The sequence below is a fragment of the Amphibalanus amphitrite genome, unplaced genomic scaffold, assembly GCF_019059575.1.
Source record: "Amphibalanus amphitrite isolate SeventyFive unplaced genomic scaffold, NRLGWU_Aamphi_draft 000164F_arrow, whole genome shotgun sequence".
NCBI lineage: Eukaryota > Metazoa > Arthropoda > Thecostraca > Balanomorpha > Balanidae > Amphibalanus > Amphibalanus amphitrite.
The window spans coordinates 112733-184821 of record NW_024881659.1 but is presented as its reverse complement, the minus strand read 5'-3'; the positions used below and the strand labels follow the sequence as shown (position 1 = coordinate 184821).

General features: G+C 50.4%; 1 protein-coding gene across 9 annotated transcripts; it reads right to left on the bottom strand.

Annotated features, from left to right (window-relative positions):
• Positions 1–43398: 43398 nt before the first annotated feature.
• Positions 43399–65026, bottom strand: LOC122383483 (AP-3 complex subunit beta-2-like). Of its 9 annotated transcripts, XM_043369977.1 has the most exons (24): positions 62979–63092; positions 62568–62646; positions 58327–58484; positions 57955–58030; positions 57487–57657; positions 57067–57227; positions 56184–56286; positions 55805–55951; positions 55352–55522; positions 54965–55117; positions 50894–51018; positions 50580–50697; positions 50482–50506; positions 50214–50304; positions 49871–50000; positions 49405–49660; positions 49040–49243; positions 48640–48752; positions 48097–48358; positions 46170–46279; positions 45730–45918; positions 45151–45379; positions 44549–44693; positions 43399–44362 (listed from the first exon to the last, which is right to left on the bottom strand). In XM_043369977.1, the coding sequence occupies exons 2-24, from the start codon at positions 62592–62594 to the stop codon at positions 44197–44199; spliced, it is 3330 nt and encodes a 1109-aa protein (XP_043225912.1). In that variant the 5' UTR covers positions 62595–62646; positions 62979–63092; the 3' UTR covers positions 43399–44196. The 9 variants fall into 9 exon arrangements, with proteins under 9 accessions (XP_043225912.1, XP_043225914.1, XP_043225920.1 ...); XM_043369979.1 differs by lacking the exons at positions 50482–50506; positions 62979–63092 and adding an exon at positions 64848–65026 and having other exon boundaries at positions 50555–50697; XM_043369985.1 differs by lacking the exons at positions 62568–62646; positions 62979–63092 and adding an exon at positions 64848–65026.
• Positions 65027–72089: the final 7063 nt, after the last annotated feature.

The following is a 72089-nucleotide window of genomic DNA, read 5'->3' as shown; positions in this document are numbered from 1 at the left end:
ACCTCTGATAGCCACCACGCAGGTCTCAAAAGACCATGTCGATTGTTGATAGCTAACCCCCCAAGTCTTGGAAGGCCTGTGCTCTATGCAGATTCTTGAGGGCTTTACGTGGGCTTGTAAACATCCCGAGCTGGCTCTAGCCTAGCTCGACCGTGCCCCGCAGAGCAGGGCCCCAGGCTTTCCAGTTTTACGCCCCTGAGGGGTGTTTGAATATTCCCTTCTAACCTGACTCCAGGGTCACGTAGCGACAAGTGCGGCGGTAGGCGGCTTTCTAAAGAGCGTCGAAAATCATGGAGAAATTACTTCAGTCATGTTGCAGTTCAGACCAAAGCCCACGCCATCATGTTCATCGAAGGAAAAGTTTCGCCTATTTCGACACTCGAGGACATATAAAGCTATAGCGCGCTGCAAGTGGGTTCGATAGCTCTCTAACGCGTGCAATCAGCCATGGACGGGGGGGGGGCGTATCGGCCAAACCCGTCGACCCGATCATAAATTAAGAAGGCTAGAAAGACGAGAAAAGCAACAGATAGCTGTAGGATGCTTCAGAATCGTAGAGGTCATTTTTCGATTAGTTCATCGCTGAGGTCATCGAAGATGAAATTATGATAAAATAATGATAAACACAAAGACAAGATTACGACGAATAAATTCTAGTTTTTATATTTTCACAAATAACCGTATAACTCGTGAACCGAAGAGCTAGAGCTTCGCCGAACAACTCATTCGATAGGCCTTTCAAAACGCTGTCGCTTTTAACCCTCGCACGACCAGGCCATTTCTCATGACACGAACGACCAGGGGGGGGGGGTTGTTACGACCCCCCCCCCTGGCGTTTCGAAACGGAAGGTCGTAGAGCTTAGCGGAAAAAACCAACGGATTTCTCTCAACGAGATCTCGCGATTGGTGGTATATTTTTTGGTCCTAGGTCAACATTTGACCTACTTTTGACCGGTCAAAGGTCAAATTTTCGGAAAAATAGACTTTTTTCAACTTTCGGCGGCGATTGCGGCAAAACGGTGGGAAATATCGACTTGAAACCTTCACTATCGTGTTCCTTGATCAATTTTCTATCGTTTGGTATGTATTTCGTTTCCCTAGCTCTAAAAATGGCGCGTTGGGAGCGCCGGAAGTCGGCAAGCTCACAGTCGGCGGCAGAAATTCGAAAAATCAAAATTTAAATTTTTGAAATCTGATTGTATTTTTGGATTTGGTAGGTCCATTTGCTCCCTATAGAAGCTAATATTGCTGCATATTCCCATTGAGGTGACAAGAATTAGCAAAATAGTGGTTCGGGCGCTTTTCAAAAATAGCACCGGACGCTGTTCCTCTTGTGACGTCATAGCTCCGTGACCTGACCTGACCCGGTCAAATTTCTTATACCATATGATAGCCAATACTTGCCCCAACATGCATGGGAAGTTTCATCACGATCCATCAACCGATGTCCGTACCACCGGCAGGAAACCTCGGGCGTTGGCACTCAGTTTGTGAAAATCCGGCCGGAGGCTGTACCTCTTATGACGTCATAACTCCGTGACCTGACATGACCCGATCATTTTTTTTTTTTCGGCAAAAGATGCGCAAAGGTTGCCCCAGAGGGTATTGAAAATTTTAGCCCGCTACGACAAGCCGTTTAGCGTGCACTTCGAAAAAACCTCAGGGGGGGGGGTTGATACAACCCCCCCCCCCCTAGGCGTTCTAGGGTTAAGCTTTGACCTCAATGCCTCATATCAATGGTTTGGCTACAGAGCAGAGGGCAAAACCATCTACTAGTATAGTGGTAAATAGTCGCATTTTACCAAAATAGTTTTGCTAAAAACTTTTGCAAGAACTTTGGTGAGAAAAATTATGAGACATTTACTTTGTCATCATTCTCTCGTTAACATGCATCGAATGTTAACACCTATAATTGCACATAAAAAGTTCAACTTCAAAATTTGACCGCAGATCAAGGTCATGCCCTTACCTACTTGAGAAGTTCATGATGGTCATCAACTCATCCGTATGTATGATCTAACACCTTCAAGACAATTTCATTACTCTACCTCGTCTCCTATATCAAAAGTAATAGTCGAAAAACTGATGTTGAGCTTTTTTAAAAGCTTTTTGACCTAGCCCGAACATTTGAGTGGCCGCTGGCCATCAACTGCACGCTGTCCGTCAAATATGGGCAGAATGGTCGTGTTTCTGTAAATATGCTGTTGTTTTTTACGTGCCTCTTCAGATCAAGAGATATTTGTCCTTTTCCCCGATTTGGCTGGTAATGATCAGGACAATGATCTGAATTTCCGTTGTTGGTAAGGGGCCCCCATTAGGTTGAGGGGGGCCCACTTTGCTGGGGGGCCCATCGCGAACGTCTCTCACCCCCGTCGCCAGAGTTCTGGCTGCGCCACTGCGCTTACGGCGCCACGTTACGCTGGGCATGGGGCCATAGAGCACAACACGGGAGCTGCACGACACCACAAACAAAGCACTAATGACACTTTACGATTCGTTTAAGGAGTGGCTTAAGTGGTCTCAGATCAACTGGTTGGTTAACCCTCGCCCTGGCAGGGGGGGGGGTCGATGCGACCCCCCCTAGGGTTTTTCGAAGATAGCGTAAAAACGGCGGCGCGCAGCGCCGCCAAATTTGGCACAGCCTATGGGGCAACCTTTTTACATATGACCTGAAAATTTCAGGTCCGAGTGACCTAGGGTCAGGTCACCAGGTCAGAAAAACCGGTACAAGGTCATGGTCAAATTTCAATTTTCTTTTTGCACCTGTCCAACTCACAGTTTTTGACTGATTTCCTTCAAACTTTCAGGATGTGCTAAATTAACCGAGTTGTATAACATATAGTTCGGGTTTTTTGAGGTCACTGACCTGAGGTCAGTTAGAGGTCATTACGTCGTAATGTTAAGCCTATGGGAAAATACTAAATTCGGAAAATACTGGAGATATCCGCTTCGTTCCATCACTTTTGTGCTTTGAAACCACAGTACTTAACAGCAGGTCACTTGGTGCTTCTTTGTTTGGTGTACTTATCCATGGGTCAGGTCAAATGAGGTCAACTGAGGTCAAATGACGTTTTTGCCAATAACTTGGCACATAATGACGCTAGAGCTTAAAAAATGGTATCATTGTGTTCGTGGTGATCAGCCGAATCGAATGATATGCGATATAATGCAATTTGGTTAACTTGAAATTAATTTATAAATTTAAGTTTACTTAAAATTTAAGAAAAACTTTAAGTACACTTAAGCAAGCCAAAAGTATATCATTCGACGCACTTTGACGTGCTGGGTTCACTGGTGCTTTTTTTGCTCTATCTTAATTAGATCAAAAGTTATAAGCGAAAAACTTTTGAACTGTTTTAGCGAAATTTTTACATTTATACCCCCCCAAAACCCCCCTAAATATTGACCTAGAGCAACCAAATTTGCACAGGGGCGAGAACTCCAGGGGGCCCACCTACCTACCAAATTTGGTGTTTCTAGGTGCCATAGGAGCCAATCGCGAGGGGGGGGTCGCATCGACCCCCCCCCCCTGCCAGGCCGTGTTATGAAAAATGCCCTGCCAGGGCGAGGGTTAACCTGATAATTCCGTGTGGTCCATCAGCTCTTACAAAACTTGTAACAAGCCGTAATCGCGACGCTGTATGTGTAATGTGGAAGGCTTGTTATGTCAATGCATATGCACATACATACATGCATACAACGCAATTTATACAGCTTTGACACCCCCAGTAGTTGGTATGCACATTAATACGGACACTGAGAGAAATTTCTCCTTCAAATCAAAGCTATTGAAACGTTCCAGGTCACACATTATCCATATGCCAGACGCTAACTGAGCCGGTCAAAATAAAGATGCCTATGTATGTGTTTTCATTCAGTTGAGTAATTGGCGAGCCACTCATGTATTCTTATATCAGCACTATACTCGCCATAGTCAAGTGCAGCACGATACTTGCAGGTAAGTTATTGCAGTCGGAACACAGCGTGACACGTCAAAGCAACACTTACATAAAACGCCTTTCTTCGCTCCAACTATTCTCGTTAGCATATGTTGAGCGGTGCATGGCTGGGGGCTGTTTGTCAGCCCCTACCCTCCCCGACTGACCGGCGCGGTGGGGTGCCAGTTGTGCGGTGCCCGGTCATTGGCGGCACGATCTTCCCATTCTACTGCTGTCGGCCATAGCCGGCCGGTCGGACGGCCGGGAGGCACGAGCAGCACCGGACGGCGTCACGACCCGGACCGGACCGGACCGGACCGGACGGTGTCACGGTCAGCCCAGCCGGACCGGCCTCGTCCCTATGTTCTCATGTTTCCTGTCATTGAATACCATTGACGTGGTGACCGTCGCATTCGCGCCGTTTTCAGTTGTGTCTCGGTGAGCAAACTGCAGATGTTATGTTCCCAGCAAGCATTCCAACGACAAATGTCTGGCGAAATGGGTCCTCGGAACTGCGCGGCCACTTGCTGGCGGTATAATCAGAGCTGCTAGACGGCTCATAACGCCCAGTGATTGAGGAGATTATCATTGTGACGACGCAATGACACGGCCCCCATTTCCCACTGTCAGCCGCTCTGGCAATGGGAAATGGCTTCTGGCAATGTAACTGCGAGCGCAACTACACCGCTGGAACAACGCGTCACGGCCAGGGGATATGTTCCAGAACGACAGAAACGGGCCACTTAAATGACTTGTCAACAGTGAAATTTGTCCCGTGAGTTCTCCTTTGGGAGCCGTGGAAACTGGTGCAGCAGTCGGCTGGTCTTTTCCCTCGTACCGGTATTTGCCAATGTCCTATAGGCTCGTCAGTGAAATGGTGAACGTCTTTTATTCGTCGCTGTCCTACTCTGCTTGACATCGTCATTCTTCACCGGAACACAATCTCCACAGCTGCAGCCCCGCAGATGAAATGGACTTCGAGTGTGGGTGTGAAGGATGGAGGCGTGACGGCCGGTGCCCCTTGACAGCGCGAGAAGAAGGGGAGATTGACAAATGGGTGAAGACGCCAAAAACTCGTTACTCAATCTGTCGATGACAATTCCTCACGTTTGGTTGTATAGAGTAGCGAACGTTTTAGAAGCCTGTTCTACAAATACAAATGTTGAAAGAATTATGAAATCAAATAAATCAGACGGTAGGCAAGTTCCTGGCAAAATATTAGCTGCGCCACGGTAATGTTGTACTGTCATCAAACTACCAAACTCGACATGAGTGGAGCTTTTCCAGGAAAATTGGTGGGGCAAAAGTCGCCAAACTTCAGTACCTATCTGATTGTCAAATTGAATAAAATGCCAGTGAATAAAGTTCTATCATTACAGATACAATATTTTGACACGCAGACATTCCAAAGCTCATCAATGAGGGAAATATTGATTTGCAAGGCAACAAAGTCCTACAAATCAACTAAAGGTGGTGGGACAAAATGCTTATTGGTGGGGAAAAATGGGAAGTTGGAGGGGCAGTTGCCTCACAAACTGTAGGAAGCTCCGCCCCTGAAACTCGATCAATGACGCTGCTATACTGACAGAATCTTCATCCGTTTGTAGTCAATAAGCATTTTTTATGCTAGACTGGTGGGCATGTTCACTTTGCACGCTATACACAATGGTGCAATGAGCAGGTACATTTTATCAAGTGCCAATAAAAGCCCAATTTAGCTAATTGAAACATATGACACAGCTGCAGTCAGAATTAGCAGCACAGTCATCAACCACCGTCCGTAGTGCGTGACTCGTGGTCTGAACAGCTCTACCATGACTTCATTGGTCAAACACATTTTATTGCGATCTTCCTTTAGCATTACCTGAAGATAGTATGCCATGGACAGATAGGGGAAATTGAGAAAGGATCATACCCATTTTGTGCGAATTTGAACGGGTCGTGCATTTCGGTGGGTCTGGCGATGGGTCTCTCAGTCCATCACTGTGTGTTCCCACACTGGGAGTGTTACTCCGTGTGTGTATGTCTGGCTGGGTGCCGGGCGCAACAGTAGGCAGCATTCATCATACTCAGCGGCATCATTTGTTTTCATTCCGTCATAGTCAATGAATGAATCTCACAAAGAGTGCACAGTAATGGGTGGTTATGAAATTTACGGTAGGGTTATCGCCCAAATTACCTTTATTTGGTAACGATCCTCTGTTTCTCAATGTAACGGAGCATATCAGCTGAGTGATTATGCATCAACTCTCGAGCTCGACGGTGTTGTGTGATGCGGCTTCTTGCAATGGATTAATTGAGTTATTAGTATTATTTGTACTAGTTATTAGTAAATTGAGTTATTCGGACTGTCAGACAGGTTTGGCACTTCTCGAGCAGATCGCACCAGTTCTGCGCACCAGTGGATTCAGTTCATCCCGCCAGTTTAGGTCTGTTCGGTGGTCAGTTTGGTGGGTTCATATTGCGCTGTCACCGCCATTTATCACTGGGCGGCCGGTCATATTTTCACGTCACACAGCCCAATCGATCCGCCCGTGTTTAATTACCGACCCGGCCAGGTCACATGGTAGGATGAGCACGGCACCCATAAAGAACGACCATCGGGCTGGCTCGGTGCGCCGCACAACTCGACTGTCACAGGTGCAGCTGTATAATGTTTAGCGTGTAACATACATGCAATATGGAAGTAGCATTAACCCTCGCATGTGTAGGGGGGGGGGTCGGATGGACCCCCCCCATGGTTTTTCGCGAATAACTCGCGTAAAAAGCGGCCGATCGCGACGAAACTTTCAGTACCCTCGCATTGATCAATTTTACACCTACCCTGAAAATTTCATGACCCTGACCCAAATGACCTTTGACCTGTGACCTCTTTTCCGAGACCATGTTTGGCTGGAATCGCGATTTCGCGTATGTCGGCTCGCACTAGCCGCGTGTTTGCAAGCTTTTCGTGGTTTCAAACGTTCAAACATGTGATTTGATGTTACTCCCGTGTGTGTCAAGGTCACCTGAAGGTCAGGTCAGGTCATTGACCTTTGGTGACCTCGGGTGACCTCGGGTCACTTTTTCGAGTTTTACATGTTTCTAGGCTAGTTTTTGGAGCTGAATTCGAATTTAGCAACCATTTGAACATTTACGAAGTAGTTTTGGTGACTTCGTAACATGTTACGAAGCTGTCAGAGGCGGTTGACACGTACTACGAATACCCGTCACGACGCCTACTGGTTGACCTGACCTGAACTGACCCGACCTGGTCTAAATGCTTCAAGACATCATCTGTGATCAAAACTAACACGATATTCGTGATCAGCACCCCGAAAAACCCCTTAGCAGCCACACTTTACGACTTTCTAACAGGTCCCGATTTTCCCGACTTTGGGTCATTGACCTGACCTGGAAGGTCAACCAATGACCTAGGACCTTAAAATTGGGTATCATCGGCTTCCTCTCGTCACGGGCAACACGCTCGTTTTTTCCGCGAAGCTCTAGCTTGATCAGGGGCCAAACGGCAAGGGGGGGGGGGTCCAACCGACCCCCCCTCTACACATTAGAAGCTGGCAAACGCCGCACACATGCGAGGGTTAATAGTATGTAAGCACCTGTAAATGCTCCCGCGCATGTAACAATATCCCAAGAGTACACGGTTTGCGCCTATCGGTCCTAGGCAATGGACGTGCCATCGTTTAGGTATATGTATATAGTCATTGATGATAAAAACTGCCTAGTGTCTGAATTGTCCCAGTTTTAGACATTGTTTACCTAATGAAAGCCCGAAAAACATGCATGTCTTCGATACAAATCTCAGAATTTGCATTAACAGATACAAAGGTATGTCTCGATTTTTTGTGCGATTTTGTATATTTTTGACCTCTCAATATTGCTATTCTTATTTTCTTACACAAATTATATGTTGAAAAATATTTTTAAGAATGATGTGGACGTTTTCTGCAGGTGCCATGCGTGATCAAGGAATATAATGTTTTTGTTTTGTAGAAAGCAATAATGCACAAAAATTACAGAAAATTATTGCCTACTTATTTTCCATTAGAATGAATATGTGCATTTTATGACAAGCACAAAACAAATCGTATTTCTTCTATGAATTCGACAAGATAAAAAGGGGATGCCTTACAAAGTTACCTACATAACTATATGTAGCTACCTGCCCCAAACATGCGCCCGTTGCCGTCCCGTGTTGGGATGTGCGAGTACCGGCTGCCTACCCGAGCCGTACCGTGCTATCGGACTGCCTTCGCGGGCCGTATCGTGATATCAGGCTGCCCAGACGAGCTCCCCATAAACCACCGAGCAATGGTGGGCTGTGGAGCGAGCGCCGGCTACCAGCCGTGCACAGGCCCAGATGGATGGGACGGCCGCGCCGGGCCAGCCACATACTTAATGGCCGGCTTTCATGGGCAGGCGATGCAAAGTACAACCTGCGAGGCCAGTCAGACGCCAGTTTTTCTACGGGCCATCAATAAAACAATGAGAAATATGAGTGGTTTATCGCACCTGCACGGAGCTCGGCCGGCGGCTCCTCCCGCGGCTGAATCATGAGCTACCTGTCGTGTACACAATGTGCAGCGTGCACACGTAAGCGGAGGTGGGGAGCCGCAGCTGCAGGCCCGAGGGACCATATACTGGAGCGGGCAGCTCTCCAGACCAGACCATAGAGACCAGGCAGTACCGGAACAAAGTGACCAGCTCACTGAATCGGCAAAGAACCTAATCCCGACAATCAACATTTTTTAACTGCTTTGGTCGAGCATTACGTTCACGTAACGAGCTTTGCGCACCGAATGCTCCTTCCCCTCCAACAGCAAAACCAACAGATTTAATCGATGTTACCCAGGCTGAAATTTGAAATGCGCGTGAAGAGCATCGATAATTTTTTCCTGGATCTGGGAGGAGTATTGATCACAAACCTTCTGCATCGGAAGTGCTTATTCAATTAGATGTTTAGTTGTTTTTCAATAATGAATAGATGTTTAGTTAAATGAAGTGACGAGACAAAAGCGTGTCCGACTCCAAACGCAAGGTTCACTCCGCTCTATATCATCGGTCGTCGGAGTTAACGAGTTCTTCATCGTCGCCATCGAGAAGGCATTCGAAAATGATAAAAAGATGAACAGACAAAAATGATGAAAAGCCGCTCTTTTTTCACCAACGGCTGCAGGAACTTCCAATGAAAATGAAGAGCACCCTACTGAAAACAAATTGTTAATCTGCTCACCTTCAGCCATGGTGGTCACCGCTGAGGTCGATTTAAGGAAATAATGTTGCAGTGTTTTTTTAACTAGCCTTGCATAACATTTCGCCCATCTCCGTTCTTCCTTTTGCTTCTAAAGCCTGTTTTGTCTCAGTTTATCAAGATGCCAGGATTGCTGCAACGCCCCATATTTGCATATGGCAGATCATCATGAGGCTATCTGCCAGCAGCCGACTGTCATCAGGCTGTCACCAGTCTGACAGCTCCTCTCCGGACTGTCACCAGACCATCCCTCTCCTATCTGCCCCTCTCCGCGCTCTCCGGTCTCGCGTCTCGCGCCGCGCCGCAGGTGCTCTCACCGGTGACACCGCCAGCTAATGAGGATAATCGGCCCACCAAATTGCCGGCCACGCCGAGACAGGTGGGCGACGCACACGACACAGGCGCAAGTGTCACTTGATACTGATTAAATCGTCCCGGACGGCGGACGCTAATCAGACAGGCACGGGCCGGGAGAGGGGGGCGTGACCTGGGAGGGGGGGGGCTGCAGCGGTGAGATGGGGCTGGGACAGGACGGGACTTGGACAGGACTGGGACAGGACGGGCCGGCCGGCCGGCGGTGCTCCGGTACTCCAGAGGAGCGGTGTGTGTTACCGGTCGCCGGTGTATAATTACCGCGGCCGTGCAGGCGGACTGCCCGCCCCCCGGCCGGTCGCGCCGCCATTGCTCTGTGCCGGGCCTGCAGCCGCCGCGGCCGGCCGGACGGCTTTTTGCAGGGGGGTGGGTCGCGCCGAGCAGGGCCGACGCGGCCGCGTGGCCGTCCATCACGCTAATCACAGAGCCGGCGCGTCGCCGACCGCTCGGAGCGGCGCATATCTCACGGCGCGCCGGCCGTCCGGCCGCTCCCCGCGCTCACCCTCTCTGCGGCGGACCGGGCCGGGTCACAGACCCCCTCCCCTACTCCGGCCGTCAGCCGACCCTCCGCTGACTCTATTGTCCGGCTCCGGCCGCCACATTAGGCCGGCTCCGGCGGACGTCAATGGCCATCCCACGCAGTCTGTCCGACCCGAGAGCCAGCCCCTCCCGCGGATCAGGCGCCTAATGTCCGGCCATTCAGCCCTTTGAGTGCGCGCGGCCTTGGGTCGATGTGAATTATGTCACAACACCTGACGTATGAAGCCATTGGCACAGGGATTTCGACTTTGATGAACTCATTCCGTGGTGGGGTGGCAGAAGACGCCTTGTTTTGCTAATCACAAGACGAATTTGTCTTGACAAATAAGGAACCTATGGTATTTGGCACACATTTATTAAATGTTCATTGCCAGGTCCAGCCATTTCACTTATTCATCTCAAGCGGCTATGGCTGCTCACATCAATAGCAAATGTCAACAAAAAGTCATTTGGGTGACTGATTGACGTGACCTCGACCACCCTGAGTCCGAGGACGGTTCACTGACAGTCTCCCCCTGGGTCTCTGTCCAGGCTTGGTCCTCCATGTCACTCGTTCCGGGTTTGAGTCTCCTCTAGACCGGGGATGTTGTCCCCTTTTGGGACGCTGATCATCTCACCCGTGCTGCCCGAGGATGGTCCGCCAGCAACCATGGGGAGGATCTTTGAATAATGGATATTGAGGAAAGTCTTCCCTTGGCTGGGGAATAGTCACTGCCTTTTAGTCAGCTGTCCTGTGCCGAAGATGAGGATCAGTCCGTTCAGGAACAAACCTCTGGCCATCTCCCTTAGTCCTGGGGTGGTCCACTGACCATTGGTTCTTGGTCCAGGAGTGGTCTGCTGACCTCTCCCCCGGCCGGTGTCCATTGCCGGCAGAGCGGTCGGTCTGTCGTCTCAGCAGAGCGGCGGGTCTGTCGCCTCGGCAGAGCGATGGCCGTCGGCAGGGTGGCGGGCCGGTCGTGTCGGCCGCTGGCTGTCGGCGCCGTCGTCCGCGCCCGTCGCCGGCGGCCCACAGAAGGTAGCACTTTGCTGCGGCCTGTCAGCCATCGCTGTCAGCCGGCGCGCTGGTCCAGATGAGTTAGTGGCCCCGCGAGCGGCGCGGCGCCGCCGTAACTCCGAGGTCCGCCGGGGCGACCCGCCAGCACCGGCCGGAGCCCCGCCCCTCGGCCGCAGCACGAGGAGCACGCCCATCGCGGGAACCCTGCAGGTAACTGCAAACGTGCTGGTTACTGGAACGGAACCATACCGATCACTAGAATCATGCAGATCACCGGAGCCATACCACCGTCTTCAACCGGAAGCATGCAGGTCACTGGAATCAATCGCTTTGAATCAAGGAAAGACACTGCGGACCCTGTTGAGCACTCTCTTCCAAAATTTTACCTACGTCACTTTAACCAGCCCCCGTTCACGAGCTCCAGAATCCCTTCACCGTGACGTCACCACGGCGGTAGAATCTCCCTTCACCCATAGGCATGCATGCAAAGTTCATCATCTTTCGAGCGAGCTGGAGAAAAAACAAGGATTATGTGTCATCAAAAGTTGTACCAATGACTCCAATGTAACAATGAGTTCGCCTCATTACGATAAATGGGGCTGAAACTAAGAAAGATAGGACTATATCGAGCCAAAATCAGCAATTCAAATGACCCCTCCATTTGAACGTGAATGATTTCCTCTGATGACGTCACCACGGCGCCTTTATTTCCCTAGTGAACCAACCTGAGTAGTAAAGGAATCTTGACTCAGAAAGCTAGAGACTGGACACTACACTGAGAAAACAGTATTCCCATTTTCGGTCTCAGAGACCAGTTTTCGGGCTAATGTACCATATTCAAAACAGACAGCACATTTCGAGAATACTTTCTGAACAACGCCACATGGGCTCATACGATCCCTTAACCCTCGCCGGCCGAGGGGGGGGGGCGGGTGCCGCCCCCCCCATAGGGTTTTTTCGCGATAGCTCCGAACACGCTGGCGATAGAGAGCTGAAACTTGGCATACCTGACCTTTGATCCAAGCCGCATCTTTTGACACCAACCGCATTTTTGAGTCAGGTCAGGTCACTGACCTATGACGTCATAAGTGAACCTCTGCACGGTCTTCAGATGTCGCAACTTCGCAACGCCCTCACTGCCAGAGGAGATGTCACAGGGAAATGAAACTTGCAGGATCTAGTATCCATTATGAGTCCCACAACTTGTATATCTCGGATTTTTCCTAAAGGTCATATGAGGTCAGGTCATTTTCGTGACCTCACCATTATAAGTCAATGGGGAAAAATTCAAACTGCTATTCTGGCGCCGGGAGCGATCTCCAACTATCTCAAGCACACAGAATCGTGATTTGATGCACTCCTTGCAAGGTTAGATGCGTCACTTTTGCAATGTTGACCTTGCGTGACGTCACTTATGACGTCATCAAGGTCATATTAGTTTTTCGTCAATAACTCATGATCAAATTGAGCTAGCGAGTCGAGAAAGCCACAGGAAGGCCTGCCGAATCGAATGATATGCGACATGACCTCTTTCGACCAACTTCGTGACCTGGGGGTGCTGACCTGACCTTGACCTGAGGTCAACACCCCAAATTGACCTGACCCGGACAAAAAGTATATCATTCGACGCGCCTGAGCGAGGCGAACACGATGCTGCCAAAATCGGCGCTCTGCGGCCGTTTTTTGCGAAGTTATTCACCAAAAACTGAACCGTACCTTGGGGCACTTGACCTGACCTCAGAGGTCACCGGTTGACCTAGGACCTTAAAATCGGGTACCAATCTCTGCGTCTCGTAACGGCGCACACGCTCGTTTTTTCCGCGACGCGCTAGCTCCACCAGGGGCGAAATGGCGAGGGGGGGTCGTACCCGCCCCCCCCCTCGGCCGGCGCGTATGTAGAAAACCAATAGGTCCGGCGAGGGTTAAATCGCATTGCGATATTTTTCACTAACGCCGGCAGCGCAGCTTCGTTACGTGAAGGCATCCACCAAGTCCGGTTTTACTTTATCGACTAGTGTTGACAGCGATGCTGTAAAGTCTGACAGCCATATAGCCGTGCCCACCTACACGAAGTGTCAGCGGGCAGTGTTGCGCTGACAGAGACGTCCGCTCACCAGTCGCCACTCGCAGCGGCCGTGTGCCGTCGGCGGCGGCACGGCGCTGTTCGCGGCTGGAGCGGCAGCGGCGTCCCGGCGGGCAGAGGCGTCTCCGCGGCAGGGCGGCCCGACTCCCGCGGCCGGCGCGCCGGTGCCGCGCCTGGTGGCGCAGCCGTCGCACCACGGCACTGAGAGTCTATAACAGCATGAGCAGCAGCGTCACGGTACCGGCGAGCTCCCGGAGCCTTCAGCGGCATTCAGCAGCCGCTGCCTGAGGGCTATAGGAATTTTCTGGCTGCAGAAATACGCACTCATCGACCAATAACAGCAAGTACCTATGTAGGTAATCAATGTTCGTCATTAACTCCCGAGCATTGACTTTTATCTACAGAAAAACTGCTATAACAGGTTGACGTCGTCGCGTTTCGCTGTAGTACCTGCGGCAATGGCAGCGTCCCATGGGACATGCGATCAGCCAGGATTTGACGGGCTTCGATTTCAAACCAGCTCACTGCAGGAGGCCCGGCTCTGGTCCAGAACAAAAACCTCAAATAAACCCCTAATATAGTCAGTTTGAAGGCACTCTCCGATCAAGCGACTTCAGTGAAAGCTGGCAAAAGTATTGTACCGAAAGTGGATAAAGCTGTAATAGACTGTTCCATTTTCTTCAGCACTAAGTCCGAGTTTTTCAACCGGAATAGATTTAGCCTAAGCCATTCCTGAGCTGAAATGAAATCCTTCAAGTCTGTAGACTGAAAAGAACGAACTGGGATCAAGTGGGAACCACGACAAAACGTAAGAGCCCGGCGGATGTGCAAGGCGACCTGAGTCGGCGCCGGCAGCAGATCTGACCCGCAGCACAGCTGATGGACCATGCTGGGGCAGCTGGTGGGTTCACGATCCACTCCTGCAGTTTGACTTTCCCTGAGCCTGGACTTGACAGAGTCCTGGGTGGCCGGCTGACGAACCCGCTGCAGCGGATACCTACTGATGTGCCGGAGGAGGTACCGACCGCCGACCGCCGGACAGGGGCCGTCCCTGGAACCGGCTCGGCGGCCAGGTGTCGGGACATGTCGACACCGCCGACAGCGGTATTACCCGGAGACGGAGCCGAGGAACACGGCCGGGCGAGAGCCACCGACCACGTGCGGCGCTCATTATCGACAGGCTGTGCACGTGTGGGGCCGCGCTAATGACCGGCGCCGGGTACCGCCGGGGATAGCCGGGTAGCGGGGGCTGCTGATCCGACCCCACGCCGGGCTCGCAGAGCCCAAATTTGTCAGAGCGCGTTAGTCCAAAGAGACCCTTCTCAGCTCACCGTGCCCGCCCGGGCCATCAGCACGCGACAGGAGACTCCCACGGGTCGGTCAGGGGATGGAGTCGCACAGGGACATTTGACCGCGTCGCCTCCTTAATCCCGGATTAGAACCTGCCCCGGGACCGCTTATCCCCCGCTCGCCTCTGCCATGTTACGGAACATGTGCTGGTCACGGGCGGTCCTCAAAAACACATTCCAGAGGGTGGGGGTTTAAAGTGACACATCTGCTTCATACCAGACATAATACTGAAACCTGACCACCGGCGCCCCGACTGATAAAATGACATTTTAGTTAAGTGAAAAGGTATCGCAGTGGCCGAATCGTGTGGGTGAAAGGGGTGCCGGACCGGCTCGCAAACGGCGGTCTCTCAGCTGCAGCTGCGGGCTCTCAACCTTTGGTCACAGTTCCCAGCTCTCAAACGGCAACTCATACAGCTATCGGGTCTCAAAGAACAGCTGGAAGCTACACACAGCTTCCAGCTTTCATACATCGATAATTGTTGCAGCTTCCGGCTCTCAATCGGCGGTCATTGCTGCAGCTGAAGGGTTTCAAACTGCGATCATTGTTACAGTTGTCGACTCTCAAACGGTGGTCACACAGCTGCCGGACCGGCTCTCAAAGAGCAGCCACACAACAGCTGCAGCTGCAACCACTGATGGAGAGTCGGCAGCTGTTCCACCGTTGAGAGCCGGCTGGCAGCTGCCGTGTAGCGTCAGTTGGGAGCCCAACTGACGGCTACACAGCACCTGCCAGATCTCAAACAGCGAGCGTTGCTGCAGCTGGCTGCTGTCTCTCAAACAGTGATCATTGTTGCAGATGACGGCGGCTATCAAATGCGATCATTGCTGCAGCTGCCGAGCGTCATTGTTGCAGCTGCCGACTCTTAAACATTGCTCATTGTTGCAGCTGCCGACTCTCAAACGGCGGTCACACACGCCACCCAGCTATAATGAGAACCAGAGTCTGTGATGTATCATGAACGGTAATGGCTCGTACATGTGATCGTCTACTAATTAATTAGCACTGCTAAATACAGCAGGAGCGACAGTTAACAGCGGCTTTACGGGTTGTTCGGCTATCACATTTGTTTTCAAATCAGCAACCATGGGCAAACTGAGTGGTCGCACTCGCTGCATGTCGCAGGGACTGCATGTATATAAGTCTTTTATCACTAACGTGGGGGTGAAACGACTTCCGTACCTGAAGCAGGTTCCCTGCGAACACCACGCTGGGCTTTGACGTCCTGCATAGGTACAAACGTGATGCAGATCAGACTATGGCCTCTCTAAACGGGAGGATTCCTTTAGGGATGACCATCGTATGACAATAAAAAGGTGTGGTGACATCATTGCTTTAATAATCTAAAGGGACTCAAGTAGTACGTTTTTCGTCACTGTGAACATTTCTTGATCAGCCTAGCAGGGTCACCTGATCTCGGCTAATCTGTTTCAGATCTCAACGCAAACTGTGATCTTTCCTTATCACGACAAACTTGATGCATTTAAGCTTCTTATTGTAGGATAAAGAATCGCGGTGGTTTTATCAAAGGATAATCAACAAATTATTTCAGGCTACATACAATGGTTTAATGATAACACAATTACAAAACATAGAAATTAGAACATTCATCTACCATGGATGGAGCTTTTCCGGGTGAGTTGGTGGGGTAAACCGCAAAAAGGCATCAAACCTACAATCTCCGATTGTCAAGTTGCATAAAATGAACACTGAATAAATTCCGATCATAACAGATGTAATATTTCGCATTACACAGACATTACAAAGCTCCTCAATGCGCAGAAAAATTAATTGCAAAGCAACAAAGTCGTACAAATCAGCTACAGTTGGTGGGGCAAAGCGCTTATTGGTGAGGCAAAATGGCAAGTTGGTGGGGCAGCTGCCCCACCAACTGTATCGGAAGCTCCGCCCCTGGCATCCACTCATAGGCTCATATTAGGCAACATTACTAAGCTTTACGCTTTTTTCCTTCGTGCCGTAAAAAGTTGGCATTCATGTAACGACTTATTGACAACATTTCTCACTTTGTCAACCCGCCTTACAATGAAAATGTTCGAAGTTGCAGCTGTTTAATGCAAAGCTGCTGTTGTATTGCTAAAATTCAATTTTTCATTTTTACCACGCAAACTTCACGACAGAGCCCTGCTAGGTGGTAAAAAGAACTGCCGGCTGCTGGCGTGCTGCGGGACCCCAGTCGGCTCTCCGCGGGGCCCGGCTCCCGGCAGCCGTTTTTGCCGCTGAGAAATGGAGCCTGTGCGCGCGCTGCTGGTGGTGAGACGGCCGGAGGGCCAGGACGGTCACAAAATGGGGGCTGGCCGCCGCTACCCGGTCACCGCGGTCTGCACACAGGCCAGAACGACGAGAACCGCACAAATACAGTGAGCGCTGAGTACTGAGCAGGGGAACTGAATATACATTTGAGCAGTTATATTTATCCATTGACGAGACGTTTCCGGCCATAATTGATAGATAGGTCATTGAAGCAGTTCGACAATAATTTAAAATTTTATCCGCACGGCAGAATTGGTTAATGAGCATCTCTGATAGCCTATGAAATGTGATGGCGTCAAAATATTTGTAATGGAGTATCAGTTCTTCATTTCTTCAATTATTGTTCGTCAAAAATCAATTGCGGTAGCGAGCAACAGATATCACGAAACAAAAGGAACGGGTGACTTAGATTGTGAGCAGGTTCCTATCACTGCCGGATCCGGGAAGCCGGTCTTGGACGCTGCGGGAGGCATACCACCCGAAAATGTTTCTTCAAATTCCAAAATAAAACTCATCGAATTTCGATTCCTTACGCACTGCTGTGCAGTTTAAACAAATTTTTCCTTATAGGTAATGTTTTTTTTAGTTTTTGTTTTATTACCGTAAAACCGCAAATTTTAGGCCAATTTCGGCGCTGCAGGGAAGGGCATTTGCCGCAAATGCTCCCCCATCCCACCCCAGGATACGCCAGTTATTCCATTTAGAGATGTCAATCGGATACCAACCTTTTGGTATACCGATACCAAAACGATACCAGCTTGGTATTTGGTATTTCAGTCCTAATATATTTTGTATTTTGTTGGTATTATGAACCCTCACTTATGTATAAGAGGCTGAGAAATTGGTACCAATTTTGTATTTGCCTCATGTTCCAAGGGGCAAGATTGGTTCGATTTCGGTATTTCCTCACGGTTTTGGTTGGTATTTGGTTTGGTATCGGTATTCCGATTTTCTATAATTGACATCTCTAGTTCCATTGCCCTCAATTGATGATATATTGCTACTTATGGCTAGGTGAATACGAATCATGGGCGAATCAATCAATACGAATCATCATTCACTTAGTCCCATATATCATTGTCTATCTTGATATCGGGTTACCTTATAGAAACATATACGATTACGGTACGCGTGTTTGCTCCTTTTGGTACTTTACTTTGATGTCACATTTAGGGAAGAGCGAAGCCCACATTCCAAAAAAGTGATCCCACAGGCCTCCATCCATGATCACCGCAGTTTAGCCCGTTCCCGCCTGTGATCGACACAGGCACAGTTAATGGCACCTCGTTAGCACCGACCCGGTCTCCCAGAGATCTTGACTCCCGGCTCAGGGGGCTGCAGAGGATTAGCCACCGACGCTCCAAACGGACCGGACCCCCGCCTGCGCTGTTTCATCCGTAGAAATTAGGCATATCTATCGTCACAGATGTCGAAAAGCCCATTCACTGACCTAGGTGACCGGCTACCATATCAACTCCTGTCGCAGACCTGACCGAACGGCACCGTATCCAGGCCGCCCGCGTCATAGACCGCGGAGCGTCGTATCTACTGCCATGACCAAACACAGCTCCCATGTCATTGTTTTGGGCGATGCATCGTCCTTACCTGGTCTGGAGGATGATAGCATAATTTTACAGAAATTCCTCATACTGATCAATCAAAACCGATGCAACTAAGGCTACTTAAGTTGTTTGTTGAGCGGAGCGTCAAATGGTATCATTTTGCACAAATGATGAATGCCAAACCATTTATTCTCAATGATATAGCCCTGGAAAATACATTACGTTTGTGCTGGAGATTGTGGTGTGTGAGTCAGAGGATTGATCTGCCAGAAGACCTTCCTGGTGACGCCCAGCGCCGCTCCAGCCACCGCTGTGGTCGCCCGCAGCCTTCAATGGAGCAAAACACTCAGCGGCTCCCATTAGTGGTCGATTGGCGCTGTGACCGCACTGTGTTATAGAAGCCGGTCCGGGCGGCTGTGTGGACTGTGAAGGGATAGAGCCCCGAGCCAGCCCGTATCAGCCCACAGCTGCATAATGGATCAAACGGATCAGACGCAGCTTCACCTTTCAACTGGCAGCGGCACGTTGACCCTAAGGGTGTTCACGCCATGTAAATATGTTTGTGGGCTGTGGTATACTTGTACAGCAACAACTCATTTCAGCTAATCGGTTGTGGACTGTGGTATACTTGTACAGCAACAAATCATTTCAGCTAATCGGAATGACGATCTGCTTGCTCCTCTCCTAGCGTTCCGTGAGGTGTGAAAACTGCTTCTCCTCGCCGCGAGACAAATCACCTGTTAGGGAGCACCAACCAATAAAGAGGACGTTTAAGGCGTTTTTCGGGCAGATTGCTCATGCCCATTACGCTTAAATTACGCTAACAACACGTGTTCGCTTTGACATTATGTCGCCACACTGTGAACTACGTCTTCTTCACACTGAATGCACTTTGAGTTGGAGTAAGTTCCCGTGTCAATGTTCTGACCATGTTAATTCTGTAAATTTTACGAGTCACTAAATGCAACAAATCATGCGAGGGCAATCATAGCTACTCGAGCAATACGAGCCCAATTTAGGAGCTTTATAGATCATCTGTTCACTCGGACCGCCACGTTTAAAGCGTCTATCCTCAGGTACCATTGTCATTGTTGAATGGACCCATCTGAGCCTGAGGGCACTCTGCGAATTCATCCCTTTCAGCAAGTAGCTAGACAGATGGCCCAATCCAGGTAAGCCCGCGCGCCGTGCATGTGACTGGGCATCTGCTGTTTGTCGTTCTCTCTACTCAGTAAGGGGGTGGGGGACAACTCGGTCGTAGGACAAAAATCAATTACAGATCGCCAGCTACTGTGACTCTACACTCTACAGGGAAATGAAAGGAAGGACGAAATAAGGACTGATGAGGATGGGAAAGCTGGGCAAGGGCAAATGGCAAAGGAAGAATTAAAACGACATAGAAACGAGAACTTATATAGAAGTTGTCGCTAGATTTGAGGGACAGAGGGAGAAAGAGGACGGTCGCAATTACAGCGATGAGTGTTACACTGATATATTGGTCTTTTTCATGTGGTCTTACATAGCTGATAGCATCCTCCCTCATAGAGCATGGCTCGTAAGTGTTCAAGGCAAGACGCCGTCCATCACATGGGGTGTGAGCTGCAGGACAGTGCGCCCTGGTTCCCATACGGTCCGAGGCAGTGCGGTCGGAACAGGCCCTGGTCCTGCTCCGGGTAATGTGGACCAGCTCAGGGTAGAATGGTCCACACAGGCGCCGGTCCCGACTCGGAGTAGCGTGGTCCGCACAGGTCCGAGACAGTGCGGTCGGGGGTCCTGCTCCGGGGCAGCGTGGTCTCGGGCAGTGTGGTCCACGCTACTCCTGTTCTGGCGCAGTGTGGTCCCGGCCGGGTCCTGGTCCCTTGTCCTGGTCTGTGCTGCTCCGTGCGGCTCCTGCCACCGGCCGCGGCGGACAGACGGGGGCGGCACGGATCGCGTGAGCCTCCCCAGTCACGCCAGTCGTGATCCGCCGACCCCTACGCCGCCGCAGCCGAGAGCGCTGGTATGCGCCCGACGCCATTTGCCTCCGCCGCCGGTGTCTCAGCGGGGCCGGGGCAGCGGCGATTGGCAGTGTACCCAGACCGATCACCTGTGCATCCAACTGCAGATGAACTATGAGCCGAGGAGAGAAACGTGAACACAAAAAATGACAGGACCGGTCGCCGTGACGAGTTTTATTTTGTTTATATTTTGTGGCCACTCATCAGTCTGGTGCACATGGATTCGTGAATAACTTACTAGGCAGCAATTGCAGGCTCACATGGAAAATCCTAGTCATTCTGAACAAACCATGTATTTTAGCAAAACACCGTAGGCATTATGTTGCCGCATGGGCCTTCGCATGGGCAGCTGTGGGTTCTCAGCAACTACAATGAAAACAATGGATTGCTTCCTTTGCGAGAACAGGGGCCGAGGTGGCGATCCACAGGTCACCGAGGTGTTGAAAGGCCACCGAGGTCAGTTTGGAGCGGCCAGCCAGGTGACTCAGAAAGCGAACGGTCAGGTAACCACCAGGCGAGGCCCACACCAGAACAGAGGGGTGCCGGTGACATAGAACAGACCCCCGCATGGAATGGCGTGGACCGCTCGGGTCAGCTGTGAATGGCCGCTTCGCCCAGTCTGCTTGGGTCAGTCCGTTCGGCTCAGTCCATCAGCACAGTCTGTTCAACTCAGTCCGCTCAGCTTAGACAACTCAGCTCAGTCTACCTGGCTCGTTCACCCAGTTCAGTCCACTCGGTTCAGTCCGCCGACTCAGTCCGCTGCCCGGGTCGCCGACCAGCCATGCCCCGGGGCGCCGGACTGCCACCGGTCGGCCGGGCGTAACGAGCGGTTGGGGAGCGGCGGCCCGCCCGCCGGCCGTCCTGCCCAGCTGTCAATCTCCGCCGCCCGAGCCGTGGGAATCTGTCGCTCATTACGATATTATTATCTCATGTCGGTAATTATAGGTAGCCGACTCTGTTACAGGGATGAGAAAAGCCCACGGCCCGTCGGCCGATAGCCGGCGGCGGTGGCGGAGGGCGGACGGCCCGGGGCCGTAACGAAGCGGCAGCGCTGGTGACCGCCAACTCGAGCGTCTGATATGGCATCCGTGACAGCTGTCTGCTGTAGTGTCTGTGACAGCCCTATATCGATGGCAGCTATACGGTGTTTGACAGCGACCGAACACGCAAAAAAAAAATCAAGCCTAAGGCGGATTGCAACGTTCGTCTTTGTGTTTCTCTTTGCCGTTTATCCTAACATTTTGTTGGAAAAAACCGGATTTTCATTAAAATTTCGATTAATGCCCCAATAAATGTAGGAATAAATTGAACCACGTGTATTTTGATAGGATTGATCCGCAAACAAATTTATACCAACATCGGAGCATGTCGCGATAAAAGGATTTATCCTTACATTCTCAATTGAACAAAAATGAACGATCCGACACTAGCGCCACGCTGTTTTCAAGCAAGAATAATGAAACTCTCCTGCTCTCCCTCTCTCGTGTATGTTTGTAAATTCGTGACTCAGCCTTGGATTGCTGTGAGCGGGACGAGTCGTCCAAATTCACCGTGAGAACTGCCGTGACCCAAATGACAGCGCGTGTCCTTGCGTACATTTCTCCGTCTCCCAGCGGCGACGGTACGGGCCTGACAATTTGTGTGGTCATTCCAAGTCCTGATTCCCAGCCGGGTGCAATACGGCTCATAGCGACAGTCGAGTTGTAAGCAACATACGATGGTTATGAAAAATGCAGAAGGCAGCCTCGGTGCCTTGCTTGGTTTATTCTACTGGTTCGTCAGCAATACCATAGGCGGCGGAACGGGGAGGGCACCGGGGCACCGTGCCCCCCTTTGATTTTGGCATTTTAACATTAGCCCTATGGGCGTTGCATGGAAAGAATGGGACCAAAAGTCGGCAGTCCCCCCCCCCTTAATTGAAGGTGTTTCGCCGCTACTGAGCAACACTCCGGTACCCAACAGCATTCCGTCGGTCCATCAGTGGTATGTACCCCGGTACATACCCACCCGTCACCATTCTACCGGTACATACATCAGTGGTATCCCCGTATAGTACCTGTCACCATCCCGTTCATATAACAGTTTTACCCCGGTACCCATCAACTCTGGCGGACGGCGGCCGTCACCCTGTCACCGGCCGGGCGGAGTGGCGTCACAGAGCCGGGCCGGTCGGCCCCGCGCATCAATATTGCACACTCGGCTGGCGACGATAATGGCGCACCGCCACTGCCGCCGCCGTATTTTAGCGGGCCGATCGGCGGCCTCGCCCTGTTGCGGCTCGCTCGCGCCCCCGCCCGCTTCCGCTGCGCCCGCCGAGCGCGGCCGAAATCGCTAAATAATTGGGCGGCGGTCCAGGAACTGGTGCCTGGAGCTGTGTGATTGGTAGCGCAGCGGGGCCGGGACCGCCGGCTGACACCGCGGGCAGCTGACTGACACCGTCAGCTGGGACTGACACCGCCAGCCGGATGACTCCGCAGGTAGGGACACCGCCAGCCGGGACTGACACCGCAGACTAGGACAAGAATGACACCGCAGGCAGGACTGACACCGCCAGCCGGGACAGGGCTGACATCGCCGGCCGGGACTTATACCATAGGGCAGGACACTGACACCGCAGGCCGGACCCGGCCGCGGCGAGATTGACACCGGAGTAGCACCGCAGGCGGGACTGGACCGATAACCGGGACTGACAACGTTCACTGTGACCAGGACTGAAAGCCGGGGACTGATGCCGTCGGCCAGGACCGGAACTGCAGACACCGAAAGCCGGACCGGGCAATGTAACTGACACCGGGAGCTGGTATAGCGACTGGGACACGGGACAGAACAGCTGGGGCACAGCAGGGACGGGATTAGCGGTCACGAGGGCTACTTGCTCGTCAGAACTTCGCTGAGGCGTTTCACAGATTCGAAAAGCGCCTGTGCCGTGCACCGTTTGCCCTCGGATAGTCCAGGAAACCAGAATAGAAGCCAGGTCCTGCAGGTCTCCCATCCGAGTCGAGATCAGAGATCGCTACCAAACGAAACAAAAGACATAGTGCAAATGTGATCGGTAACAAAGCACAGCACATTTTGTGCTCCTATGATAGATACGCCAGGCGAGAGCATCCGTGCGATTCAATTTATAATGGTAACATATAAATATAAATAATGCTCCTGATCATGAAGAATTATATACGCCAGTGTAAATTAGTTAAGTCGGACCGCACCCAGTGTCACTACAAATGATAAGGTGTGTGTTTCCAGTCTCATATCTTTGCTCGCAATATACCAACGAACCGCACCATTTCTGCAATTCATGCTTACCTACCACATAAAAGAAAGAATATTATTTGCGGCACACATATTTCAGAACAGCAACATAAAACCGTAATGTCAGCACTAAACAATCATGATAATTTAATTTGCTTATAGTCCGGCCCATGCAAATACAGAATATATTCTAAGTATTTGTAACTTTACCTAAAAATCATAGCAAGAAGAGCGAATGAGTTTCAAAAGATTCCTGTCTACGGCACCTGAAGGAATTGTTAACGTCCGCTGCAAAAAGAGATCATGGACTTATGATGAGGATGACCAATCGTTTTCATTTCATGTGTATGTGTATATTCCGTATGGGGGGGGGGGGCTTGGAACTACTAATAGCCATGTAGCTGCCCTCTTGCTCAGTTTCCCGTAGGCACATATCTATCAGTCAGCTTCCGTTCTTCGCCAATCTCTCTGTCCCCCGTCCCCCTGCCCAGCTCCCCCTCATCCCTCGGGCCTCGGTTGGGCCGAGCGGCGGCTCCGGCGCCTCGGGGGCCGATCTCGGAGTCGGCGCCGCTGATTTATACGCGCTCCTGTAAAATAAGGCGCTGTAAATCGGCACCCGGCCCTGGCTGGGCCGGCAGCGCCGCCGGCTCCAGCACCGCGGCACAAAGATGGCGGCCGGTGCACAGTAGTCCGGCCTGAGAGCACGGGCGGGGGGGGGGGGGTCGGTCCGCCATCGCTGCTTCCAGCGTGCACGAGGACGGTGAGACTGGAGACTGAAACTGAGACCGGCGCTGCTGCGTGCGCCGAGAGCTGAGATGTGCCGAGGAAGGGCACCGCGACCGAGAGAGGATCATGGGGAAGGACATACTGCATGCATTGGTCAATAACAACATTGACGTCCATGTTAAGGCTGAAATCATCCAAAAAGACGGTTATGCAAGCATATGAGAGCGTTCATCACATTCAGACAGTGCAGCAGAGCCGTCCGTCGTCTTTCAGGTTCTGAAGGTGTTCCTATCACCTCGGTCAAGGGCTGACTTCTCATTACCTGCCATCTCTGATCTCTATGTGTCTTGCAGTGTATTTGCATGACGTTTAGAATGCGTGTTAATGGGTGTTTTCGGCGAACTATGTAGGGTGAGACATCGCATCGCGCTAGAGCACTAGGCATTCCACGAAGCTGCCAGTGGCCGTTTCTCGTGCAGGTATGAGACTATCAGTGCCCGTTATCAGATGATTGGTGCCTTATGTTCCGCTCCGGGTACTATATAAATTCCGCATCGGCCACGGCCAGCCGTTGGCGATCGCTTATTACAAACACACTAACCAGTAACCTTGCTGATAGCGTAAAGGCCGATACAGCAATCATGAGCACAGTCCAGCGTAGGGAGAAGAGTTACGTGACATGTCTTTTTACTGTTAGCGCTGCACATAAACTGCGAGAAACGTAAGTGCAGAGAACGCAAGTTTATTTAGCGAGAAACCCACGGTATAGCAACAGTAATTTGAACCGCCAAGGTAGCAACAAAACCAAATTTGTTTGGACTGCAGGATGCGGCTAAAAACGATAAATAAGTTGACCGGCCACACCTTTTTTGGCCACACCTGCCAGTTTTTTTGCGTGTGTAAACACAACTTGACGTATCTTATGATGCATCGATTTTGTGTCGTGTGTGAAATTTTTGTTTTCAGGTTATATAAGGTCAGGTAATCAGGTCAAGCTAAGTGACCATGCCTCTATTTTTTTTTTTAAATTCTGTCATTCCTACAATTTACATCCTAGAAGTCTGAAACTCGGGCTATTGCATGCGGGAACCAGTGCCAAGGTGCGTATCTCGGAATTTTGATAGGTAGGTATCGGTTACCCAGGGTCAGGTCAATTTTGCGACCTTTGAACGAAAACACTCTTTAACATCGGTGTATTGTACAGTGTACAGTCTGTCTTAACCCGCGCGGGGCTGGGGTCTCCAGCCGAACGCGCGGGGCTGGGGGGGGGGGGGTGTGTAAATTTTACCCCCCTGTTATCTCCCGAACTAATGGTCCGATTTGGAAAATTCAAGCGCCAATCGAAAGATCTCATCGCGAACAACTAAAAACATGTACTTAATTTAAAGTTTGAGGTCAAGGTCAAGGTCAGGTCAAGGGTACAAATTGCAAGTTCCTACAGTACCGGCCTTGCACCGTAGTTGCCGAAGAATGGAGTCATGGACTGAGACTGATTGCCCAAAACGTGTTCTTAGGTTACCAAGACAATATTCGTTGCATACAATATCATTCAGAGGTCAAGGTCAAGGTCAAGGTCAGGTCAGGTCAGGTCAGGTCACCAAAAACAAAATATAGAAAAGGGAATGTGCGACACATGTTTTATGGGTCATTTTACTCATAGTCCGGTTTTTTCGATACACTCAAAATTTTGGATTTTATAATTATTTTCCAAAAAAAGTTAGTTTTTTGGAAAAATTTGGGCCAAAATCCAAAATTTTCAAAAACCGGGACAGCCATTTGATAGACAAAGTAAAATTACGTATAACCTTTTTGTTACGTCTTGATTCCTTTAAAAATAAAGATGTTAGCGGCGTTTGAAATTTTGCCGTTTTTGAGGCGAAAATGGCGAACATGACGTCACTAAAAGGTCAATTTCTCAAACATTTTCCGACGGATTTCGCTCACATTTTCAAGGAACGTGTCAAATTGATGTAAGAAAAGGTACTGAAAGTTTGGCGGCGCTGCGCGCCGCCGTTTTTGAGATATTGCAAAAATTCGCGAGGGGGGTAAAATTTACCTCCCAGCCCCGCGCGGGTTAAAAGTACCGCGCAAAGTGACGGTGGATCCATCAAGCCTGACCGAGGAAGGGCCTGCTATGATTTGAAAGTCACCGGACCAGTTGACCTGGGGAATGGACGAGGATTTCAATTGCTTCGGTGACTCAAATTTAGCAGGCCCTTCCTCGGTCAGGCTTGATGGATCCACCGTTACTTTGAGTGGTACTTTTAAGACAGACTGTACAGGTCTGCCATGGGACGTGCCATGGGACGTCTTCAACAGCTTTTTTAAATACTTTAGATAGAAATATGCTAGAGCGCTGAAAACACTACTGATGCGTTCAGCACAGCGATACAAATCGACTGATGACCTTTTGACCTTTTCTGTAACCTTGATCGGAGGTCAAATTTCTAAGTTGACCAAAAAACGTGCTCCACAAAAACGTTAAAGGTTGAGTTTTTGCCCTCTGGAGGTTAAACAGGTAACTTTGGTCGAATCTAAGAACCTTACTCAGCAGAGTCATCGAATGCGCTTTTCCTCGGCGCTGTAGCTATATCAATTTCCGAGTTATGCGCCTATTTGTGAAAAGTTGGCAAAACTGGAAACCAAAATTAGTGACAGCTTTAAATTTGATGACCTCCAGTGACATCAGTGATAACCTAATCGAAAATAACCTTTTTTATTCTTACAGATATTACAGCGAGTTAACTATTGCTTTTCCTGAGTCTTTCTAGCATTCTTGCTTTCCGAGATAACCTGTTGTTGCCGAATAACCCTCCCCCACCCCCCACCAGTTGCGAAGGTGGCTGAGAAGCCCACCAGGGCGCGGGCAAGGGTATCAGTGCAGTGGCAGGGTACCTGGAGGGCATGACAGCAGGGCACCAGTCGGGGCAGGCCCCACCAACTGCCCACTCCGGTAGGCCGACACGTCCTGCGCCGACACCGTGACCGGGCCGTGTTCCGTTTTTGTCGGCTCTCCGTCACGGGGTCTGTCCGTTACGCCGGGTCTGTCCGTCACGGGGTCTGTCCGTCCCGCGTTCTGCCCGTCTCGGGTCTGTCCGTCTCGGGTCTGTCTGTCTCGGGGTCTGTCTGTCTCGGGTCTGACCGACTCGCGATCTGTCTGTCTCGGGGTCTGTCTGTCTCGGGTCTGTCCGACTCGCGATCTGTCTGTCTCGGGTCTGTCCGTCTCGGGTCTGCCCGTCTCGGGTCTGTCCGTCCCGCGGTCTGCCCGTCTCGGGGTCTGTCCACGGGCGGCGCGGCGGAGTGATGGCTGCTGGTCGGCCGGCCGCCGGGGTCGTGTCAGACCAGTGACAGCCCGCTGACGGTCCCCCAGCACCCGGCCGGGCGGCACATTAAAAATGCAAAACAGCTGCCGGCCGACCACGGGGTGGCGACGACTGGCCGGGTGGGGAGGGGTTGTATGGAGCCGGTGATACGGGTGCGGCTCTCCCCGTGTGCTCTATGCCCCCTGTCCCGGCCGGTCCGTCGTCTGGGGGAGGGGGTCCATGTCAGTGCACTCGGTGTTCCCTGACGGCCCATTGCATGACTGGCAGCCATCAGCAGGCCCGCAGAACACAGCCGCTCGACATTTATCAATGCAACTGCCCGATCTAGATGATTGAGTGCTTGTTATCACATGCTCAACGGCATTTACATTTATTTGTTTTAATTTAAACGTTTTGATTAAAAAAGCATCAACGGTAGACATAAACTTTTTTGCGATTGAAGGCAAATCAAATGATGTAATTTAACCCGCGCGGGGCTGGGGTCTCCAGCCGAACGCGCGGGGCTGGGGGGGGGGGTAAATTTTACCCCCCCCCCTGTTATCTCCCGAACTAATGGTCCGATTTGGAAAATTCAAACGCCAATCGAAAGCTCTCATCACGAACTACTAAAAACATGTACTTAATTTCAAGTTTGAGGTCAAGGTCAAGGTCAGGTCAAGGGTACAAATTGCAAGTTTCTACAATATCGGCCTTGCACCGTAGTTGCCGAAGAATGGAGTCATGGACTGAGACTGATCGCCCAAAACGTGTTCTTAGGCTACCAAGACAATATTCGTTGCATACAATATCATTCAGAGGTCAAGGTCAAGGTCAGGTCAGGTCAGGTCAGGTCACCAAAAAACAAAATATAGAAAAGGGCACGTGCGACACATGTTTTATGGGTCATTTTACTCATAGAATTCAATAGGCACACTCAATAAGTGATATGGACCACCTCTGGATGAATTTCAGGTCGAGGTCAGGTCAAGGTCAGGTCAAGTGAGGTCAAATTTTGAAGTTGGTTGTTAAGGCCTAAAAAGGTGTCTATCTGATGCAGTTTTTCACGGCGAATCGAATGGTGCTATTTTTGTTTCCGTACGAGGTCTAGAACTTCCAAAAAAGTCATTTTCAAAAATTTTGTGTGGCGTGACGTCATAAAATTTTGAATAACTCCCACATTTTTGAACCGATTCTTCTAAAATTTGGTATGTAGGTGCACATAGACCACTTCTCTGACATATATTCCGGTTTTTTCGATAGACTCAAAATTTTGGATTTTATAATGATTTTCCCCAAAATCAGTTTTTTGAAAAAATTTAGGCCAAAATCCAAAATTTTCAAAAAACCGAGATAGCCATTTGATAGACAAAGTAAAATTACGTATAACCTTTTTTGTTACGTCTTGATTCCCTTAAAAATGAAGATGTTAGCGGCGTTTGAACTTTTGCCGTTTTTGAGGCGAAAATGGCGAACATGACGTCACTAAAACGTCAATTTCTCAAAAATTTTACGACAGATTTCGCTCAAATTTTCAGGGAACGTGTCAAATTGATGTAAGAAAAGGTACTGAAAGTTTGGCGGCGCTGCGCGCCGCCGTTTTTGAGATATCGCAAAAATTCGCGAGGGGGGTAAAATTTACCCCCCCCCCAGCCCCGCGCGGGTTAAGAACAATTTTAATTGAAATCGCACAGCACAGCTAAAAAACGAAATCCTATTTTTTAGGTGTTCGGTGAAAAAAATCATGGTCCACTAGGTATTACTTAATTCTAGTCTGTAAATGGAAACAATTACAAGTTGTGTCTGACGAGGCAACTCGGTCGGGACAGAGTCGTTTCACGTGTATGGCCGTGTATGACACGGGCGATTAGAGTTATGTTCAAGTCACTAAGCCGCTCACTGTTAGCTCCCAACGGGAGAAAACCTACATAATGGCCAACCAAGGCCCTAAATGGGTCTAGGGCATATGCTTACGAGCATTTTCCATGACCAACGACAGTGATAGCCTCAGAGGTCTGATGAACTCGGAGAGCGAGACTATGCTGTCAATGTCTGTGTCCAGGTATACGTCCACTTCGGACGCTAGAATCATCAATCTGTCTTATAACCTAAGATTAGTACAAGCAGACGGTAAGGGTCAGGACCCCAGTCCCCGAAGCAAGTTTGCTTACCGCGGCCCTTAGCCTCAAAAGCTGCCAATCATATCAAGTAGAGTCGAATGCGAGTTTTTATGAAGTAGGCCTGCAGCGACATTACGTAATAGCATTCATTTTGTTCCAACTGCCAGCAAGTGCAAGCCATTTAATAGCCATGCGATGTCCTTTATATTCTACTGCATCTGAGCTAAAATAAGGACATCGCATGCCTATCGAGTGGCTATCAGCTGCTGAAGCAAATGAATGTCATTGTGTTATGCTGTAGGCCTAGTTCCTTCCATGTACTCGTATGTGTAGCCATCACAATAGCTGTCTCAAAATACGCAGCCGTTTCGTCACCTCTTTAGCAGAATTTTGCCGAAGGACAGATAACCGATCTTCGCGTTGTTTCTATCGATGTGTGCATCTACAAACAGCGCAAGAGCCCATGTTCGGACATAGTCACCGGTTCTCAGCGTTTGTAGTAATTACACCGTAAATTTAATGTATGTGCGGTGGGTGCCGTCGGACCATTTCCCGACATCAAACCACGGGTGTTCTTCTGTTACGGTAAACGGTCTCTTCCACAAGCAGTTGCCATTTGACACGGTTCTGAAAAGTTCCATGGAAATAGATTTAAAATGATGACTGTCGTTTTGCTGGCGGGCCTCAATTGTCTCGACGGTTAATTAAAGACGCACACGGCCACAAATTGTGTGCGCCTGCCATGCAGCTGTGAATACGGGCCCGATCTGATGGCTTTGGCCACATAAATATGTGCCCCGCATACCTTCCGGCCGTTCTGTTGACTAATGTGCACGGCAGGCCCACTTAGCTGTGCTAAAACTAACCACAATTATACAATGGGCGCATTAATCCATTACGACAGCCTCAACACGTGTGAATGACTGGCTATCGTTTTAAACCGCATCCCATTAGGAGTCACAGCGTCAATCACTGTAATGCACAAAATAACTTCCACTTGGATTGAAACCCCTTATTTCCATGTGTAATGTGTGTGCCGTACGGTTGCTACGCTGGTTTCTTTCACATCACGGTAATTACATGCCGGCAGCCCTGATATGTAACTGATTTAATTGTTGTGCTGGATGCGGCTCTGTTTTGTATATGAGGGCGTGACATGCGGCCCACCAGTAGTCTTCTTGAAACAGGTAAATTACAGGTATTTAGGAGGTTAGATAAAGTCGGTGCTACCATTGTTACCTAAAGACTCGTTTAGTGATCGTGGAGCATATGATGATGTTCATTTACTCAGGTATATCGTCGAGTGGATTCACGAGCATGGTGTCATAGTACAGAGACTGGGAGCCGGTAAAGCCGAGAGGCCTTCAAGAGGGGCCGGGGAGCCTGTAGACGGCCGACGGACGCGAAGAGCCTCAGACAGCGGCCGAGGATCCTCCCGGAGGGGCCGGCGGGGCCGAGGATCCTCCCGGAGGGGCCGCAGGGGCCGAGGATCCTCCCTGAGGGGCCGGCTCCGGCGCGGCGGAAGTGGGCCGGTTTCGGAGTGAAGGGGCGGTGCTCCCAATCACCACATGGGCCCCGCTCTGCAGGCATTAAGGCGTTGGCGGCCGGCGGTGGACTGGCAGGGTATCATCACGGGACGGCGGCGGCGCCAGCGGACCAGACGGCCGGCGACCGCGACCAGCGGCCGCCCGGACCGCGGCCGCGGACTGGGTACCGCCCTATCCCCCAGCATACACAACACACGCTACCCCCCACAGCCCAGCCATCATCACCTCCAGGGCCAGTGCCCCATCCAGTGCACATCCCCAGCCCCGTCAATCGTCACTAGCACTCCGACAGCAATCGTCACTCCGAGAAAACACCGGCGCTGAACAGAAATTTGTAATGATACTCCCCCATTTCACTTAAATGCATTTAATTGTACCCATAAGTCTCTTTTTGGAGCCATTTGGATCCAGTGCAATTTTCCCTCCCGACCTGCCTCATTAAATGCCTATTGGCATTGACATGCGGCGACATTACCCGGGTCAGCAACAGACAGGTGAGCGCCTATCACTCGACAAACTTGAGACGAATAAATAGCCCTGTTGAACTGAAGAAAGTATCCGTCGACAGAGCGCTGTGCACTGTGCAGCCGTCACACAGAGGCCAACGCCGAGCCACTCGCCAGCGTAACTGAGGCGAGCTGATCCTAAGCTAAGCTCGCGCCTCGCTGAATAACTGTCTGAGCCTTAACCAAGGAATGAACCGAATCACTTCAGTGTGGGCTAAACGACGAAAAAAGAACCGGGAGAGGTAGTCTGTTGGGGTGACTGTCTGGTCGAACAAGATGGAGTGAACAAGGATGCTGATGGTGATATCGAGCAAGCAAAGCATGGATGGATGACTGGCTATAATAAATGCTTGGATATAAGGCATGCAATGTAATGATCCGTACTCAGGTTGCTACATAGGTACGTACTACGTATATAGGTAGGTACATGAGAGGCATAATTGTTTGACGACTGCTCTGCATTGCAGTGGCCTCATGCAGATGCGACACTGCAACAGTCAATCTGTCCTCAAGAGCCACAGGACGGCGGAGGATTATTTAGTTTGCACTCCGACCGGCGAGTCCGATGGCTGTCTTGGACAGTTTCAGCGACACCAGTAGCTAGACCACCGGGTGTCCTGCATGTGTCCGGCCGGCGACCTGTGTCCCGTGTGTCCAAACTGAGGTCCTCTGGGCGTCCTGATGCCCAGGGCCGTATCGGTGGGCGTCCTGACACTCGAGGCGGAGGCTGTGGGCGCCCCGGCGCCCGCGGCGGAGGCTGTGGGCGTCCTGGCGCCCCGGGCGGAGGCTGTGGGCGCCCTGGCGCCCGCGGCGGTGTCGGCGGTCGGCGGCCGGAGGACACGGGGCCGCCATCCGCCGCCAGCGGGCGGCCGCGGCGCCAGCCGTCTGCTGCCGACCGCCGCCTCTCACGTCCCCTGGGCCGGTGATTACAGGTGCTGCCGCCGACCTGGTCATTAGCCATCCGGGCCGGCCGGCCGCGCCGCCGCCGACGCCGCCGGCCACCGACGCGACGCCATTTTTTGCCCGCCCTCAAGTGTTGCCGCGCTCACTCCCCCTGCTCTGGAAAGTCGGCCGCCGATTAGAGGGCAGTGCGCCCCCCCCCCCGCGGTCAGCCCCGCCCCGGTCCCCTCCAACGCACCGACACCGTCATTTGCATGCCGGGCGGGCGCGCTGACCCGGCCGACCTTTGTTTTCATTCAGGGTCGACAATTGGCAGCTGTGGTGTCGCCGGGGCGCACAATTTGTCTCTGCGCGCCCACTCGCCGGAGCCAGCGCACCCTTGCCGAGGTGCCGCCCGGCGCTGTGGGTCGACAGGTATCGGCTGGGTGCGCCCCGGTGTGCGGCGGTCTACCGGCCAGGCAGCGGCCGCCGCGGGGGGCACTGATTACCTTCTAATGACCCGTCCGACTGTCGGCCAAAACAAACACCCGCTCAGTGCGCACGCGCAAATAATGAAATGATCCCGGCGGTCACAGCCGGCCCTTGATGATGATGATGATGTCCTCATTAAGAAGCCGGCCACTTCTGCCTTTCTAATGGGGCGGTCAGCAGAACTGGATCTGTGAAGGTGTTTTGTGACGGCGGCACTTCTCACGCCTGTGAATGGGATGATCTCAAGTCTGACGCTGCCATCAGCGTTTATAAGCTTACCAAGCACTGTAACTCAGATGGATTAACGGATTATGCAACAACGAAAGGACTTAGCTTATGCCGGACAGACTAAGATCTGTAATTGATAGGGTAGGGTGAGGTAATTTGAACATATTTTTACGTCTTCTCCGTCGTACCAAGTTCCAGCTCAACCCTGGATAAAAAAGTACTGTTCCAGTAGCGCAAATGTCACTTCTTTCACCATGCAAGTCTCATTTTTGGACGAGCCGAGCATACCTTGAATAGCATGGCCTCACTTCTCCACCAAGTCACGGTGTGTTCAAATTGCCTCACCGTGGGGTAATTTGACCATACTGCCTTTACGTGCCATATAAACAATAATCTCGCCAGCACCGATGTTGTTTGATCCACAAACAAATAGGCAGAACAAGTCTAAACATACCATCATTTGAAAAATCAACACAACAACAAAAATAAAAGTTGCAGAGGGTCAATATCTGCACAAACTACACCGGTCAGTTGACATAGGTCACCTCTTTTCAATTAACAGAACGTCTATCATTCCCGTTCGATAAAAATTATCCCAATTTTACTTCATCCGTTATAGTGGTGTCGATCAGAGCCTGGACATTCGGAGTGCCGATTTTGTCCAATGTCCAATTCGGAGTTGGTTGGACAAGGGTAGCAGACTGGACAGCATTGGACGGTGGCTTGCTACGTTTCAGCATTTTTATAAAGTAATCGCACATATCATTGATTGGCGAATGGAAAGCCTAGTTAAACTCTCAATATAATGAACAATTTTCGGCTGGTATAAAGTTTATTATAAGCAATTTAAATGACATTTTGTGCGTTAATTACTGCGTACCTAATTTTCGGACACATTTGGATAAATGGCTGACTTCAACATTTTTGGCCGGAAAATCAACAAAATGTCGAACATTGGACGGATATTAGACATAAATGCTCTAAAACTGGCATCACTTATCTGCTACTGCTTTGGGTCGAAGATATTGGCAAAAAATTAGGAAAGTAGTTTTTCCGGAGCTATCCCATTCTTCATTGAAATTATCATACTATGTTTAACCCTCGCCGGCCGAGGGGGGGGGGCGGGTGCCGCCCCCCCCCCCCTAGGGTTTTTTCGCGATAGCTCCGAACACGCTGGCGACAGAGAGCTGAAACTTGGCATACCTGACCTTTGATCCAAGCCGGATCTTTTGACACCAACCGCATTTTTGGGTCAGGTCAGGTCACTGACCTATGACGTCATAAGTGAGCCTCTGCACGGTCCTCAGATGTCGCAACTTCGCAACGCCCTCACTGCCAGAGGAGATGTCACAGGGAAATGAAACTTGCAGGATCTAGTATCCATTATAAGTCCCACAACTTCTATATCTCGGATTTTCCTAAAGGTCATATGAGGTCAGGTCATTTTCGTGACCTCACCATTATAAGTCAATGGGGAAAAATGAAAACTGCTATTCTGGCGCCGGGAACGATCTCCAACTATCTCAAGCACACAGAATCGTGATTTGATGCACTCCTTGCAAGGTTAGATGCGTCACTTTTGCAATGTTGACCTTGCGTGACGTCATTTATGACGTCATCAAGGTCATATTAGTTTTTCGTCAATATCTCTTGATCAAATTGAGCTAGCGAGTCGGAAAAGCCACCAATGGACTCAGGAAGACCTGCCGAATCGAATGATATGCGACATGACCTCTTCGACCAACTTCGTGACCTGGGGGTGCTGACCTGACCTTGACCTGAGGTCAACACCCCAAGTTGACCTGACCCGGACAAAAAGTATATCATTCGACGCGCCTGAGCGAGACGAACACGATGCTGCCAAAATCGGCGCTCTGCGGCCGTTTTTTGCGAAGTTATTCACCAAAAACTGAACCGTACCTTGGGGCACTTGACCTGACCTCAGAGGTCACCGGTTGACCTAGGACCTTAAAATCGGGTACCAATCTCTGCGTCTCGTAACGGCGCACACGCTCGTTTTTTCCGCGACGCGCTAGCTCCACCAGGGGCGAAACGGCGAGGGGGGGGGGGTCGTACCCGCCCCCCCCCTTCGGCCGGCGCGTATGTAGAAAACCAATAGGTCCGGCGAGGGTTAAATTATCCCACGCTAAAACTTATTTTGCCACATTTAAAAACAGGTTTCATGCAAATTTCTTGGATTGAAGGCATTTATTAGTTCATTGTGCAACAAAAGCCGTTGGTAGGTACCTATTAGGCTCTAGCAACGTTAAGATTTTGCGCTGCAATGAAGTTGCCATGACGTGTTGCTGAGCGTTTTTACTTGCGAAATTGATTTTGTACAGTGTGTGTCAGCATCTTCATTCTCTAAAACTTTAAATCCCCTTCATATGATAGCCCTTTTACAGTTTACTTGCGATCATTTCTCACATTGGTTTTATTGTCGCGCCCTTTACGGATTTTCCGTAATTTTGTGTTTTCATACTAAGTATGCTCAGATTGCCCCACCTGTTCAAATTACTCCACCCTACCCATCTTGCCTTATCCTACATATGTGCAACTTGCATCAGGCAGTTACACGATTATATGATACAATTATGCGAGCGTCATTTGTCAACACAGTGATCAATGTTCTGTGGACGCGAACTGAAAGCTTTGTGTGTTTTTAGACAAATATTTTTGGATGCATTTATTTTGTTATTATTTACGTTGCAGCATCCAACTCGTCATGGATGATCAGAATCAGTAATGAATTGCGGGGCATAAGAGGGATCATCTGATGAAAATGATTATTAATCAGTTTTGTGGAACTCCGACAGGCTAAGCAGTTAGGTATGATATAAGTAATCATTTATGTGTCTAGTCTGCCACATGATTCTAGTTCAAATGTAAAATTGGACAGGTGTAACGTGAGCTCACGACGGTAATCAAAAGAAGCACACCAAAGTTTTCACGCAAATTGGTCCGGGGATTGCTCGCATGGACAGCAGCTCTCGATTTTCGAGATATACGCGGAGTTCCGCACACCCAACTACAAAGAAAGGTAATCCCGCGTATCGAACAGTTCACATATTCTAACACTCACTTCACTTCACTAGACAGCTAACGCGGATACAATGACAGATAGCCCCTTGACCGGACTGGGGGTATGCCTATTCAGTCCAGCACAAGCCAGATACAATGACAGATAGCCCTGCGCTAAACACAGTGCACACGTCTAACGACAGTCCGGCGCGAGCCCGAGAATCGTCCCGTCATTTTGTCATCAAAGTAAAAGGTGTGTGACCACTGATTGAGAGGGGGCCGCCGGCCGTATTCCCACGCCGACTGACATGACAGCGGGACTGACAGTACACACTATACACCGCACGTACTGTACCTGACTGGCGGTACCTGACAGTGGTCACAACGTACCTGACCGGCGGTACATGACATTGCACGCTACACAAGTAGGGGAGGGTGGGGCAAAGCGGCCACCCGGGGCAAAGCGGCCACCCATCGTTTTAGCCCTTCATAGCTGGCGTCAGTTCCAATTTATGGTTTCCAATTATACTTCTCTTCACGGTCGTTCGAATGAGCCAGACCGGAGTTTCAGGCCCATCACCATTGTTTTGTGAAACACGGAAAAGCATTTCTTGCCAGGTTGCCAACTATTTTTACAATTTTTAAATGCTATGTTATTTCATAACCGTTTGGAATTTTCATAAGCGTTCTTGTCCATGCATTGCATGGTTATCGTACATGTATTCTACCAATTTTAATGTTTTTACCCCACTAATAGCTAAGCTGGAATATTTTTGTCTCGGACGGTATGCGCGGGGCAAAGTGGCCGGGGCAAAGTGGCCACCACCCAATTGGCCATAAGTTGCTTCCATCTGGATAAAAACATTATTTATATTCAAATGTGTCGTCATGCATTCATCTTGGCCACTTTTCAGTTGCATGAGTTACCAAATAATGCAATTAAATGTTTTTTTTTTCATGAAAATCCTTTCTTTGTTTACCTACAGGTGGAAGATGATAAAGTAAACATCCATCCTCGCTTAACCTTGTCACCATCAAATACCCTAGTCGTACACGAGGCAACTATTTTGTTTCTCATATCGGGACTTGAGAAGACGCCGGTGGCCGCTTTGCCCCAGGGTATGGGGTAGGGCTGATAATCCCGGGACTTTTTGGCAATCCCGGGATCCCGGGATTTTAGAAATGCAATCCCGGGATATCCCGGGATCCCGGGATTGAGCAGTTTTTATTTTAACCTGTCTACAAAGCAGAATTTTCTTGCAATATCGTATGTATATGGCGCATCCTTACCATCATAAACACAATACCAGGCATACACCTTCACCCCGAACAAATATAAGAGCATGAATGACATTGATCATTGTATTTCTTGTTTATATTTCGAGTCAGGATACAGTAGACGTGCCTACGGATTGTGGTCGTCTGACCAGCAGCATGTCCTGGTCACATTCACTTGTTACGGTAGTAGCACTTGAGGAAGCAAAGTGCATCAACGACTTCGTCGCCGAGACTCGACCGCACTTTTGTGACGATATTCCCGACAGTGGAAAACACTCGTTCCGATTCAACACTCGTAGGAACTATGCCCTTCAGCCAGTTGTAGGACAGCGCTACCATGCCTGTCCTTCCTGAGATAGGTAAATTTTCCAATTCTTTCCTTATGGCCTTCGTCATCATCAGAGAAGATTGCTAAAAGTTAATCCCAGACGGGCATGAACTGGTGCCTTGCTCTGGAGCTCTAACCTCATCTAGAGCTTGTTGAAGCATCGACTGAAGAGACGGCGCTGATTCAGGATCATCAGCGTCCATCACTTCTGTATCTACACCTACTTCGGTATCATGCATCTGTTCTCCCAATCTTTCCATCATGTGGACAACTAAGTCCTGTGCTTCCTTGCGAGAGGCACTAGGAAAAATATCTTTCCAGTCTCTGTCTGCCGACATTTTGTTATGGAGCGATTGTAGGACTTTAGCAGCACGTGACCGTCTCTGTCGGATGCGCTGTTTCAACGCATCAGACAGTTTATATGCAATCGCGTTTACATGCAGTTTACATGCAATTAAATTCAGCAAAATCCGACATTTTGGCAAAGTTAGCTATAGCTTATCACAAAGGCACGTAATTAATAATTATTCACTAACGGTAACCATGCCCAGGGCGCCCGGCCAGCCTCATGGATCGTCCAGCCACGGGGCACTGACAGTAACTGAGCCACCAGACGTGCTCCCACAGTCACACAGAGAAGACGGCCGACCTCCTCCCACTCGATGGACTCGAATTCGATAGTCGGCATAGTATGTCATCGTGCAAAATGATCTGTTAAACCGAGTACGCGAGGGACGTCGCGGGGAGCGAGAGATGAGCCGAGAGAGAGCTCGCCTCTCGCCACATTGTGAAGGCTGAGACGGTGTGAAACAATGTCAATTAGGTATATATGTAACCAATACTTGTGCATAACGACCTTGCACGGCGTAAGTAAGATCTTTGGACATAAAACTGCACTGTAATGCGTTGTTACTCACTTACCTTTTTTTACATACCTACTATCAGCTACACTTTATGAACGATGTTTCTGTACGGAAAATATCGGGATCCCGAAATCCCGATGCTTCTAATCCCGGGATTCGGGATTAATACAATCCCGGGATCCCGGGATCCCGATCCCGGGATTATCAGCCATGGGGCAAAGTGGCCAATAGGCATAGGTTTAAAGTTTTGTCAATATCTTTCATATGTGAACGCCTTTGGAAATAAAACGCAGTTGAAATAAAAGGCAACTTAATAGGGATCACATTGGTATAGAAAGAATCTTTCCAAGTTAAAAAATCAAGCGTTGGCATCGTGAGAAGCGTTAGGGTGGCCGCTTTGCCCCACTCTCCCCTACACAGTTTTCCCGGACCACTGCACTGGCCCGTTCAGTCTTCGGAGAACAGCCGGCTCCGTCGTCTGAGGCAGCGTTTTACCGCCCAACCGGCGCCCCGCCGCGTGCCTCTCGGCAATCCATCACAGTGTATGTCTTTGTTCGATGTCGACTAACGTCAGACATTTGAACACCCTCACTGGCGGCGGTTCAACCATTCGCACCGTTTTCCTCGCCAATGTGCCATTCCATCTTACATATGCTATTTAGAAACCGTTGATAGCTTTTCAGAAGTGATTGGTGACTACAATTGTCGAGTTGCGCCCGATCTCCACGTGACGACGGATCGGTACGCGGCCCGACGCTGCGGCCCAAAACTAGACCCAGTAGTGAGGTTGGTAACCAACTTCAGGAGTTATCGCTCCCCTCTACGCTTTTAAATGATATTGCAAATTAAACATCACACTTGATATGACTTCATGATTTGTTTTAGGGCAGCCGGGGCACATGACCCTTTGCCCTTAGGCCACGCCGATGGTAATGATCCCATGAATTCGGCTATTTTCACCAATTTAACTCGTTTCACTCGCTTATTTATAAACTTGTGCATCTAGGTTAAATAAGTCGAGTGACATAAAATAAATTTACACTGGCAAAAGGTCGCATAAAGTGCACTTTCATATTTCCAGGTTTGGAGTTAAATTACGAAATGCTTTTGCATTGCAATGACTCCTGTTCCCTACGATAGTCATTATAATGAAAAAGTAAAAGGCGAGTTCAAGATATGGAACAGACCCCCAATAACCATAATATTGCCTTCAAATGACCAGCGTAGCCTTTCAATAACGAGTATAAAAAAATCTATGAAATAGTTGTTTAAGTTGAGCAGCTGCTTTCCGATGTATACCTACCTATAGTCGTTCCCCGTACGGTGGCTCTATAGTTCATACCGCAGTAGGTATGTAATATGCAGTTGGTGCAGCCGATTTCGGGGACCGGATGCGATGTGCATTCCAGCGGACCGTTTTCGGTGAGCTTCAGCGACCACTGTGCGCCGCACTGCGCGGAGGACAGCGCGATGGCCGCCACGGGGCTGGGCGAAGGGGGTGAGGCGAGGGGGCAGCACGGGCAGCATTCGGAATAACCAACACAAACTACCAACAGTCAGAGCGTTCTGACCCCAACGCTGTTCAAACTAGGGTTCGCTGTTCAAACAGCTCCAGAAGGCCCGAGGCGACCATTCAATGACCATTGAATGATTACATTTACAGAACTGATTCGCTCTCCAGTCAATGTGTGATGGAATGCAATGGATGAAAGAACAAACACAAATAATTACTGGTGAAAGATTTGCTAAGATCATTCAATGATAAGCTGAATCAGACGACGGATAGGCACTAGGCACAATGCAATCGTGCATTTTTGTGAGGCTAGGTATGCCTACTGTAACGAGACCCACGAAATGTATGAATGAAAACGCACCAAATACCTATCATTTAATTTGTCCTACAGTTAGCATAAAATGACAATGAATGTGCCAGTACGGCGAGCAGAATTCGATAATTCCGGAATTCACAAATCGCTTAAGTGTCTCAGTCCCTCTCTTATTTCTGCCAGTAGGATTGGGGGGGGGGGGGCATTTGAAGCAAAAGTTCACTCCCGCAGCGTCCGAAATCGATAAAAAAATTCGGTTTTTCGGTAATAAAACGAAAACTTAACAGTTTTATAAGGACAAGTTTAAAACTTCACAACAGTGCGTAAGGAATCGAAATCCGACAAGTCTTTGGAATTTGGAGAAACCTTTTTTTGAGGGTACGCGCCCCCGCAGCGTCAAAACCACCTTCCTCATCCACCAGTGGAGATATTAACAGCTTCGTGGCTATCTCCCAAAATTAATATAGTATGGTAGTCAGACAACGGTACCTTTCCTTTCGGCATGCCTCATTCAGCACATCTTAACCCGCGCACCGACGGGGGTCTGCGCCAACTTCGTACCGACGGCGGAAGGGGGGGGGATGACCGCCCCCCCCCCCCTGAGATCTCGAGAACGAAGCAAGATAGCGACAAGCGGTAAACGGCATCGGATACGCACGGACAAGGTCTACAATTTTTACTAAGGTCATTTTCAGGTCAGGTCAAAGATGACGTCACAGGGGTAAAAAAGTAAAAATGGCGGCGCTAGATATGTAGAGAGTTTTTCTCCAATAACTTTCGAATTAGTCAAGCTAGGAACAAACTAAGGGCATCATCGTGATCCTCTCGTCAATCCGCATCGAATGACATATATGTTGACCTCGAAAGGCCAAGGTCAAAGGTTGACCTCAGGTCACGTGACCTCGAGGTCATCATGCATATCATTCGATGCGTCTTGACGAGCTGAACACAATGAGACCATCCGCGCGGCTGTATCTTGTTCCTGTACGGAGTTATTGGCAAAAAACCTTTGGTGACCTTTGATGACGTCACATGACCTTACAGCTGCCCAACAGCAAAACTGACCTCAAGGTAGTGAAGGTTGATCGTATATGAAGTCATGTATGGTATATGGGGCCATTCTGACCCGTTTTAGTGGTAAAAACAGGGAGTTGATTTTTCCCCCATTGGCTTATAATGGGGAGGTCGAGAAATTGGCCTGACCTTAGGTCACAGATATCAAAATTCCGAGATATACGAATTGTAGCTACTAATGACCTAATAACATCCTGCGAGTTTCAAAGGCCTCCGACATCTACTGTAGCTCTGGCACGGTGACAAAGTTGCCAAAAAGTTACTTGAGGTTAGGTCATTCAAAGTGACCTGGTGACGTGACCTTAAAAGTTAGGAGGTTCAAACTTGCACACCATGTGTAAAATTGATGAGAGAATAGTCATACCAAATTTCGCGTTCCCGCTATTCGCAAAAAAAACCTCAGGGGGGGGGGGGGCGGATATCCGCCCCCCCCCCCGTCGGTGCGCGTGTTAAACAAATTTGGACGAACGGTCCGATAGCCCACATTGCTCGGGTAGTATTGCGTGCATCGCCGACATTCGATATTTCACGGCCGAGTATAAAGTGCAATCCATGTGCGCGCGAACGGTGCTCTATCTGATGAACGGCCCACCCAGCGGCGGTGAAGACGGGAGGGGAGAGTGCCGCGCTGAATGACTGCGATACTCATCACAAACTCATCCGAAGCTTTCGTGAATGTTCATCCTACACTCGCCACCTTCAGCCGTCGAAGTCTCGTATATAAATTGAAGGATCCAGGACGGCGGTATTGGCTTAGTCGCTACGGAAGGGCGTACTTTTCATAAAGTTCGCCAACTAAAAAAAAACTGATTTCAGTTCTTCACGCTGTGCAACTCAAGGCGTTGTTTATCAAGGCTGCTCTTCTTTCAATGCAAGTAATAGGACAACACCTAATCACATTCGGACGCTGGAAGAGTAGCGAAGGCTTCTTTGCATCCAGATGACCCTATCTGCCGTCTACCCTCAGCACGATGGTTCGCTTCAGCCGGGTGACGGTGAGAGTTCGGTGGATAAGATAAGCCTCGTCTCAGTGTGCCGTCTCCTGCCGTACCGTACCCGGTGACACGATGGGCCGCAGTTCTGACAGACCCCCCCCCCCCTCCCCCCGGGTCCGGCCACTCTCAGAGTACGAGGAACGGCTCAACTGCGCCCGGTCATGACAGCGGCCGGCCGGTCGGCGTGGTGGCCGCGCCAATAACAGGGCTGCTCGGCGCGCACCGCTCCGGCGCGGCCATTACGGAGACACAACGGCCGGCCGACACGCAGGGAAGCCCGCCGCCGCGCCGGTACGGCGAACGGCGCCGGCCGCACCGCCCCTGGTGGGCCCACACTCACACAGAGACACGGGGGTGCCACAGGCGGCGGGGCCGGGACCCACCCTAGTTCAGCACCCCTGGTGGGCCCACACCCACAGAGAGAGATACGGGGAGTCGGGAGAGCCACTGACGGCAATTTCAGGGCCTGTCTTCGCCTCAGCGCCGTTCGTCTCCGTCGGAGGTGCTGGCAAAACACCAGTCCGATTCACCCCGTCCCCGACCGACTTTCACTTGTCTGAGCCGTTCATACACTGAACGACTGCGTTTTAACGCGAAAAAAATACAATCATGCGCACATATATTTCCCAAAATAGCGATATATGCCCATTAAATATCTCAATAACAGAGTCGTCCTGGTATAATGGACTTCTAGGCTGGCACAGGAATGTGTTGAACGGGAGGCGTCCCCTATTCCACTGGAGGCGTACTAAAGCTCCCTCGCACACGACTGAAATCGACTGGTGCGTCCAGTGACTAGAATGGCTACTAACTACTGGACACCACGCACCATTCAACACTGCCAGACATGGGTTCGGTCCCCTTCTCGCTCCCACATGGACACGCAACATACTTAATAACAGTAAAACAGATAATGTATAGTTGGTAAGCACCACCTTAATGTAATAGGACAATATAATGTAGTGTGAAGCCCCATTATAGAAAAAGCACAAGAGAGATTGTTCCTCAGATACAAGCACAGAAGATATGGAAACGATGCAGTTACCCCAGCCACCAGTCTTCTGAGCCTCAGGAGTTGAAAGGGAGGGAGGCACATCGACACTACAGACGGACAGATCTGCCCGCCAGTCACTGAAGGCAGCCTATCAGCTTCTAACGATAGTCATCAGCCCCTCATGGCAGCCAGACAGCCCCTCACTCCGCGGGGGTCTGCCTGGTACAGCACACGAGCAGGGCAGCCCGAGTGCTGCACTGTACGGGCCTCTTGTCTCGACCTGGCTGTCCCTGGCGGATAGACTACCGGGCAGACTGATTGACAGACTGGTGGACTGATTTACTGAGAGACTGACCAGCTGACAGGCCGTTCGCCTCTGACTGACCGGACCGTGCTCCATGCCTGCCGGCCTATCTCAGCAGCTGGGTCTTCAGCTCCTTGAGCAGCATGTTGCCCACCACCATCTTCTCGCAGTTGACGGTGACGGTGACGGCGGCTCCGTCTCCGCCGTCGGCGGCCGGCAGGCCCACCGTGATGAGGACCAGCGTGCCAGACGACATGGTCTGGCCGGCGAACCTGTGAGCAGCGACAGCAGCGCGCGTCAGCGAGGAGCGAACACGGGGTAACAGGCGGGCATCGGATAATGGATATCCATACACCACTCGTTAGCATAAAACGTACACCGCCTCTTACCAAAGCCTGAATCCGTCCCCCATGTCTGTACCTGTCCTTCCCTCTCACATTCCAATTCCGGACTCTCACCTGAGCTGTCTCTCGTTATCCCCGGTGTCTGAGGAGAGGGCCGCCACGTTGACCGCCGCCAGCACCAGTTTCCGGACGTCGGTCGGGGTCGGACAGCAGGCGGGCGTCACAGAGCCGCCGGCCTCGTTCATACCGCGCAGCTGGGCTGGAAGGGCAAACAGGGGGTCATATATGCGGTCATGTTTGAAGGCTAGACACTGCAGCAATAGCCTGGAGCTGCATACGAGCTCCGCTCTATTTACAGCGGAGATAGAGAGCGGAGCTGTATATAGAGCGGAGCTGCATGCGAGCTCCACTCTATTTACAGCGGAGATAGAGAGCGGAGCTGTATATAGAGCGGAGCTGTATACGAGCTCCGCTCTATTTACAACAGCGCCCCCTGTCTCTCTTACTCGACTGGCGCCGCCGTCAGTGTCGCTGCGGCTGGTGAGGTCTGGAGGGATGCAGGTGGCGCTAATTCGGCGGTGCTGGTCCCCACTGCAGACCCCTACCGGCAGGTTCCGATCCGACAGCGGCGCCACCTGTGTCCCTGACCCGCAGTGATTTCTGCCTCGGTGTAACGGTCCCCCACTGAAATCTGATTGAAACATGCTCTAACTAACCTCTGCGGCGCTGGAACAGGTCGTCACTCATGGTAACGGGCCGCAGGATCTCCCCCATGGGCGCCGCCAGGCTGACGGGTACCGTGCGGCCGCCGCCCGTCACTATGTCGAAGCGCGCCGCGTGCGTCGAGTCGCGGAAGTCGACCCCCAGCGTGGAGCCCACCGTGCCGCCGGGAGCGAGCAGCGACACCGGCGCGAACTCGTGCAGAGTTAGACCGGCCGTCAACGCCTGCAGGGACAGGGGTGGGTACGTCAGAGATTGAGGTTGGTGCGTCAGTCGGCAGGGGACGTGATCAGTGGCTAGGGACCGGCACGTTCGGGTCAGGTGCCAGTGACCGACACGACAGGACTGAAATTAGTAATACAGGACCAGCACCTCAGCTGGTGCACAGCCAATGACTGAATTTGTGAAGTTGTGCAGCTCAAAGGGATAACAGTAGTAACTCAGCTACAAGGCATCACAGTTACACTTACATCACAGTCAGGGGTGATAGAGCCAAACTTATTCAGCATTTCACTGAACTGCTGAAGCCGAGGCACACCAGCTCGCCAGCAGCCGAGGGTCCGCGTTTCACCCACCTTTTGTCCGACGTGTATGTCGGTCATCTCCTGCTGGGTGGTGTTTGTGAAGCTCAGCTCCACGGAGGTCATGGCGGCGGAGTAGAGGTGCGGCGCGCGCGTGTACCGGTAGCGCACCTGCAGACCGGAGCCCGTGATCGGGTTCACCAGCTCGCGGTACTCGGAGGGCACGAACTGCGCCGACACCAGCTGAAAACGGACGGGGAGGGACGGGGGGGGGAGTGAGACACCGGCGGACGGAGGAGCTAGTTTACTTGCACTGCAGATGCTCAGTTTAGTGAGGCATAGATAGGTAACAAAAACTAGTTGCACTTCAAAGTACTTCCAAAGTATACAATGTATCGCCTTTTCGTACCCTACCTGCGTGCTCCAGCCCCGCACACCCCACTGTCCACTGAGCAGAGATGACTTCAGTATCCTCCACCGACTTTCTATCTCACCTCGATAGTATCCGCCTTGGCGGTGGCGGTGGCGGCTCCTGACGCCGCCACGGGACTCAGGAGGCCGCCCAGAGAGGGCGTCAGCAGCTCTGTACCCAGGGGTGCAGGTACTGCGGGGGGCCGGGGGACCGGCGTCAGTCTACCACACACCGTCGCCGGCCAGAGCGAAACGCAATAGCTAACAAACAGCGTCATATGGCCTTAGCCGTTAGAAATATTACTGTGTGAAACCAGCCGCACCATATTCAGGCATCCAATCATTTTATGTTCAATGCTCATTTAGTTTAGACACATATAGTGGCCAGAAAAATTGCAGCGTGACTCAAATGGAGACCTCTGGTGTACAGACATAAAAAACATTATCCAACACATTATTAAAAATAAGTAAAAACATCAAAATCCAAACACATCAAACACATAATACAGCAAAGAAACTTACCTTAAATAACATGTCTTCATAACATAAAGAGGAAAAGTCCCGCTCACGAAAACAAAACAAGACAAAACAAAACAAAGCAAAAGACCGACCAAACCTGTATTTACAAATCGACATAACAGGCGATAATCAAGTATCCCGGAACAGGCACGTCTGATACTCCCTCCAAAGGCACGAGCAGACACATTCCGTCCAGCATTGCCGAGCTAAACAGCTCTAGTCCACCCGCCCGCCTATCCCGTTACCATGCGCGAATAGTACTTTATAAATATCTGCAGACCAAACTCCCCAACAAAATAATGACAATAAGTGGCACGTAACCGGACGGAGAACCGTACCGGTCCATCCCGGCACTCCCAACTGGGCGGCCCAGGATGGGCAGGGCAAGTATAGACATGCAGCCCAACGAGCAACTGAACCATGCAGCGTGCTACCCGGGACTAAAACGTCACAGAGTGAGCCCAGATTGTTGGACAGGGTTTGCGATACTGGTAACAAATGGCTGAGAACTAGTGAACGACCTCAAGTACTCTGCATAGCAAAGGTTCTCCGAAAATCGCAATGTTTTAAAAGGCTTGAAGATTAGTTCAGGAAAAAAAGAATGTGAAAAAAATCGCTTGCTCTCATATATAGGGCTCATTGTTTAATAACGAAAAGCTACAAACAGCTAAACTTCTATTAATATACTCTACAATGCCTCTAACTAATCAATAGTGCCTTTGTGGGTAGAGCTTTAAAGAATCTAGCAAAATTAACACTTCAATCTCAAATTAATCATTTCACTATACCATCTTAAAGTAGCAAAACATCACATGGAAGTAAAGAAGTCAGAGATACGAATAGAACAAAAAAGGTTTAATGCAGATCTCTTTTCTCCAGGGTGAATAGTAGTATCTGCACCAATTGTCTTTCAACTAACCAATTAATTTACTCTTCTTCAGAATCTTCTAAGTGGGTAGCTTTTGCGACTGCATCCAAAGCAAACATTTCAGGGCTGGGCTAGCGCGGCAGACTCCTTTTGCTTATACTGTGTGCATTTTGTAAAGAATGCGAATGTTCCGGTGCCGTTGGTAAAAAGCTCACCTCGCTGCGTATGTAACTTGCGTGAAAATAGCATAATTGATAAAGATGAAAAAAATCTGATGGCAGCAAGGTGCGACGGAACATAAAAAGCTCAAGGGACAATTCGAGATGTGTGTGTGTGTGTGTTCGTTAAAACGAAACTCCAAATAGCAAAGACTGATCGGACAAGCGCATTCAGCTTAGCATACCATCTCAGCATACTGCCCGAACAGAACTGAGCAGAACAGAACGAACCAAACAGACCAGAACGGGCGGGACGGCGCGGCTGGCCGCTGTTGGGCTAAACAGACGAGCTGAACTAGCTCAGTTCAGATCAGTTCAGCTCAGCTAGTCAGCCCCAGCGGCCCGCCCGACATCCCCAGCGAGCGCAGCTACGGTACCCCGCGGCGGCCCGGCGCGGTTACAGACCCGAGTCGAGCTCCAGCAGCAGGTCCACGCTGTTACCACCGCCGCCGCCGCCGGCCGGAGCCGGAGCGGCGGGAGGCGGGGCGGCCGGCGCGGCGGCGCTGCTGGCGCTGCCGTCCGACTCGGACCCGGAGTCGGATCCGGATCCGGACCCGGAGGTGGACCCCTCCTCGTCCGAGTCATCCTCGTCTGAATCGCTGGAGGAGGCCTGCGGCGGGCGGAGCGCCGACACGCCGCGGGTGGGCGGCGGCGCGCGCGCCCGTGCCTGGGGGAGGCGGAACAGCGCGGCGGTTAATCGGAAGCACCACACACGCTCGGCGGACACACGAGACCGTCGCACACTCGAAAAAGGTTAAACGGCACACGTTAGACGGTCACATAACACAGACGGTACCACGGCAATGAATAACTTACCGTCAGCACACTGCAGCAGTGGGCATCGGACAAATCATGGCCGAGATCAACGAACTCAACGACCTCCCCCCCCCCCCCCCTCCACACACAAATACACTACAACTGAGTCTATCGAAGGAAGGATTGTCCCACCTTGGTCCGGGCTGTTGCGGCGTCCTCCGAGCTGCTGCTCTCCCCGGAGCTGCTTTCTCCGCTACTCTCCCCGCTGCCGGACGAGCTGCTGTCGCTGTCAGAGTCCTCCGACTCTGTGGACGCCGGGGACGTAGGAGACGGCACAGGGTCAGTGACTTGGTGATTCTGCCTCCCTTGCCAGCATCAAACATGCAATGATGAAAGCTGGGCCAATCAGGCAGCCAAACACACACACACCTTCAGAATGCCTGATGAAGTCTCCCAGTCCCAGACACCCACCATTGCCTGAAAATCCCTCCTCACACACCGTCCTCTGAAGTCTGAGGATCCCTCAGACACCCTCTGTCTTCTGAGGCCTCTCCCAGACACTCTGTCCTCTGAGAACCCTCCCGACACCCACCGTCCTCTGACGAGGAGTCCGAGTAGAAGCCGCGCTGCCGGGTCGGCTGAAGCGCCGGCTCGGGCGGCCGCTCCGGCAGAGGCACCACGCTGTTGCGCACCGTCGGGTCAGGCGCCTCTGCGGGGAAGCTGGCCAGCTCGCGGTAGCCGGTGGCGCGGGCGTTGATGTAGTGGGACAGTGAGCCCAGCTGGAACTGGTCACGGTCTGTGGACGCATAGAAAGTTTGGGGTAAGTCGTTGACACATACCGGGCGGACAAACGCCGAAAACACACAAAGGGAGAACAATAAAATTGTATTAGTTGTTGGGTTCTATTGTACTTCCGTTCAGCCATTGCAGAGCCCCAGCCGCTCATCCCGAATTCACCTTTGAAGCTGCTCTCCAGGCGGGGCGCCGGTTTGGTGGCCATGAAGATGCGTCTGGCGTACTTTCCCAGCCGCGAGTTGGGCCCGTCGGCCGGGAACACCAGGTGGCGCATGAGGCGGACGCGGTCGCGCAGGTCGTAGCTGGGGTCGTAGCGCGCCAGGCTGTAGACGTACTGTGCCAGCAGCTCCGTCTGCTCGGGGTTGGTCAGACACAGCTTCGAGGCCAGATTCACGATCTGCAGCTTCACAATGTCCTCCTGGAGAGAAAGGAATGACGTGAGCGAAGAGCCGGTACCACGAGAGCCACATCAAAGAAGCATTGCTCTGGGTTGGCAAGATGCACACTGCGCATCAGAGGTCAACGTCTCAGGGTCCACTATTCAACGATGGTCACAGTGAGACAATAAGCACAATATCATTAGCTGAAGACGAAATGAGTCTCGGGAGCCGGCACGGTGTCCACCCACCTCGTTGATGAACGTTTTGGCCATTTTGCGGAGGACGTCGGGCGCAATCCGGGGGATGCGGTCGCAGTACTCGCCGATTAGCCACAGGATGCTGGCGCGCGCCATCGGAATCTTGATGTGGTCCACCAGCCTGGCGGAGGGCAGGCGGGAGGGAGATAAACGTCAGCACATAATGATAAATCCTAAGCCAGGGCATGTGCGCTCTGCATTAACTGCCACACACGACAGAACTGATACCATCACGTCCAGTCACTCCGACAGAATGAGCTGCCGGCGGTGTACAGAGGAGTGGCCATCCCACCTCACCGTGCGAGCGAAAGGGATAGGGATTATCGTCTCTCACCTGGCCATGTGGCGGATAATCTCCTTGTGTTCGCCAGGCTGAGTCTGAAGGAGCTTCTTGATCACTACCACGCTCTCGGCCACCACAGACTCTGCGCAGACGACAAAAAAGTCAGACACACATATATACAGACACAGTCACGGCAAACTCTGCACAGACGAGACAAACGTCAGACACACAGACTTATCGTCTCTGATGGAGATGGAGAGCGCCACGTACCGTCTCTGGAGCGTCACGTACCGTCTCTGGAGCACTACCTAGTACCTACCGTCTCTGTTGGAGAGGAGCGCCACCAGGCCCTGCAGACAGGTCTTACGTACCGTCTCTGGAGCACCACCTACCATCTCTGTTGGAGAGGAGCGCCACCAGGCCCTGCAGACAGGTGTCGGTCACGTCGGCAATGTTGGAGGCACACCGGCCGATGGCCTGAATGGTGGCCGCCACAAACGTCTTGTCGTGGCTGGCGATGTACGTCTGGAACTCTCTGTGAAGACAGTGAAATTGACTGGTGAGCGGGGATGAACCAGTGAGAGGGAAAAGTTGTTATGTAAAAAGGATAGAAAGCTGATCAAAGATGCTATAATTTTCACTCATTGGACGATTTCGTAGAAGCAAGACTAATTAAAAATGAAGGTCACTCAAAGTTGGACTTGCAACGTAGTCACCAGCGGGCTTCTGACCTGAGCACGATCGAAATGCTGGACTCGGTGGCTAGGTTGGTCAGAATCTCCAGCTTCAGGATCTTGATATGGCTCGAGTCACACGATCGGACGAAGAAGCTCTTCAGGTAGGGGTCGAACATACCCTGCAAAACATGGTCCTAGATCATGTTCCCTACTCGCTAAGCGCTTCCTGGCAACTATACGAACACCTTCTAACACTCCGGGCCGGGGCGTTCCAGAGTTGGTAGCCGATTGGGGATTATGAGATAATCTAAACGGTGCTCCGAAGTATACCACCACTGCTCCATAGACACTCAGACAGTTGCATTTACTCATAGTCAAGTAAATAGTAAATAGGAATGCCGACTGGTCAGTAATTCACAAGCATGCAATGGTGCGAGAAGTATGCCGATATCTGAGAGCTCAGAAAATATGTAGCGGTACTAGCGCCACAGTCGGACCGCCACCACTCGTATGATCAGCGACTGGTCCGACAAGCCACGCTGGAGGCTGTCAGCCGTGAGCTACCAACGACATCTGACCACTGACTTAACCCGCGCCCCACTGGGGGGGGGGGGGCTATTTATAGCCCCCCCTCCCGTTTTTCTGCAATAACTTCCAAATCGCTTGACGGATCGACGCCAAACTTACAGTACCTTCGGCTGCATCAATTTGACACCTTGTGTCAAAATTTGAACTTCGTAGCTACCATAGGTCGGCCGGAAATGACGTCAAAGTGACGTCATGCTCGTCCGGTTTCGACGCAAAACATTGAACCACGGCAATCGCTCCCAAGAGCTCAGTTTTTAAGCTGGATCCAATTTCTTTGCATGAAAGGACTCAGAATTGACCGCGCTATCAAACTGCTATCTCGAATTTTCAAAATTTTGAAAATTTCGAAAATTTGATATAATAATATTCAAAATTTGTATTTTTATATTTTTTTTCAAAAAGTTTTTGACTTTTCGAAAAAACCGGAATATATGTGACAGAACGCATGGTTATGACTAACTCTAGCAAGTTTTAGCTAAATATCTTCAAAAATGGTCAAGTTATACGCATTATTGCAAAAAATTCACAATTATTAATTTTTCAAATCAATTTTTCGGTACGTATTTGACATCGTACACCAATATAAATGGCACCATCGTGTTCCTGAGCTCAAACTGCATCCAATAGACACCTTTTTTGTTGAAAAATTTTAACTTCAAAATTTGACCTTTTTTGACCTGAAAGTGACCTGACCTAAGCTAAATTCGACTCAAAATGACCTCGAATGACACAGACGACATCAAATTCGAAATCTATGGCCTAAATGGACCATAAAACATGTGTCACGTGACCGACGCATGATAAAATATTTTCGTGACCTGTGATGACCTGACCTTGACCTGAAAATCAAAGTAAAAGCTTGGTACCCTCAGGGTATCTAGAGCATCTGTTTAACCCAGATCTACCCAGAACAAAAATGTTTTCGAATTTTTTTGTTACGCTGGTTTTGGGGTACTTTTGAATCACATTGCTTACCAGCATGTGTCATTTGTTGTTGGCTGTACTCGTTTTGTCGGAAATTGCCGTATCATATAGTATGATACGCTGTGCATTTTCGCACTTTTATGGCACCTTAACGAGCCTTTGCATTTGCCTACAATTTTACTTGTGAAAACGTCTCAGAATTGCCAGCTTTGAGTTTATTTGTAATAATGACACCAAGGAAACAGTAAATCGTAATTGACCAGACCCATAGATACCTATAGGTGAGTATGTCAACAAGTGCTTTCTGACATAATGCTTACTTTTGAGGCTGGGAGGTATCAAATACAAATTCCGTGGCCAGTTCTTCACTAGTAGACAGTAACTTACCAATTAACGTCTGTCTTCAAGTCACTGGGACTTACTTGGCAGACAATCTAGACATTCCAGTGGTGGATGACCATGTTGATGGAGATGATGTCTTCGTAAAAACCACCGGAGGCGTCCTAAGCCACGTACGAATAATGAGGATGTCACAAGAAAACGTGATATCAACCGTCATCCTGCTCGGCAGCTGAACTTGCTCGGGCCGAGGTGCGAGGACGAGAAAACTTTCCGGGGCACTATTCTGACGGAAAACGTCTCGGAGACCTTCATAGATGCGAGGTAAAGCGGAACCGTTGCTCGCCCAGCGTAAGAGCTCGGGAAGGTCCTCGAAGCAAAGAGACGAAAGGTATGAAATGGAAGCAAGGGCACTGCCCCTGTCTTCACCGGTACGCATCTTTCAGGCTTCGAGTCACATAAATACCGCAATTCCTCTCTAAATGAGACATCCCTTCCTTTATACATGACGAAGTCCTCGAGCACGTCCGGAAGGTCATGGTGTTTCACGCTTTTGACATCGTCGAAGTCTGACCTCGAGTTCCCTGACACTATAAACAAGAAGGACAAGATATCCTCCTTCGTGAACACTGCACTCGACGTCAGACTTCAGGCACGTGCTCCATCTCCTATGAATGTGTTCGCTTTTGTCCACTTTTCATGTCGCTTCAAGGACCTTCTCGACTCATGTTGCTGGGATGCAACAACGTCGCTGCTGAACCTTGCATCTCTGAAGGTCTCCGAGACGTCTTCTTTCTCGGAATCGCGTTTCGGAAAGTTTATTCTTCCTTGCACATTGGCCCTAACACACAGCTGCTGAGCAGGATGCCGGTTGAGGTCATGTTCTTCTGTGACATCCTCATCATCACCAGAGTACTCGCCCGTGTCGTAGGACGCCTTCGATGGTTTTACCAAGACGTCACCTCCATCAACATCGTCATCCACCACTAGAATGCCTAGAATTTGCGCCAAGGTGACCGGAAAACATACGGATTAGGGGCAAGTAATTGTGTAGGCTAATGTGAGAAACTGCCCACCGTATCATATATGATACGAATATGTTGTTATCATTCCTGACACGCCAGCTTTGGCGCAAGAATGAATTCAACCACCTGGTCTGTGAGCTTGAACATTTGGTACTATGCTGCCACAAAATTGAGCAGTTTGGCAGAAAGCACTGGTTAGCATACTAACGTCGGCATTATTGGGTCTGGTAAATTACGACTTCTGTGGGCAGCTGTTTTTGTTTAATCATGCTACACGGAAAATATATGAAATATAGAAAAGGTTACCCACTCTAGAAATAGTACAAACGACTGACAACACAACATCACAAAATAAAGTTTCGGCGTGTTTCGGATGGAAGTCGGTTGCCTAGCAACGGTCGAGCGACTCATCGTGTCATAAATGATACGGTGGGCAGATCTGGGTTAAGAGTGTGTGTACCAAAAATGAGCCTGATCTGACTTGTAAGACGGCGGCCAGAGCCCAAAATGTGAACAAGCCAAAATGCTAATAATTTTTACTTTGACCTGACCTGTGACGTCATCGGTGACCTCGAGGTCAATGAAATTAGGTTTCGCTCGACAGTTTTTCCGGGGCTATCAGACGCCGTTTGAATTTTGACGATCGGCCCAGTAGTTTCGGAGTTAGGAGGGGGGGGGGGCGGGGCTATGAATAGCCCCCCCCCAGTAGGGCGTGTTATACACAGACCCCAGTGGGGCGCGGGTTAACAGACTGTCAACGCACGATCTTCACCTGTGACTCTGCGATGCTTTTCTAGCTGTGCAATACTTACCCTGACCTGGGGGTCGCAGCAACGGCAGCAGGGATAGAGAAACAGGACATCAGACCGGGACACGAGGCATCGCGTTTGCGGCATCCCAGACCCGGCTGGGAGGCACACACCACGGCATGGCATGGGAGGCACACAGCACCGCAAGGTGAGGGAGGCGCACACCACGGAACGGCAAGGAAGGAACACCCGGGACGGGAGCAAAGAGCACGTCAGGCAAGCAGCACGCCGGCGGCATACTGGACGAGCAGTGCTGCACACTTGGTGACCATGTGCCTCATAGCACAGCGCACAGGCGTTGACTGTCAGATCACACAGACCAGCCGGTCTCACGGCACACAGGGACAGCGGCCGCAGCCCGCAGGCGGACCCATGCCGGGACGGCGGCCGCCCCACAGACGGACCAGTGGCCGTCTGTGTCTGCCGGGCGGAGCGCTCACCTTTCGCTGAGTGGTCATGGAAGCGATGCAGGTGAGGACGACGCTCTGCACCTCACGGTGGGAGCGCAGCAGACGGATCATCGCCTTCGTCACGAGGCTGACCTCCGAGCGGGGGGCCAGGTGGTGGTACAGCTGAGCTACACCCATCACCACCTGAGGGTTACAGGTCACAGGTCACCAGACAAGTCACCGCCCACAGGTCACAGAGCTCACAGGTAACCGGCTGCCACACCGGAAAGGTCCCAAACCGACAGCTGATGACTACCAGAGAGGAAGGGAACTTCCTTCTTCCCTACTACCCAACCGAAATGTAAGCGATCCGTCAAACAGTCCCGTTTCTCTCTCCCCACCAAGTACCCATCTCTCCCCACTCCGTCATGCACTCACCGCGGCGTTCCGGCTCTGCAGGAGCGGTTTGGTGCTCCGCAGTAGCAGCGCGTGATCCTGGTCCATCACATACGGCTTCCGCTTCTGTCCCTCGGCGTCACTGCCCTCCGACTCGGACTCCGACTCCGAGTCATCGTAGAACGGCCGCTCCGGCTGGTCACCGGGGCCGTCCTGCGGGCAGAAATGGAAATGGATGACGGGGACAACACACACAACACTAACGGGGGCGAGGTCACAAAGCACTGTCTGTGACAGAGGCGGGAATGCAAAACAGGCGGGGTGACGATAACAAACTGACTGATGAGAGTGTGAAACATTGTCATTAGTCCTCCGATTGAGACACCGACGTAGCATTCTGACTACAGCCGACCTGGAGACACAGTCAAGCCTCTGATAGCCACGTGCTCACTCCTGACTGACTGTACCAGTCTCTCGGCGGGCGGTGAGGCTCACCTGGAGGTTGGGGTCGATGAACTGGGTCCTGGCGTAGTGGGTAAGCATGTTGATGATGATCACCTGGCCCCACTCCTCGATGTCTACCAGGACGTTGCACAGCTTGCGGAAGTTCTTGTGCACCAGGTCGATACGCTCTGGGCACACCTGAATTCAGACAGGCAGAATGACCGAGTCACTGGTAGATATTGAACAAGAACATTCCTAATAACAGCCAGACTGACAGAGACTGGGTAGTGCATGATGAAACAGGTAGCTCCACGTAAGTTCACGCATGTTATGAACCTTACAAGCTATGCATCATGAAGTACTCTATCCTCAGTTGACAATCAGAGCAGACAATGCGACTCGCCCCGGGCCTCTGGCGACCATCACTGACCTCCTCGAAGGCCATGACTGCCGATCCGACCACCAGCGTGGTCCGGTCGGCCAGCAGTTTTTCAATGACCGTCACCAGCTCCTCCTTCTGGCCCGGGTCCAGACTGCGGCAGACGGACGCCGCAGAGGTCAGCGAGCACACAGAACACGGCACACAGTCTGACACGACACGCCGGGCGCCCAGAGGTCAGTCGGGACACGATACTCTACCAGGGTATATTGAGTGAAGGGTAGGACGAACTTGGGAAGGAATTTCTAGTATATCTACTAGAAAACCTACTATATGTGGTCGGGACTAGCAAAAAGTTAGTCCAAACTAGAATATGGTAACGCTTATGGTTGGCAGTTGTGACGCGCACGTGACATTCATTTCTTAAACTTCTAAAATAACAGGTTTTAGGGGCCGATTAGTGGGCAGATACATTCAATTAGCTATTCATAATTGATTATGCAAACATTCAAGAATCTACATCATTCAATTCTAGCCAAAATCACGCGGCGCTGCCAGGATTCGAACTCACGACCCTCGGATCCGTAGCCCGATACGCTACCGACTGCGCTACCGAGGACCGCGCGACGACGATCGGAGAGGCGGATCGCGGGTGCTGGCGTGCAGAGAAATCTTTACCCTGTACGCCGTAGAAGATCGGCTGGGTTTCGTGAAAAATGGTAGAGGAATTGTCGAAAGAAAATTCATCGATCTATCATTTGAGACTAATAACCATTGATTCCTTCAAAGGTTGACCGAGATATCGCTCGCTGAAAACAGGCCATTTAACATGTAAACCCTATGGGCTGGTAGGAAATGTACGCCGTGGAGCAGCAGTGCTACCAACTAACTTCGGCGGGGGCCGACTTTACACACTACACAGGCTGTATCTCACCTGTAGAGTTTGGGAATGGCGTGGGCGGCCGTTTTGCGCACGTAGGGCGACATGTCAACCACCGAGTCGTTGATGGCCAGCATCATGATGGGCACGATGACGGGCACACGGATCGAGGAGAGCACCCGCAGCGCGTTCGCCCGGATCAGCTGGTTCGGGTCCTGCGGCGGCGGAGAGAGGAGGGGTGTCAGCCAGTCGGCGGAGGGGGACTGCTGAGTGAACGTCAGCTGGGTCTGCGGTGCCGCCTCGGCAGGGCTCGACGGCCCCTCCTCCTCCCTCTCCCACACCTATCCCACAACGCCAATGAACCACCTCGAAAGGGCAATGCCTCTCCTTTCCTTACATAGTGTGCTAGATACCTCCCCTACGCTGACTACGGTACCCCTCTCTGCATCAAGCCCCCCCCCCCCTTCATCGTACCTTGAGGGCGCGCTGGAATGTGGAGATGGAGAGGAGCGCCAGGTCCTGTTTCTCCTCGGCGTAGCGCACTAGGTACGTGTACACCAGCTTCTTCACCTCAATGTTCTTCGAGACGACGTTCTTGACGACGGCCGGGAACAGGTCGGATGCGTCCCGACCCTTGGCCACCATCTGGTAGGGTAATAGAAGTAGAGCACGGTTAGAAAGAGCGAGTGGGGCAGACACTGGGATATTTTTCATCAGGCATTCCCTGAAACGGGTGGGATTAGTTCGCACTTATGCAGAAATCCTAGCTGAGGTTAATGGTCAAATACATAAACACAAAACATGAACAATACAACACAAATGAATAGAATAGAATGAATTATAGAGTTACAATACAAAATGGTGCAAGATGACGATGTTTCTGACGGACAATCAGATACAGTCAGTGACGACGTCACTGGAGTCAAGTGACGTCACACTCACCCCGATGATGCGCTTCATGGCCTCCAGCTTGAGGTTGTCCTTGCTGGAGTCCAGCATCTGCTTCAGGTCGTCATGTCTGCCGGCAGGGCGGTGGTCAGGTTGCAACACAGAGGACAGTCAATCAAATGACGTCGACAGGACAGGCTATAAACCACGATTGGGTCAGGTGCGGAGACAGAAAGTCCGAGACAAAGACACACATCAACCGATGGTCTTCTGACTTCTGAGTGAGACTAAGAGAGACAGCGAGTGCGAGACAGAACAGACACATCGGTGCTCCACAGCCAGGTCGACACAAGTCCGAGACACAGACGCACATATAACGGTGGTCTTCGGAGACAGGAGTATGAGAGCTAGGATTGCCGGACGAACCGTTTGAAGTCGGCACTGAAGAATCCGGCCGGGGTCGCCTCGTTGCCGTACTCGATGTCGCCGCCGCCGCCGCCGCCGCCGCCGCCGCCGGCCGCCATGCCGGAGCGCACGTCTGCGCCGAACCCGGCCGCGCCCACAGAGGTCGCCATCGGTGCGATCTGGCGCGCACACGACACGAGCTGTGAGGGCGGCCATCACAGCGGGCGCTGGGACGACGGCAAGTTCAGATTCCTCAATACCACCTAGGAGACTAACGGCATGGCATGATTACGTGCATTTGACTGCCAGGAAGTTCGGGAAAAACGCAATAAGTTTATGTCCATTCAGCTTGACTATTTACAACAATTAATTGCCGATGGTTAAATGGTAGGTTACAGGCTCAGGCACTCGCTACCTAGAGCTTATCACGTAACACTCACCATCCGGTCACCTCACCTTTCCCCGGTTCATCGGTAAAAATTAACACCAAAAGTTCCAAGAGCCGCAGTAGAATATGGCGGCATGGTTCTCACCGCTCTATCTGTTCAAGCGTCGCTCGCCATTCCCAGGTACCCTAGCTTTGCATAAATAAGCTGGCCACCGCCAAACGATTACCTACCAAGTACCTACCTGTTTTTTTTTTTTTTTTTAGTATCAATGTCACTATCATGAGTGTCACAACACAGAGGCATGTGATTATCCACTTGACCAAAAGTATTATTGTGTCATTGTGTTAACCCGCGCCGGGCCGGGGGGTGTTTGAACACCCCCCCCCCCCCTGCGGTTTTTCGCAGATATCGCGCCGCCGTTTTTGGCACACCTGTTCGGGCATCTTTTTCGCACATGTTGTGAAAATTTCAGACCCAGGTCGCCTTAGGTCAGGTCACCAGGTCACGCCAAGTGAAGTGACCTCACCTCAGAAAAAAATAAGAATGCTCGTCATAGCTACACCGATTGATCGATTGCCTTGAAACTTTAAGCGATTGATTAGAGCAACATTATCTATAAAATGGTTATCTCGGAATTTTGATATCGGTGACCTAAGGTCAGGTCAATTTTGCGGCCTCTCCATTATAAGTCAATGGGAGAAAATTGAAAAGCGTCTGTTTTGCACGAACGCTATTCTCGACACTCTCAAATATCGAGATTAGAGCACTTCACGGATAGGCTTTTTAGGATCCGGCCCGGCCCATATCCGGCAAGTCATATCCAGATCCGCCCATTATCCGCCTTTCTTTGAATATCAGAATCCGGCCCACCCATGGCCCGTATTGCAGCCAAACTTCCAAAAAATATCCGTAATAATCCGTTTCACCAATAACTGGTTTCACCCAAAACTGGACTAACAAATTCAATCTAAGGGACCAGACAGCCATACATCTCACAGACCATCATGGTTCCAAAAACCATGCTTATAAACCTAAAACTACATGAAAATCACCACATTGGTAAACTAGGTATCATCCTGCCGCTTAACACATTAGGTTAATTTTTAACTTCAACGTTGAATGTTAAAATTTTGATCCGTTTTGATCCGGGTTCAACCTTCAATTCCCAAATCCGGCCCGCCCATATCCGTTCTTTTTTAACAAATTTAGAATCCAATCCTATCCGGTCCGCGGATTTATCCGTGGATAACGGATTTATCCGGCCCATGAAGTGCTCTAATCGAGATGTAGGTAAAATTGACACACTGAACCGGAAAATGGCAACTGTGACCCCTGGTTATGAGCCCGAGGTCATCTCAGGTCACGAACAGAATCTAACAGTTTTTCGCTAATAACTTCTGATAGAGGCGTGCTAGAGCGCTGAAAACGCCTTACATGTGTTCGGCTCGACGTTGCAGACCTTTCAAGGTCAAATTATAGGTAGTTCATTCCACGCGTCTCGACGAGAGGAACACGATGCTGGCAAAAGTAATGTCATGGCTCTTTTGAGTCAAAAGTTATTCCCGAAAAAAACGTTTTTCGTTAAAGAAACGGCTTTTTCGTAAAAAAACGGCTATTTTTGGAGTTTTTGCCCTCTAGAGGCTAAACCGTTGACCTGAGGTCAAATCTGAGAACATTACCCAGAAAGGTCTGTAAAAGGGCTATCGAATGCGCTTTTCCGCGGCGCTGTAGCTCTATCGGTTCCCGAGATAGCCGTTGGCAGTTTCCCAAATGTTGAAATAGTCAACATTTTACCTTCGGTGACCTCTGCTGACCTGACCTTTGACCTGACCCAAAAAATGACGAAGTGTTTTCATCCTTATTTTGGACGTTCTTTCGATTGCCGCTTACCGCGTGTCGCTAGTTGACCCAGGAGCCGAGTTAGAAGGGGGCTGTTCAGACACCCCCCCCCCCCCCACCGGCCCGGCGCGGAAGCTCAGAGCACCGGCCCGGCGCGGGTTAACCCGCGAGTTGCTGGGGGGGGGGGGCGTTAAACGCCCCCACTTTTTTCGCCGGGCCATAGCATAAAAACGGCGCGCCGCAGGCGCGCCAAATTTTGGATACCTGTAGGGAATTGATTGAAGTTTATTGTGACAAAGTTTGGAAAAAATCGGTCGGAAAATTTTTGAGATATCGAGGTTTTAGTGACGTCATGATTTCTGAGTTTTCGACCAAAAACGGCATATGTTCAAAAAATCATATAAAATCACAGAATAGACATAAAGACATGCCGTAAACGCCATTAGACTGCCAATACCATGATCAATCAAATGGCTATCTTCGATTATTGATTATCGTTCCGCATTTTCCATAATCTTGAACTGAATCTTGACAATTTCTCGTAACTACTTCACGACCATGATACATGAATTTCTTAAATTGAACTTTTTGAGCCAAACACGTACACATATGATAAAATGAATGTCACCATCGTGTTCTACGCCCCAAATTACCCATAAAACATGTGTCACAGGCTGCGAATATCAGTTTTGATTTTCGGGGATACGTGCCTACCCGGTTGACCTGACCTTGACCCTGACCTATGCTTGACTGACCCCCACATGGAGCTGACACTCTTGTAGGCCTTATATGATGGATTGTGCACCGTTTTGACAGAGTTTATGACGAGAGGCGCCCATTGCGAAGTCCTGAACTCCATGCTACTGAAAGCCCGATTTCAGGTGTTTGACCTGACCTTGACCCGACCTGTGACCTCAAAATTCAATTTTCAAGTACTCATCTGAAGCGTCTCGTCGCGCTCTTTCGTTTGCCGCCTCGTGCGTTTCGCTGCGCCTATTGGTTCTCGAGTTATCGGCTGGGGGCGTTTAACGCCCCCCCCCCCCCCAGCAAACGGTGGGTGGCGAAATACCCCAGCAACTGCCGGGTTAAAGAGTGTTAGAGTGTCATTGTTAAAACATTTCTCCCTGTATTGATAGCAACCCACTAGTCTGATATGTAAGTACAACGGACACTGCACACTAGGGTATAGCTGCAATTGATCTTTTCTTGGACACACTCATTCAGCAGTCAGCACTCAGCACTATGACCCTCTCAATATCAGGGCTTGGTCATTCCTCTCTTGAACAATGGCTACTTTGATACCCAAATAGTCAATTTCTGGCCAAGTTTATCACTGACTAGCCCTGTGATAGGGCAGTGTGACATGATTATGTGGATTACCCATATGCTAAATGGTAAAGCACTGTACAGATCACCTTTCAAAATAAGTATCTATGTACAGCTATGTTTAAAAGTATGCATGCAACCTGCAAAATACATTTTGTCAAAGTACGTGGAACAGGTGGAGGGCAAGTAGTAGTACACTCCAAAAAAAGGTGGTTTCCAAATGCTTGTTCATTCACAATGAAATATATCACTTCCCATACCCCAGACTGGTAACATGTTACTTATAAATTTTCTTTTGGTGTACATACCTACTTAACTTTGATAAGAAGATATAAATATATGGGGATAGCTGACTCATAAGTGTACAGCATCGGTACTAGGTAGGTAACATAGGTATAAGTTATAGAACACATGTCAGAGAAGAGCTCTAATACAAACATGCACATGCTGGGGACAAAGTATCTAAGAGCATAAGACAGCAATAGAGTAAGCCAATAAGGGAGAGGAAAGAGAGAAGAGCAGGGAAGAGAAGAACGGAGAAGAGAACACAGAAGAGAGAAAATGTAAATATATAAAAAGAAGAGTGCATGTGAAAAAGGGGCACACATTAGAAACAAGATTGGTATGAGAAAGAAAGTGTTTCATAGACATTCAAAAGACAGAGTAGAAAAATGAAGACAGAAAATGAAAGAAAATGCAAGTAGTTACCCTTGGTAGCATTTTGGGATCCCACATCAGTGGTAGGTGAAGCTTGGTTTACAAAACAATGCTACCAATGAAGTGGTTTCTGAAACAATGGTCAGTGCACATAGTGATATAGCCACAGCCCACACCACAAGCAGCCAAAACCAAAAACAACTCAGGTGGAAATCACAGATGCTGATATACGTACACACATGCAAATCAAAATGATAAAGTCCAGGATGTGTTTGTACATTTCACATTCTAATTTGCAGAGCATTCCAAAGTTTACATGAAGGTGTGGTGACACCTCTTCATATTGATATTATAATAACTACCCATGTGCACACACCAATGCTAATGTGGCAAAATAAAAAATGCCAGCCATGTTTAAAGTATGTGTTACCGTGATATAAAAATATCCCATGGAAATCGTACATATGTCTCAAGTCTCAAACAATGTTTGTCAAGCAGGTTCTTGAACCCATTCAGGGTTGGAGCGAGAACTACTTCGGCTGGCACTTGGCAGTGAGTTCCATTCAATGACTGCACCAGGGTATATAGAACAACGGGTACACCAACGACGCGGAAAGCGCCCATTTTACCTCGACAAGTTACAGAGTATGTGATATATTTTTTGTATATGGAAAAAATAGAGTATTCGATTCTGACGGGTAAAGCCAAATCCATAAAACAGTTATTTTTAAATTATATGTACCAGAAATAACATACTGACCATAGTTTAAAACTTAGTCTAAAGTTAGTTGAAAAGCGTATAGTTGATACTAAGATGGAAGGAATCGATGGAAGGCGGAAATGGCGCACCTGTTTCATTCTTAAAATGTGTTCGCAAGCAGGAATTACGTGATGCTAGCGACATCTATCAATGTAATCTGGGACGCTGATTGGCTGACCGAGTCCGTGAGCAGGATCACTCATGTACGCCAGTACAGGGTTGAGGCAATGTGCGCATGCGCAGGAACTATCGCTCTCACGGAGGGGCTTTTGGTACCTCGGGCAGCGCCCAATGCTTTTTGGACCTGTTATGGCCTCCGCATCGAAAAACGCTAGATAAAAAGGTTGTAGAGGAGGCTTGAGCCTACCTTTCCCCACAATAATATCGGCACTTTATCTTTTAGCTTCCGTGTGAGGCTCGCTTGAAAAAGGTCGATTTAACATGGAAACCCTATGGGGTAGTAGTTTTTGAGCGCCCATTTGGCCTAATGCTACCAACTGTTACTGGCTACCCCTGGACTGCACACATGCTCCCGCCAGACTGCAAAGTATGGCAATTTCGACGAGATCTCGTCGGTGCGGGCTTGTTCGGCTGGTGCGGATTTTGGAGTGGTGCGGTGCGGATTTTGCCTGGTGCGGTGCGGATTTGGCTTGGACCTTGATGCGGTGCGGACTTCGCTTGGTCTTCTTACCCGGCCAGGTTTCCTTGTTGACTGTTCTTTGGAAAGCCCTACAAATGCGTGCCAGCCACGGTGACGCACGGTGACGGAGAAAGGTTTTAAATTTACTCTATGAACTAACAATTGCGGCAGAACAAATCCATTCTCGCCTCGGAAATTAACGTGATGACGACGTCATTAGAACGAAGACTGGTTGCGGTGGTGACTGGTATGTCATATTTGCGAGCAGCTGGTTTGAATTGCCAATCAGCACGCTACTTTGGAATGACGTCATTAGTTTTACTCGTACGAAAGTTTGTTGGGGTGATTTTATCAAGGTTCGTCAAATTCACACGTGACATTTAGCATGTAGAAGGCCCACAGAGAGGGGAGAAGTTCCGAATGTCACGTGACCCAATATGCCCTCCGGCACCCTTTTGTCACCGGCGTCCGTCTATTTGCTCTATTTCAAACTTCCGGTACAAGCAGGGTATATAGGGTACAAGTGCGCGGCGCGGTCCCGTGGTGAGCGTTGCTCGTGAAACTGAAATTTGAGGGGAAATAATTATAGTGAGATGAATGAAGTCCCTTGCATTATAATTGCCTGTGGGTTCGGTGCGGATATTTTGGGCTCTCGGCTCGCTTTGGTGCGGATTTTCCGGCTCAGTTTGAAGGGTTGGTGCGGATTTTGAACTTGGGCCGGTGCGCCTCGTCGACCTGCGTGCCATACTTTGCAGTCTGGTGCTCCCGTAGGTAGCCATGGAAATTGGCATTACCACGGACAAAACAAAGACGTCATTTTTTAAACAACTTAACTTCACCCAGCAATCTGGCTAACCTGCAATAAGTGCATTTTATTGCTTAGGGTCAAAGCAAGATAAATCAAATCTGAAAAGTAAAAAACCAGTCTCACCTTGACCTTTTACGTTTCACTCAAGGGCCAGGGCTACATAAATCCCCCAGGCCAAGTTCTCACCAAATTATCACCACAAATAGGTTGTGTGCCTACAATACTTGGGTACTTAAATTGAATCAAGGCCACAAATTCAATGACTATGCTAAAATATAAAAAACTATAGTCCGCATACCCTTTTGGAGACGCACGCGTAATTCTTTTTTCCACCCAAAGGAAGGCGCTATACGGAGAATATCCCATTGCGTCATTGAAAAGTGACTTACACCTCGATCCGATCAGCAGGCTGCGTGGCGTAGTGGTTAGCGCACTCGCCTCATGGTCTGATAACTATGGTTCGAATCCCGCTGCCGGCCGAAATTTTTGGCGCGTTGTAGGTTAGGTTGTAGGTTTGTAGGTTGTAGGTTAGGTTGTAGGTTTGTAGGTTGTAGGTTAGGTCAGGTTAGGTTAGGTTATGTTAGTTTTTGTTTGGTTTGGTTACAAAGAAGCATCTTCGGGTACAGCGCCTTCCTTTGGTTGGAAAAAAGAAACACGCTTTGGAGACACCGGTAAGCAATCACGACGATCACGACAGGAATGGCGCAGAAATCGTTTCTTTATGCCGCAATCAAGGTCTCAAATATTTCATTGCTCGGTTAATTAATCCACTGCAGAAAAACTTACAGAACCCAAACATCAAAACATGTTGTGAATTCTGTACCTCGGTCAATATTTTGTATTAAATATCGGTTTTAGGGCAAATATTTTTACTCAAAAGGTTATAAAAAGACTAGATAGGAACTCAAACACCTGCTCCTTTGACCTTTCAACCTATTTGTAATACCCCCTAGATGTTGTTTTTAGCATCATTTTTATTATAATAAAGCTATGCTTTCTCCAGGTATTCTTATTCTGTTATTCTCGTCAGACTACGTTCATTCGTAAGCTTGTCTACGACAGATCTACCTTTTACAATATGTATGGAGAATAAAGCTTTAGGGTCAACCAACCTTTCAGGCGGGGGCATTTTTTGCCCCCCCCCCCGATATTACCATCGGGGGTATTGTTTTTCGATATTACCAGAACCGCTGCGCCGATCGTCACCAAACTTTCAGTACCCTCCCAGAAGTAGCTATTACACATTGTGACCAAACATTTTCCAAAGGCTATGATAGGTTGGCCGCTAATGACGTCGGACTTCGGAGTGAAAACAACAGGCGAAACAGCAAGGGGGAGGGGGGTCCAACGGTCACCCCCCCCCCCCCCCTCCTGGCCCCTGGCCCTCCTCCCCTCCTTATACGTTCGCGGCTGGCAAAAACACTAATACGGGCGAAGGTTGATTTAATCAGGGTCAGTGCATATTATTCATCTTCTGTTGACTTAGGCAGGCGTAGGAGCTGGCAGAGAAATTCAGAGATAACCACAATGCGGTTGCCGCACGCCGGTGGTGAAGTCATTGCGGGTGACTTGTGCCATTCTCGCTAGATGGCCGAAAGGAATACGTAGGTGGCAGCACCGACACACAGGCCACAGTGGTCTTTAGCTGAAAGAGGTGCTCACCGGAACCGTTCCAAGCCATGTGTACTCAAGCATGCGAGCATGTTATGCATATCAAACAGGAAAAATCGTAAATCGTTTCCAAAATCGTTTCCAAAAGTGCATATAATTAGCAGCAGTTCGATATTCATGAGAGGACTCCAGGACGCCGTGTCCGGTGTCCCGGCAGTCCGAAGGAGGCTTCTGTGCGTTGCAATCGAGTGCCGAACGTCTCGTGCCTCGTGGTGCGGTCCGATTGAGAGCCCATGGTCTGGTCGCTCAGGTATCCTGTGGGGGCCGCCGAGTCGGTCCGCTCAGGTGCCCTCTGGGGCCGCCAAGAGCCTCCGTCCGGCCCGGCGGCCCGTCAACGGACGGCGTTGACACAGGTCGGTCGGCCTCTTTGGTCGGCCCACTTCAAACACAGTTCAGAAGGCGCCGCGCGCGCAGGAAGCGTGCTCTCGTCATCGACGCAGGCCTATCGGTCGCCGCTTCCGGCGCCGAACGCCTGTTCGGGGTCAAACAAATCCGGGACAAAAAAAAAAACGTCCGAGGTCAAACAAGGTCGTAGTCTAGACTCTAGGTCTAATAAGGCCAAAGGTCAAACAAGGTCGGGGAGCAATCATGACCAGGGACCTCAGACCTAGCAACTAGGTCACCGGCTATTTTAGGTCGAAGAAGTTCATTATTTATTTAGAAAATGTGAAAATTGAAAATAGGTACCTAAGCCAGCCAGTGCAGTGGAGCAAATGAAAACAGAGGAAAGAGGACAAAACACATAACTCGAGGCATCTCCCCTCTAAACAAGGGCACCTGGATCAGACGCCCCCGTCTGGGTCAAAGAAAACCACCGTTCGGGTCGGGTGAGCGGCCTAAAATCAGTCGGGATCAGGCATGGTGTGGCAGATTCAGACAAGGCAACCTAGGCAGACACCGCGCTGGTGGCCTATGACCGCAGACTTTAACGGATGAATTGGGGGCGCCTCGGGCAGTTGCGGCCGTGAGATGTGTCGCCCACCGGCCGGCAAACAACCCGCGGCCGAATCAGCGGCTATTGGCAGCCATTAGCCGTCCAATAGCGGCGGCAGCGGCAAACAGAGCGAACGGTGCGGCCGGCTGGCCCGCCGCGCGCCTGATTGAGGCCCGGCCGCCAAATATTGACACAGCCCGCCGCCGGTCCGAGCGGCAACTGCACAGCGCCCCGCGACGGCTGAGCTGCGACGGAGCAGCGCGACTCGGGGACAGGTCCGTCACCGAGCGGCGGCATTATGACAGGTCCGCTACGTCACCGCGTAGCCAGCTCCATTATTGACTGGTCCGTCACCGAGAAGCGGCATTGCGACTTTCATCTCGAACGGTGACTACTTGCCTATAGAAACTACGCCGTCGCGTAAAATTATCAAGCGAAGTTTATCTATCCATAAATAGGAAGGCGATCCATTCTACTACGGAAGGATGTCTCGTCCTCCTCCAAAGTCGCCGTAAGTCGTGATATAGCCATATCCGTCCTCCGGACGGTCGTTCAGTTCCCAGTGTTAACCAATAAGGTGTTTTCAGCCAGGAAAGGCGTCCTTTCCCCACAAATAGACGTGCCGTTGCCTACCAGGGCCCCGTTCCGGCGAGTGTTCCGCCGTCTGCGTCCGCCGGTGTTGCCGGTGGGTGGGTGTGGCGCCGGTTCAGTCGGGGCCGACAGCTCGCGATTTGTTCCGCCGCCAACACCGCGCTCTCGGCGGTGCCGTCTTCGTTTCAAATCAGTCGGACGACGGTCAGATCCGATATAATTATGGGTTGAGTTGGTTTAAATTGGCGGTTCGGCTGCCGCGGCCGGCTCGTCGTCAGCCGGCGTGTCGAGCGCGGTGTAACCGCAGTAGCACCTTCGGGAGGTGGGCGGCGCGGCCACGTCAACTACAAAAACGCCGCGCGCTCTGGATCGGCAGCTCATTACGGCGCCGGCCGCAACTATGAGCGCGGACAAACACGGCCGGCCACAGGTGGATTTATGGGAATAGGGGGATACCGGACTGCGGGTCACAGCCGGCCGCACCGGACGCTCCGACGTTCCGATCTTTCTGGTTAGTGGTTGGGGTGAGGGGCGGACGAAGCCAGGTGGCAACGATTCACCGATGAACTGTCAGGAGAACCGGCTCTGCTGTCTGCTCATGGACTCCGCGTTTATCCTCTGTACTCATCATCTGCGGACCTTCCCCATCGACCCCGAGACTAGCCGTTCCCACCGTCCTGACCATCCCTCTGCGACCAACGGCGCCCCTGACCGTCCCTCCGACCCAGGAGAGGAGACTGACAGCGCCTCTGATGGCCCCTCCCCTGGGTGACGTCGGCGCTGGTGGCGAGCCTCAGACGGCAATTATCAGCTGCTGCGGTGGCACCGAGACCCACTGTTGTGGCCGACTGGTGGCGGCGGTATACAAACACACCAATAAACACACCCTCACTGACACCACACACAACCACCTAGAGCCTCCCCTTATACACAGAGGAGAGGAAGGACATAGGTCAGCCGGTCCAAACACAGAGGAGGGAGAGAGTGCCGCGACTGCTGAGGAGCCCCTCTGAGTGACGCCCCCCCCCCTCTCTACTCGGTTACCCGTCCGGCCTCAGGCGGGTCCGTCCCATTAGCCCGCTCGGGCCGCCTTATAATTGGGCTACCGGTGTCAGTCGAACACACGAAAACAGGATCGGCCGCCACCTCATCAACAACGCCGACACCCGGCCAGAGGAGGGACGACAGTCATCGGCAGCCGTTAGAAAGGCCGGCTCATGCACTAACACAACAATTTACCATTAAACTAATGTAACATATATAAAGAAATCGTGGATTATCTTAATGAAATTGCTTATTCGTTATAGCGTTTGCTGTAAAATATATAAGGAAAAAGTAGATCTATATAAGCTAGGCACTCAGATATACTTCGACCGAACTTTCAACAGCTCATTCGCAAAGGGATTTTAAGCCGGTCGTTCAATCATAGGCGTAGGAACAGGGGGGGAGGGGGCATGGCTCCACCACTTTTCAACCATTTTTCAAAGTAAAATATTTATCTTTTATCTAAATACAAAGCTAAGAGCAGGAAATGGTTCAGCACACTGAAAAAACTTACTCCCCATTTTCTAATTTTAGAATGCCAAAAAGCACTCCTGCAATCGAATAATTTTATGACCTGGCATAAGCGCCTAAAATGGGGAGTTTTGGGGAATAAAACTAGCATATAGAATATATTTAGTATCCGAACGCTTATATTATTCGCGCTAGGGAGTAATTTTATGACGGAGGATAAAAGTATGCTATCTTTAGATAAAATTACACCAGCTGATAATTTTATTAACTTAATACTAAAATTACTACCATTCGGGGAATAATATTGCCATGCCAAAAAGCACTCCTTTTTTCGATAATTTTACCCCGGAGTAACTCCCCGGTAAAATCAAGCCCCGGTGTAAAAGCACCACCCCTGATAATGCGGGGTGATGTGATAATATTATGACCAAGTGTAAAATAAGGAATGCATTTAACCCTCGCCCTGGCAGGGGGGGGGGTCGATGCGACCCCCCCCTAAGGTTTTTCGAAGATAGCGTAAAAACGGCGGCGCGCAGCGCCGCCAAATTTGGCACAGCCTATGGGGCAACCTTTTTACATATGACCTGAAAATTTCAGGTCCGGGTGACCTTGGGTCAGGTCACCAGGTCAGAAAAACCGGTACAAGGTCATGGTCAAATTTCAACTTTCTTTTTGCACCTGTACAACTCACAGTTCTCGACTGATTTCCTTCAAACTTCCAGGATGTGCTAAGTTCACCGAGTTGTATAACATATAGTTCGGGTTTTTTGAGGTCACTGACCTGAGGTCAGTTAGAGGTCATTGCGTCGTAATGTTAAGCCTATGGGAAAATACTAAATTCGGAAAATACTGGAGATATCCGCTTCGTTCTATCACTTTTGTGCTTTGAAACCACAGTACTTAACAGCAGGTCACTTGGTGCTTCTTTGTTTGGTGTACTTATCTATGGGTCAGGTCAAATGAGGTCAACTGAGGTCAAATCACATATTTTCCAATAACTTGGCACATAATGACGCTAGAGCTTAAAAAATGGTGTCATTGTGTTCCTGGTGATCAGCCGAATCGAATGATATGCGATATGATGCAATTTGGTTAATTTGAACTTAATTAGTTAATTAAAGTTTACTTAAAATTAAGAAAAACTTTAAGTACACTTAAGCAAGCTAAAAAGTACATCATTCGACGCGCCTTGACGTGCTGAGTTCACCGGTGCTTTTCTTTTTGCTCTATCTTAATTAGATCAAAAGTTATAAGCGAAAAACGTTTGACCTGTTTTTAGCGAAATTTTTACATTTATACCCCCCAAAACCCCCCTAAATATTGACCTAGAACAACCAAATTTGCACAGGGGCGAGAACTCCATGGGGCCCACCTACCTACCAAATTTGGTGTTTCTAGGTGCCATAGGAGCCAATCGCGAGGGGGGGGGGTCGCATCGACCCCCCCCCCTGCCAGGCCGTGTTATGAAAAAGGCCCTGCCAGGGCGAGGGTTAAACAATGTATTGAAACACCAACAATTGATTAACGAATGGTACCTGAGCATCAGCAGGTACAGCTTAATTTGGACGCACTTCCAGTGATGGCGCATTGCGGCCGACAGGGACGTAATTTTGCTTCCTAGTTGAGAAGCGGCGTCTCAACTGGGAGGCAAAACTTCGTCTCTGCCGGCCGCAATGCGAAATCACTGGAAGGACGTTCAAGGTCACAACTCACAAGGGCGTTATGGTTAACACTGAGGCTAACGAATAACATCTGCGCACAGAACCACCGCCACGGATGGCAGATAAAACGAGCGTGTATGGTTAACACTGAGGCTAACGAATAACATCTGCGCACAGAACCACCGCCACGGATGGCATATAAAACGAGCGTGATCTGGGCTATGAAAGACGTACTGAGACTCATTGGCGTACTGAGACCGCCGCAGCTGAATTAGTCATAATACAGAGGCTCCAGTAGTGTGAGCCACACGTTGCGAGTCACTTGAGCCACAGGTGAGCCACAAGTCACGAGTCACTTGAACCACAGGTGAGCCACAGGTCGCCAGTCATTCGAAGTGGGCATCTCCGATGCTGGTTCTACACTACCTGGGTAACCTCCCACACCTTCTGTGATAAGCCAGATAGGTTTACATCGAATCCCACACTCCGGTAAAGAATCTCGAACAGGGCCCTACAGGGCCCCGTGAACTTTGTGTAGAAGGCAGCGTGGGCGGCCGTCATAGGGCCACGGTCTCCAACCTGGTGGCCGGCAGTTGGCAGACCACCACACCGTCCACCGATAGTTCCTCACCTGCCTGACGAACCCCGTTTCTCGGATCCGCCAAGGTGCGAATGGTTGTTCCACAACCATAGGCAAGTAGAGCTAGCAGCTCGTCGTCTGCCGTGAAAAAGAATATTGCAGTCAGTTGGCATCAATGCATATCGTACAAATAAACGTAAAGGAAACCTAGGAGAGAAACAAGGAACCGCGTTCGTACAGTAGCTGGCTATGCCATCTACTGGAGACGATTCTTCGCTTCTTCCTGATTTCTTTTCACTCTCAAAATCGTAGTACGATGCGTAGTACGTTTGCGTAGTACGATACACTCTTACAACTAAACGTGGTGCATAGTTACAAAATAATTGTACGTCGTTAAAATATTTCAGTGAAAT

Bases quoted from the DNA above. Each gene is read 5' to 3' on its own strand.
- LOC122383483 (XM_043369979.1), bottom strand. From the start codon at position 62,594: ATGTGGGATCCCAAAATGCTACCAAGG. The intron at 55,118-55,351 runs GTGAGTGCATGA...TGTAACCCTCAG, and splicing joins TGCAGAGCCGGAACGCCGCG to GTGGTGATGGGTGTAGCTCA. The intron at 49,661-49,870 runs GTGGGTGGACAC...CTTTCTCTCCAG, and splicing joins CCAAAACGTTCATCAACGAG to GAGGACATTGTGAAGCTGCA.